Genomic DNA, 64347 nt, shown 5'->3' with positions numbered 1-64347 from the left:
AATAAAACAGTATTTGAACAATCACAACAACAAAATTCAATACTACGACATCATAAACTAACCTACAATCAAATCTCAAATTACAGAAGGAAAATTGAAATTAACCAAATCCACTTTTCTCTACCAACACCCAATTCAAACCAAAACCAAACAATTTTTCAGAATTAAAACATAATAATAGATTTCTCACAAATCCACCAAAAAAAATTGGGGAAAAAATTGTATGGAATCCTTTTGCCCATCGCCATTTGGGATTCTGAAATGTAAGCCCAGAAATTGTATTGTGCCACAAATTGGAACGACGACAGCGTCACAACCACAAATCCACAAATCCAATTGACGGCGCCATAAATCCATCTTCGTTGCCTTCGTGCAGCCGTGGTCGACCTTAGCCTTTAGGCCGCATCTTCGAACTCAGTCTTCAAACCTAGCCTTCGGGCCGCCGCGGTCGACCCCAGCCCTCAGCCGATCACGATAATCAAATAAATTTTCTCTTTTCTAATTGATTCACCACCCAAGAAGTGTTCTATACCTCGGCGAAGAGGAGTGGGTGGCGTCGACATCATTCCGCGTCTGGGTTGTCGGTGCAAAAAGATAGAGCAAGGGAGAGAGAGAAGAAGCAAAGCGCAGGAACAAACGCATCTTAGCAGTCCCCACTACAACAAAACTGGGCACTGCACACAACAATTATATGTGCCCTTTAATGGCAAAGGGCACCAACATATGTGCTCATAAGTCAATGGTAACAATGCAGCAACCATGTTTCTATATGGACGTTACCATTGATTAGAAGGCACAATACCGTTTTTGGTGCTCAATGATGTCAGCACAAATAAAGGGCTTTTGTGCCTCCGTTCTGACAAATTGTCAGATTTACTTTCCCATCCATATTAACACAACTTTTATTATTGTGCCCAATAGGTTAAATATTAAAAAAAAAAACACAAATTCCAATATTACAAAATCTAATCAAATCAAATAGTAATACCGTTAGTAAGAAATTATTCAGTTTGGTTTTACATGCACATCCAAAATACCAATTAAACTATGGGTAGGGCTAAAACAAGCTTTTATGATCTAGTTCTACAAACAACCAATTCATATAGAGATTTAAACCAATAATTCCTAATACTATTGTATTTGAGTTCGTCGCAAGCCAAACAACCCTCAACAACCGCAGATAACCCAGTATTGACAGCCTCTAAAAAATGATCATGAGTAGGAAATATATCGAGCAGTAAAACACATAATCATATTGGATATCGTTAAAACGGAACTATAAATTTAGATTACCAAGAAGCTCTTGAAAACATCTTTTACAGAAAGCAGCAAGAAATGAGTATGTAATGGCTTCCAAACTTTCAAATCATGATTCTTTTTCTTTAACTGATGAGTTGTTCTATATCCTTCCTCCTACAGATTAATTGGTGTAATTCTGCTATGTATACATGCACTCACTTGACATGCATACTACACTAAATCTGGAACATGCGAAACATTAGATACTATCCATATTAGAGTCATCATCTGTGGCTTTGGCTGGCACTAGTTCGCGCTTTTTCCCGGAAATATTAGATACTTTAAGTATTCCAAGCAGCTTTTTCTACCTGCAGAACCACAGGTTTATGTTTTCACCATCAATATTGAATTGGTAAAAGAAATTAGATAAATAAATCAGTCACACAAACAAAAAGATAAAGCTCACCTGAGTCCCTGCAACGAAATACACGGTATGGGGGAACTCTGTCCGAACCAACCCCAATGTCTCTCGCACAATATCGAAGCTGTAAAAAGAAATTCACTTTTAGCGGTGAACTGGAAACCTATAACTCTCTTGGAAAGATTGAAACTTTAATTATTAACTATAACCATTACCCGCAAATTAAGTATAAAACTGGAACTTCAAAACATAATTCAATATTACGACTTACGAGTACAATGTGAGCATTTCCGAAAAGAAGAAATTGTAATTATTAACACAAGCTACAGTTAAGATTAGTTCAATTAAGTTATACTAAGTTCAGCTAATCATGCTCCAATAATTCAAACCCACAACCCAAAATTCAAACTTTATGCTATTCCTGCACTTTCTATGCAAACCAAAAAGAAGAATTCATAAATTCAGAGCCACCTTAAACATGGCCAACCGATATGGAAGGCATGGAGAGAATTGTAAGCTGAAGGGTCACACCGGAGCTCTTCACCCTCCTCCAGCTTGTGCACTCCCAGTTGCCATACCTTCGCCGGTATCGACGGTCCCGAAGAAGAAGAAGACGCATCTCCTTTCTTTGAGCCCTAAACAAAAATTCAAGTCAATTCAATCAAATCAATTGGGCAAAAGATAAAACCCTAAATTTACGAAAAAAATAATAATAAACGGAGAAGGTAGTGGAATTTGGAGCTGACCTTGGCCTTTCTTTTGGCTTTCTTAGGGTTCTTGATGCTTCTGACCATTTCTAATTCTTCAGGTTTTTTCAGAAACAGAGACTCTGATGAAGGAAAGATGAGAAAGCAAAACTGAAGGGTTTAGGTGGGGCTAGGGTTTTAGCTTATTGGGCTCCAGCCTTTTATGATAATAACAATAATATGCTGTTTTTTTTCAGCCCAAAAGTAATACACGACACTTAGGTGCAATGGGTTTTTTTTTTTTTTTTTTTTTATTTATTTATTTTTTTAAGTGAGTTTAATAGTTAGTTGTTTGAAGAAAAGAGACTTATTAGGGATCGAATTGACACCATGGTGGATAGGCATGAGCTTTTTTCATTTGTTTACTGGCACTCAAAAACAATTATCATGCAATTCTTAGACTAACCGTGCATGGGATTGTGCTTGATTTCAAATCATCCCTATTTCAACATGTATAGTACTATTCACACTTTTTTCTTACCTCTCACACACCCTTATTAATTTTTTTACAATTGATCTTTTACAGTTTATTGATTCGACAGTTGAAAATTAAGAAGGGTGTGTTGAGGAGTAAAAATCAGCATGTGAATAGCATTATCCTTCGACTTTTGATACAACTTTGGAAACTAGAGTGCAAGGGTAACTGTTGACATTAGGGATGACATTTTCCTACCTGTTAAAATCATTTCACCCAGGTACACAGTCGTTTGGGGAGGATTTATAAATGGGTATTTGGGTATGAGACAAATATGGAGAAACCGAAACTTCTTATGTGATCTTGAATATCTTTATGGTGATAGGGATACCGTAACCATGAATTCCAGCCGTTTGTGCACCCGGCCCTAGCTATAGCTTGCATGTTGGCGCTCTTCATAGTCGTTGTAAAAACAGCAGAGTTATTGTAGCTATGTAAACCATATACCCTTATGCTACAACATAAGAATCTAAACTATATATTAACATAATCATCTTTGTCAATCAAAAGAGGATGAAAAGATCATTTAATTTTCTATCACGGCAAAAAAGTTAAAGCAGTAATGTAATTTCTCTCACACACACACTGTGTGGGCATATACTAGTTTGATTTATTTCTTACAACATTAATACCAGCACCAGTATTCACATTATGCTACAAATATTAAGGAACATAAACACCAGTTCCACCACTCCATGTTCAATTTGAAGAAGATTATCCAAAATTTGAGCTTTTAATTCATACATAATATCGTTCTCATGAACGTCAATGATTACACACTTTTCATACCACAAAAACCAATACGCAAGACACACCACGAAATTGAAGGGAAACCAGAGCCAAAAGAGATTAAAGCAATATAAATAGGAACCAAAGCATGCAATACCAACTCAAAACGCAGCACACACAAAACAAAAGTGATACCAACTCAAAATACATATTAGTCCCAGCCAGTTGATCTCTTGGCTCTTTTGAGTGGTGGCGACGCCAAACTACATGTATGGAAGGAAGAAGCTGCAAAATACTCCACTTTTCCCAGCCAGTTGATCTCTTAGCTTTTTTGCGTGGTAGCGGCGCCATGCTACTTGTATGGAAGAAGCCGCAAAACACTCCACCTGAGAGTGAGGAAGATCCCTTCTAAAGTGCAACCAAAACTTAGCGACTACAGACTTCAAGTCGTTTGCCGTGATTGAAAATGCTTCAACTTTTGATTGGGACACAAGGGTTGTAGTGCAGATAGGCAACTCAGAAAATGAGGCAGATTTCAATGCCCAAATTACAAGTTGTTCTCCATAGAAATCATTTTTCTCAAGGCATTTGCATACATTTGTTGCACCTCTAGTAGTGGTGTAGGTCAAAGTAGTGCCTCGCCAAATGAACAACATCTTCCGCAACGGTTCACCTTCCCTAATAATATACACGTCCTCATTATAAATCACGGGTTTTAGACGCTCAGATATTGCCTGCAACCCTTTTTTATCTATACTTCCAATAATTGGAACCTGCATACCAATGTTCAATTAGATAAAATTTATTACGCATGACGTATATTATCTTTATTGACTATTAAATTCAAAATTTTCTAGTTACATACTTTCTTTAGTGAATTCACGCAGTGACGGGGCACGATAAGCGTTTGTTCTATTAAGACTGGATATGTCTTTTCCTTCTTGTTTCTCAATATCCGCCGCTCGGCTGCTTTTTGGTACCACTGCATGTTTAGTAACTTGATAAAGCGATTTCATGACGAGTTCAATAAATCCAAAAGCATACGTACGTGCATTAATACACAAAAAAAAATTGCACGGAGGAGCTTTAAGCTTAATTAATGACAAAAATTTTGCTTAAAAGACTACTGATCACGGCACTAACCTGCACCCTCGAATTGAGATATACTAAAAATAGTATCACGCCACTTATAGAGACAACATCAGAAAAGACGATTTGGGCCGTGTCGAAACTGGTCTCAAGGTTTGAACCAAAAGAACTGCAAAAAAATGAAATGGGGGGCAATATATTAATTATTGATTACGTTCTTTTAGAAAACTGGCATAAATTTTTTATAGGATTTAACTGCAAGGAGACAAATTATGAGAATACAACATAAATATTTCTAGGTGATCAAACATGAAAAGTCATACAAATACAAACCTAAGATTTCGCAAGCCCCACCAAAAACACTGCAATATCTTTTTTGGAAGATATTTTGACGTTGACATATTAGATTGGAGAGCAGACAGATATATACCATAATCGTGATGGAACGATGTCCTATTATTTGGAAGTGCTACAGAGCATGATAGTTTTAAAAGTGGGATATCGATCCGCCCATTGTATGTCTGACTAGTACGACCGCAATGGAAACTATGGATGTAATCATCACATATTTGTCCATGTTTACAGATATAGTCCTGCCAACATTTTATCTTTCGTTCCACAGCAAAAAAGTACCACAAGGATCCGTATAGCTGAAGGACAAACACGACGATATAGTTAATAATCAATGTTTCTGAAAAGTATTGAAAAAAGATAAAAGATAATGAAATGAAAGCACCACACCCCTCAAACAAGATGGCTAAAGAAGAAGTAAACATGCTCTTACTCCTATTCAGTATTGTTTGTTTATTCAAAACCATATGAGAAGTTAATTGTACCTATTATTTGGGCACTAACCAGTTAATATGTTAATACGATACTAACCATATATTTAAGCCCGCTACACAACGTCATCTCATTATTTAGCTGGCTCATAATTTAGGTCAATTCAAAGATCAAGCTTGCAAAAGTTATCCAAATCGGACATCATTTCACTATTTGCATTGTTATTGTGAAAGTTTTCCTTCTTTGGATGTTGATTATGAGATGCTGTTGTTGGTTACTAACCGGTTAATGGTTGGGCATTGCTATATCTATTATTGGAGAATAGAGTCTCACATTGAAGATTTAAAAAGATAATTTACAGTTTATATGAGAAAGGTTCAATGCTACTAGCACAAACGCTTTTAGTGGAAAACCCCGCACCTAGTGGTATGTGGTTAAGTGAAGAACAATATTAGTAAATATGTTGGTGGTGAGTTTGAAAAAGTTCATCATATTTACACTTGTATATCTCAACAATAAGATTTCAACAAAATTTAGATTTTTCACCCCAAATATCCGAAATAATGAAGATTTGAACTTACATGAGAAGCAATGATGAACGGAAGGAAGTCTAATATAGCTTTAAGGAATCTTCTTGGTACAGTCTCTATGTTAGCACGCCGATCAAGCCATTTGTAATGGTTATAAGCCCTCAGTATATACTGGAATGGAATTAGTGAAACAAGCTTAGAATTATCCAAGGATGTATACCTTCCAATGAGCAACAGTGCCTGGAGACATTCGAACAAACAGTTATAGTGGTCTATTAGCTAACCAATGTTAATAAATCATTAATTTACTTACAGCTTTTTAGCCAAAACGACTCCTAAGATTTGCATAACTTCTCACTTTTGTTCCTGAGATTTAAAATCAATAGAAGTGGTCTCTGAGTTTGTCCACCATCAATTATTTTTGTCATTTCCTAAAAAATCTCCATTAAATAAAGTAAAATGACAAAAGTACTCTCAATTTATGTCAAATCATTTTGACCCATTGTTTGTTAAATTGAGGGTATTTTTATCATTTTGATCTTTATTTAACATAATTTCTCACTAAAGGATTAAAATAATTAATAATAGACAAACTGAAAGACCATTTCTATTGATTTTAAATCTCAAGGATCAAAATGAGGAGTTATGCAAATCTCAAAGATTATTTTGGCTAAAAATCCTTTACTAAATAATCCATCTAATGTGTGTCAAAGTTTTAAAGTCTCATCCTAGACCTACAAGGCAAACGCTACCTTACAACCATAAATAGGTAGCAAAATGACAAACTTAATAGGAATGTACGTGTTATCCATTGTGTGGCTTTACCGAACGACCATTCCTTTTATTGTAAAAATAAGTCGTTTTACTAAAATAAAAGAGAAATGAACGTAATAAATATGATCATTTTGGTTCCAATCCCTAATCAACCTAATTATAACAATGAAGCCTTATTTATTTAAATAGTTTGGTTAAGGTCTGCAACATCATTTAAGAAATTTCACTCATGCATTTATACATTCAATTTTCCACAAATTATGAAATTTAAACAAATTCAAATAATACTTTACAATGTAACAAATACTTAAAAATCAATAATAGAGTAATATTGTTTTCACATAGTTTTAGCACAAAAATAATGTATCCACATAATTATTAATATAGTTTAAGAAATAATTATTCATATATTTTAAAACATAAAATAAATACATATAATAAGCAGAAGTACATTCACAAAACAAAAAAATAAAAGGGTTCGTATTAAAATTCAAAATCATGGGCCCAAATTAAAACTAAAAAGAAAAATTGTACAAATAAAGAAAGGATACAAATTATAAAAAGAAATATATGAAAAATACTAAAAAGATATATTTGAAAATGATTAATAAGTTTTTTATTTTTAAAATTGACATATAATGACTTGTAAATAATATAATTAACATTCAAATAATAACATGAGAAAAAGTCAAGGGGCCTTGATCCTAAAAAATATAGCAGTATTGTTTATAATAGGATGTTGCATTGGTGTGGGACAAGAATTACGTTATTTTATATTCAATAAAGTTAAATGGAGGCTAAGCCCACCCCTTCTCTTTAATGTAGGTAATATATTTTGTTCAATAAAAAGTTAGATGGAGGAAGCGACTTTTGACAAAGAAAAATGATTGGAGAATTAGTAATTTGAGGGTTAATAAATTATTTGTTGCTGTCAAATTCCTAAAGCGAATGTTTTGGACTTGGATTAACTCAACTTTCATTTGGCGTGTCAATTTTGGGCCCGAAACTCAGGCAAACTATGTAACTGACATTTAAATTTTATTAATACATTAATGCTAGATATTTCGATCAAAAACTAAAACTAATAAGGTCTGACTCAAAAAACATTAGTAACTAGAGGCCGGATATTAATTTTTCTCAAATAAAATCAAAGTATCATGCACGCACGCATGCATTTAACTGTGAAATTTAATTACTTGCAAGAGATCACCTTCTTTTTAGGTCTTACCTGTAGAAAGGGAAGAGCAACCCAAATGCGACCTAGAATGGCTAAGAACCTTACTGGTTTCTTGTGGATGAAATTACGAACTGTTGTAACAAGACCATCGTCATTAGTGTTTGCGGAGGCCCATGTAGAAGACTTGGCACTAAGTTCGGTGTGAAATCTCTTCATAAAAACAACGATGTCCATATAATAAAAAAGATCCCCGATTGATCGTAAAGCCAAAAATGTCCACATCAACTGTAGGTCCCACAAGAAGCAAGTGTCTTTCTCGCCAACGAACGGAATATAGCAGATCAAGGGATCAACAAAGAGAGAAAATGCTGATGATACAACAAAGATAATATCCCAGGTTGGAAAGAATATTTTTGATTGATGACGTTGTGGCCCAATTTTCGGCGATTTTGCAGTGGTTATGCTTCTGTGTCCTCCATCTTCCGTGTTAGCTATCCCCTCCTCTAAAGTATTACTGCTATGACCTAGATCACTGTACAAGACACAATAAACATACTATCCCAATATTTTTCCCCTATAAAAAAGAAATATACAGCATATATAAATAGTGTTCTAAAAATCTTCACTTAGCCCCGTCTAGGCGCTAGTCAACTAGCTAACGCCTCGATTAATTTATAAGAATTTAAAAATTAGAGTTCTCGAGAGATAGGCTCTTGAAACTTCTAGTTTTAGAACAAAAACCACGTAAATTTAAACATTAAAAACAAAAAAAAAAAAACCGAACCAAACCAAACCACATAAATTTACACAAATATTATTTTTATTTTTATTTTCCCGGACCAATATTAAGCCCAATTTCCAAATCCACATGTGCTGAAACCCTAACTTCAAACCCAAACTCGGGCGCCCTGTTCACGGACAGTGGACTGAAAAAAATGCCCCACTATTTCCTTCTCTTTTGATTTCCCAGCATACATGTGTTTCTCTGTTTTTACTGTTTTTAGCTCTGTTTATTGCTTTTGGTTTTAGATTTGCAGATTATTTCGAATTTTAGAATTTCTTATTCGAATTTGGGTTTTTGTTAAATTTTCAGTTACATTTGACCCTGAACTCCATTCTGTGTGGATTGTTTCAAATTTTATAATTTCATTCGAAATTGGGTTTTGTTCATTCGAAATCTGTGTGGATTGTCAATCAATCTAGAGATTTAATTCAACTTCAAATTTTGGTGGTGTTGACATTTTTTTATCTTTGGATGGAGTCAATGTGCAGCTACTTCAATCCTTTAATGAAGTCTATAATTGAGTAGAACCAATGCCGAGCATCAATGGTGAAGCCGATACTCGACCTACAATAAAGATCTTTTCTTAATTCATCTAATTTTTAAGTTTTCAATCATTTTAATGGATAGTTTGGTATTTCGGCAGGTTTGATAGCTTCTATGAATGCGTTATATATATCTTCTATGAATGCTTTTTTTACTTTTAATTGTTTAGTTTAATGGCTGTTTGGATCCTTATAAATATTATTCGTTCAAATGTATTTTTGGGTGAATAATTAAATCGATATAGATTTTGTTACCTTTTGCTTTATCAATTTTACTTATTTGAATCAAATGCAAATTCCAATATTACATTGTTAAGCCCTGAAATTAGAACATATTTTTATCAATGGTTATTTTCGAAAGTTATTCATTTACATTAACAACTGCAGAAATTGTTATTCATTAACATTAACAACTATTTTTTCAAATTGTAACAATGATAAAAAAAAATAAAAAATAAAAAAAAACAAAGAAAACAAAAAATGCTATGAAGTGATGAACGACAATGTTTTGAGTTACTAATCACTGTACATGTGTAAATTCAATTGTAAATAGGATTGGAAGACCCACCGTTACCTAATATGGTTGTGCATATGTATAAAACTTTGTACGTGTTTTGTACGCTTTTAAATCCTGCAGTAACGCGCAACCACTAATACTAGTATATTAAAAAAGCCTTATTAACTACAAACCCTAACTTTATGTTTGGATGAAAAAAAATAAACGTCAATTTTTTACAAAAACTAGAATTTATAAATTGATATACATCAAATTTCTTGTTTGGATTCATAATCAAGCCTTATTAACTACAAACCCTAACTTTATGTTTGGATAAAGAAAATAAGCTTCAAATTTTTACAAAAGTTAGAATTTATAATTGATATACATCAATTCTTTTGTTTGAATTCATAATCATAAAAAATTAAAATTTCCATATGAAGCAAAAACTTGAAATTTGAGACCTCTAATTCTTAAGTTCAAATTTCATGTAAATAAATGTCATTTTTCAAATTTCTTTGATTGAGAATTAAAAATAACAAATTCCGTTTTTGAAATTTCATTATTCTTTTAAGTTAATAAAACAAATTCCGTTTTCAAATTATATTATTTCAACTTCTGTCATTTTACCTTAATAATTTTTAATTTCCTATCATTTTCTCTCCTTTCTCCCAGAAGAAAACATCTTCTCTGCCTCTGCTTTATTATTTTATTTCTCTCAACAGCCCCATCTTCCTACTTTCTTTCTTTCTTTTTTTTCCTCTTCTTTCTTCTCTCCTTCTCGCGCCCTTCTACCAACGCCACTGCCGAATCATTCTCCAGTTCCGCCGCTTTATAGTATAAAGGACCGTGGAAGAGGACATCAATTCATTTTTATGAATTGGAGTTTTATGCTGTGCTTTTCGATCATCTATGCATTGGTTTTCTCAGAATTTGAGTTCGAATTATTGTATTTTTTGAATACAGGGACTTATTGAATTTGAGTTAAGAGGTCTGAAAATATTATTGAGAGACTTGGTGCTGCTTTTATCAGGGGATTGGGTTTTGATGAATTGAGAAACGGGTTTTAAATACATGACTTAGGGTTTCAATTACTCAGTATTACGGTCTGATAGTATTATTCTTCATTTGTAAATCAAAGATCTTAGGTTCGTATATTGTATATGATAAATTCAATACCAAATTAGGTTGCTTATTGTATGTCTTAATCGAATTTTTTTCCTCTTAATGTAAAATATATCATTCTACCAAAAAACAAAAACTTGCGTTATCAGTTTTTTTTTAAACAATTTTCAGATTTTATAAATAAAAAAACCCGATCTGAATCGTACTTTCGGTTTGATTTCCTATGTTGGCAAAAAAACTCAACCAAATGAAACATAACCCATCCCGATACGTTTATATATAATTTGTATATTTTAGAAAGAGCACTCAGATTTGCCTAGACCCCATACTGCCCCAAAACGTGGATTTTTTTTATATTATAATCGGAACACAAATGGTACACAACATATATTTATATAGGTGATGATAAATTTTATTGTTCTAGTTCTTAACTTTTTATAATGACAAATAATGTACCATCCAAAATTCCAATCACACTGAATAATCCCTTCAAAACATGCTCGCAAGCTAGCTGACTTATTTTCCAAGTAAAAGTAGGATTATGAGTCATTCAAGTAAACTTATAATAATTATGTATAATTAAAGAAAAAGAAAGAAAAAGAATTGTTTAGAGTTTTTCGTTGTTGTTAGGAGTTTTTTTGATAGATGAGCTCTAGTAGGGTAGGATTAGACCTTATTTGGGAGAAATTTTTTATTGTTACAGAAATACAGATGGTATATAACATCTTTTTATGTAAATGGTGAAAAATTTTATTTTTTAAGTTATTAACTTTTTAATACACAATTTACATAATGACACGTAATGTATCACTTCGTGTATCCGTCACATTGAAAAATCTCTCCTTATTTTGGATCTGGAATGGATAAGTAATTGTTTAAGATATTTTTCTTTCAACTTATAATAATTATGTATAATTAAAGAAAAAAAAAAAACAACAAATGATCTTAAAAGTTACAGAATTAAACAACCTAACCTTAGGGTTACGATGGAGTCCGCCATAACTGAAGTTCGTATGATACCTCTATATCTTGTGGTAACGAATCTTAGGAGCGAGCTACCTTGCTAAAGTTCTACAAGTACCACACAATAGCTAGCTTGTTAAAGTTCTACAAGTTACCACAAAATAAAATCAAGAGTACTACTACACTTATTATCTATTTGTACTATCTCTTTAGAGTTGGGTTAAAAGTCAAATTTTTTAGCCCAAAAAATTTAGCTTTTAGCTCAAAAACAGCTTTTCTACTCCAACCGTTCTACTCTAAAATTTTAGCCAGAGATTATTAAAGAATGAACTTAGGCTATTTTTTTTGTTAAATTAAATTTTTTTAAAAAAATAAATATGTAGACTATCGTAAATTAATTTTATGAACATTTTAATCTAAAAAAATTTAAATTCCGATAAATATTAAGTAGAGTCCACCCTGATTTCTAGGCTAAATTTCGGGGGGGGGGGGGGAATTTGGCATTGGTTTAGCATTTAGCATTTAGCTCAAAATTTCCCCTTAGGTTGGAGTGGGTTTGGGGGGAAATTTTGAGGGGTAATTTGGCTTTTAGCCCACTATTGAAGTTGATCTTATTAAAAATAATAGAACAAATAGATGATAAAAATAGCATTTTCATAAAATCAATGATTAGTTTGCCAATAAAAATGTTATTCTTATCATCTAATTGTACCATCTCATCTCTCTACAAGAGATGAGATCCGCGTTAGCAGATCCTACTTCTATTAGAGAGATGTTATAAATAAAGAAAAACTAATGAAAATTGCTTGAAAACTTTGAGTTTCAATAATAAGAACAAAATAAAGGGTAAAGTGAATAGTATGATTGTCTTTTTAGTGTAAAAATATAATTTTTCGTAAAATAAACAGTACCATGAGTTTTTCGTTAAAACTCATTATAAATAAATGGTAAGTGTAGCCGTTGTCAAAATATGTATGTGCATGGCAAACTAATAGTTAGATACAACAACAGAGAGACAAGTACTGATCCTACTTCTATTAGAGAGATGTTATAAATAAAGAAAAACTAATGAAAATTGCTTGAAAACTTTGAGTTTCAATAATAAGAACAAAATAAAGGGTAAAGTGAATAGTATGATTGACTTTTTAGTGTAAAAATATAATTTTTCGTAAAATAAACAGTACCATGAGTTTTTCGTTAAAACTCATTATAAATAAATGGTAAGTGTAGCTGTTGTCAAAATATGTATGTGCATGGCAAACTAATAGTTAGATACAACAACAGAGAGACAAGTACTGAAGCAGTGATGGAGTCCTCAGTCCAAACTCTTGGCAACAGTGATGGAGTCCTCAGTCCGAACCCTGGGCAAACCCCTCCATGAATAAGATCATATGCCAAACATATGAATAACAGTAACCCTCCCCTCCCCTCTCATTTAACAATATTCTTCTTTCAACTTAATATAATTATGTCATTTTTCTGATAAATAAAGAAAAAGAAAGAAAACAAGAAGTGATCTTACAGTTAGAGCAAGTCCAGCGTTGGGTTTGCCTCGGGGGACAGTGGAGAAAACAAGGGTCCGAGGGCCAGTGGGAGGGCTCTAGCGTGGGCTAGCCCGACCGAAGGTGGAGGCCCGAGCTCGGGGCCAGTGATGAATTGCCAGCCCGAGAGCCTGAGGGTTATGTGACGTCAGGCTGACGTCAGCCTGGCATCAGGGAATATTAAATTTTTTTTGTGTCAGGCGCGTGCACCCCACTCGCGCGTGGGGGCGCGTCGCCAACACAAAAATCAGAAGAAAAAAAAAGTTCGTCAGTTACCGTTGGGAAGCCACGTGGCTTCCCACGGTCCGTTAGATCTCAACGGTTACTTAATTTGAACCGTTCGATCTCAACGGTAAAAAAAAAAAAAAAATCAGATTTAATATCCACCGTTCGATCTGAGATCAACGATGGATATTAATATTCTTTATAAATAAAAAAATAAATGAAAAAAATAGTTTTAAAATTAAGAAAAGTTACCGTTGTGACACGTGGCACAATCTGGAGTGTTGGAATTCAAATTTTTTTATATCCAACGGCAGAGATTAATTAATTGAATAAAAATTTAAAAAAAATTGTAAAAATTCAAAAAAATTCAGAAAAAAATCTGAAAAATCTGGAAAAAAATGTAAAAAAAATTGTTTTTATTTTTCTATAAATACATTCTCATTATCATTTACCTTATACAACAATTTCATATTTTCTCACTCTGCAACGATTAAAAATCTTATCCGAAATTACAAATAAAAATATTTTGTATTATTTAATAATACTTCGGATAATGACATGTGGCGCAACGAGAACGATTAAAAATCTTATCCGATATTACAATTAAAATTATTTTGTATTATTTTATAAATAAAAAAAATACTAATATTTTATTACCTATTACCAGGGTAATTGAAGTGTAACGGTGGAGATGCAAATTCTATTGCCAGGGTTATTTACTGTTTATTAATGACAGTTACTATTCATTAGGTGGATTGAACAGTGCATTACCTGGAGAAAGGGCTCCAACGCTGGAGTTGCTCTTACAGACTTAAAAAAACCAACCTTATAGTTTCAATGGAGTCCGCCATAACTCAAGTTCAAATGATGCTATATCCTTTGCTAACAGAATTTAGGAGGATCGACCTAGTATGTTAAAATTTTGGGCGGAAAAAATTTCCAGAACACGGTGAGTTACAAAAACGCATCCAAAATTCACGAAATTCAAAACGTAGCCCAATTTGAGGGTGGGATATATATCACCTTGGTTTGGCCAAAAAGTGGCTGGAAAATCTCGAAGTTGGCCGGAGAACTCTCGGTCTGAATTTCGGAATTTCGAACCCACAGGTTATTCGACACTGAGCCTAGGGATGCTGGTGCGTCGAATGGTGGCTTCAAAATATTCCAAATCGACGACGCTTGGTCGAAAAATCAGCGTTTTCTCTCTGCAACTCGCCGGAGTTCTGCAGTGCACTTCTCCATTGATCTGTGTCAAAACTCGCCATTTTCAACCAACCAAATAGGAAATTTAAACTACTCAATGAAATGCAACGATTCGAGGCGATTAAAAGCTTACATTAGCCGGAAAAACGACGGAAAACTCGTCGGAAAGTTCGAGCGCGACTGAGTTCGTGGTTCTCGGGTTTTGGGTCCGAGTTTGCGAACACCGAAGTCACGGCTGTGTTGTGTTTGAGGAGCCGATTGCGATGGTGGTGGGTTTGGAGGCTCGATTGGTCGGAGGCGGTTTAGCCTCTGCGTTACAGAGAGAAGGGAGAGTGGGAGTGAGAGAGAGGACAGGGCGGGAGAGAGAGAGAAGTAAGCCTTCTCCTAAAGAATGATTCTTTAAATAGAAAATACTTAGGTACTCGGTAGAGAGAAACTTTTTATTGTAAAGAACACGAGTGTTAAATTATGTGTTTTTATATAAGTGATGAGAAATTATATTTTTTCAGTTATTAACTTTTTCATACAAATATTTTTTTATTTGTATAATGACACATAATATACCACTTTATTTACCGATCAAATTGAAAAATCTCTTCCCAATGAGAGCACCCAAAATATCTTGAAGTGGTCCATTGCAAATAAGGTTTAAGCTTTACTTGTCATTTTGTCAAAAGTACAAATTATTTTGTCCTTGTTTTGTCAATAATGTATATTAAAAATAAGGGCAAAATAGAAAATTAACAAGGAAGATTCTCCTAATAGTAGAAGTTGTTGTAAGCATAATTTACTGAACAATTATGAATGCCATATAGAGAGACGGTGCGGCATAGAGAGAAGAAGAGAGAGATGTGTAATTGTAAGGTGTGTTTTATTCCACTCTATTGTACCTTTATTCATAGTAGTAGGATAAGTAAAAACATTTCCTTTTACGATTACAACATTTAATCAGTAATTTACTCCTAATAGAAATATAAGAGATATTTTAATATATACTAAAATTTACATAAATACATTTCTAATATAATAAGACTGCAACATAAATATATATAACAATAATATTATTCGTTTAAAAAATAAAATATACAACCCACTAAAAAAAGGTTTTTTTAAATAAATTTAAAAGATTAATGCTACCCTTGCTGCTTAAACGTTAGAAATGATGATATCAGTAGGATTTTCAAATTTAAAACTGAAATGTCACGGAACTCGCTCCGAAAACGAGTGTCGCCGTACTTTCCACCCACGTATGCCTAAAAAATCAATTGTGAAGACAGTCCTGTCACTATTACACAGTACGGAGCCGAATCTTGTTCCTCTTACATAATTGCATGCCTAAAAAAAATCAATACTGCAGATAGTCCTATCATTATTACTTTTTAAGGGTAATATTAAGAATATCAAATATTTAAACTAAATTTTATAAATTGAAATTTATAAATGTTGATAATTATATTATTACCTAAATTTTGATTAACATATTTATTTTTTAAGGAACTTTAATGAAAATCTCTTGATACTATTTATTTTAACAAAAAAAATCATATTTTTTTTACTAAAAAGTCAATTCTGATACTATTTATTATACTCTTTATTTTATCCTTATTGTTAAAACTCAAAGTTTTCAAGTCATTTTCATTAATTTTTCTTATTTTCTATAAGTAAAAATATAATATTCCAAACATTAACCTATCTAAAAAGTTGATGCTAACTTTAGGGCTCGTTTGGACGTATTTTTAAAATGATTAAAGCTCTTTTACAGATAATGTTATTGGATTCTAAAAGTACTTTAAGTGCTTTCTACAAAAATCACCAGTTATGTGCTTTTTACAAAAGCACTTTCAGTCCTCTTTTTGAATTTTCTTGGTTTATGGTGTTTATTTTTCTTCCCATTTTTCCTTTTAAGTTTTAACAACAATTATTTTGTGAATTTTTTTAGAAAAGATGATTGTTATTATCATTTCAAAAATGTTATTTTACACTTCTTATAAGTGTATTTTTCTTTTCAATTATAGAAATTTTGGATTGCCAAATAAGGTTTTTGAAGTGCTAATGACAATTCCTTTAGAAAATTATTATAGTTCGACATGTTATCCGATGCACAGATTAATCTGATATGATGATTATTTATCGTATCTATTGAAACAATCATTGTGACATCCCACATCGCCCAAGGGAGTGATCCTTAAATGTATATTTTCATCTCTACCTAACACGAGGCCTTTTAGGAGCTTACTGGCTTCGAGTTCTGTAGGAACTCCGAAGTTAAGCGAGAAGGGGACTTGAGCAATCCCATGATGGGTGACCCACTAGGAAGTTGCTCGTGAGTTTCCAAAAACAAAACTGTGAGGGAATGGTAAGCCCAAAACGGATAATATCGTGCTACGATGGTAGAGCGAGGCCGGGAAGTGGTCTCCCCCGGGCGGGGATGTGACAAATTGGTATCAGAGCCTAACCTTGGTCGCGTGTATGCCGACGAGGACGTTGGGCCCCTAAAGGGGGTGGATTGTGACATCCCACATCGCCCAGGGAAATGATCCTTAAATGTATATTCTCATCTCTACCTAGCACGAGGCATTTTGGGAGCTCACTGGCTTCAGGTTCCATAGGAACTCCGAAGTTAAGCGAGAAGGAGGCTAGAGCAATCCCATGATGGGTGACCCACTGGGAAGTTGCTCGTGAGTTCCTAAAAACAAAACTGGGAAGTTGCTCGTGAGTTCTTAAAAACAAAACCGTGAGGGAATGGTAAACCCAAAGCTGACAATATCGTGCTACGGTGGTGTAGCGAGCCAGTGAAGTGATCTGCCCCGGGTCGGGATGTGACAATTATGATTCGAACTGCAGAATTAAGGATACTTCGTATAAGCACAGATAACCCATATTCGCCGATTATTGCTAACGTAGGGGCAAGCTGGGCCCCAACGCACATGTTGCCCTCAGAAGGTTGAAGGGTTGAGTCTACAAAAGCAACTCCAAAAGTTGTGTACCATCAATGGTTGTGACGAGAGATTTCGATGAGTTTTTAATTGTGTTCGTTTATTATATATTGTGTGATCAGTTTTCGTCATATACTATTTATATTCAACTTAAATAAAAAATTTATAATAATTTTTAACTGCACAATGGACAATAAATAAACACAATTAAAAAGTTCTCTAAATCCTTACAAAGAAAATCCGAAAAAGATCATCGTGAAACATAAAGGAATTGTAATATATGAAAAAATTGGTTCATATAGAATCCATAATTTCCATTCATCTTTTGGAAATTAAACTTTTAATATTTAATTTTCTAACACCGTAATCTCTCTTTTCTCTTTTTTTGGTTTTTGTTTTGTCAAATGATAAATTTGCTAGATTAAAGAGTCATTGGGATTCGAATCCATAATTTCCATTCATTTTCTAGAAATTAAAATTTTAATATTTAATTTTCTAACACCATAATCTCTCTCTGCTTTTTTTTTTTTTTTTTTTTCAAACAATAGATTTATTAGATTAGAGAGTTAATGAGATCCGAACCCACGCTATGGTGCAAGAGAACAGTCATTGTCATTATTGTTGTAAAGGGTCTCTTGCATCTTTTCTTTATCTCTCTATTTGGATTCGATTTTACATTAACGGCCCAAGTAATCGAGGTCGTTGGATGAGTAGAGTTTTAGACCGTTGGATGACAAAGTGGTTGAGATGATTTTCAATTATTATTGAGGAATAATATTGTGGTTTTAATCATAATATTATCTCTTAATATATATTAGATTATCTAAGCTTAATATTAGTTATATCCAGCTGGTTGTTTTATGATAAGTAATGAATTATCTTGTACAAGATAAACGTGATGCAAACTATAATTCAAAATTAATTGGGGATATTCGGCATATTGGTGTTGGCAAATTCACACAGCAATACAGTTACTACTGGATTAATTTCGTGCAATTAATCCATGCATGGGATAAAGGTGAAATTATGAGATGGTGATGTGATTAGGATGACATTTGAACAAATAAATAAGCTTCAGCCTATGGACGCATTGGAAAGAGTCCATTAGCACAAGGATAGTGACGTGGTGATCTCTTGATCATGGATCGCATGATGATGGGATAAAGCAATCATTGTTTGGTCAGATGTGGTCAATTAAAAAGAGATAATGGTGGAGATCAGGATGCATGCGTTGGTAAAGATTAAGAAGAAACTTAGATATGTTTGGTTTCTGATGTGATGTGATAAGCCTAATTGTTATTAGGTTTGAAAAGTCAAGGAATAAATCCCACAGATCAATTTGAAGGATATGGCTTGGCTTCTGATGGGGATCAAGTTCAATTCCGTGAATTAGAATTGCATTTGGACTATACAAAATTATTTGGCCACGCCACACAACATTTGCCTATAAATACAGAGTCGCAGGTAACATGTGACCCTTTCCAATTCAACACACAAACTGCCCTGCACAAACTCTCGCTCTACGTGAAACCTCTCAACAACCTTGAGATTTTTATTTTCTTTTTCTGTCAACACATCTTTAGTATGGATAAACAACACTGTGAAGGCAACAGACAACATCTTTAGTTTGGATAAACAGCATTGGAGCCATAGAATCAGCCGACCGCGAAGCACTTTCAGTTTGGATAAGCAGCACTGCGTCGAGGTCGACTGGTTATCTATCCAAGTCTCGGTCGAGAAGGATTTTCGAATCCTTATTGGTAGAGGTCATCTCATTAGCCTTCTCGGCGAAGTGAGGTGTTACAAGTTACTATATTCAGCACATTGAAAGCCGAATTTAATATTGAACTTCACAGAACTAGCAGCCTTGTCTTCAGGCTCTAGAACTCGAAGGCCGAGATATGTTCCTTCCTTAGCTGTAATCGCAAGATCAAGAAGTCAGCAGTGCGCTCAACGCCATATCCACATATTTTACTCAACGGCCGAGCTTGGTCGTCGAGTTGGCACGCCCCACACATAACCGAATGATGTAGTTAGCTTATTAATTAATCTGCTTGCCGGCCACGTAGGCTTGATAATTTTTAAGGTCAACATTTTGGCACACCCAGTGGAACCGAGTGCTAAAACTACAAAGTTCACATAATATATCAAGATCTTAATCAGGATGAGATTCAGCGCCTATTTAAGTAAAGTGTCGAGAAGCAAAGACTCTTTGACCGGACCCTTGAAGCATATGAAGAAAGGAAAAAATATTTCTCTCAAATGATAAACGTGAAGGTTCATACAAGATCAATGGTTAAACGAAGATAGAGCTCGATTTTATGGGTGGCTCGATAAGAAAACGCTTTTTGTCCTAAGTTCAAATCAATTCCATTTGAAGAATGGTTAGATCACAAGACCAGGGGGCAATTTTTCGCTCCGGCCACAATCAAAATTCGACCTCAAGAAATTGCCAAGACAGTTGAAGAAACACCTAGGCCACCTGTTGTCTCGATCGAGACTGAAAGTGTGGTAGGCCTAGATGAAAGAGTTCAAGTTTCTGAGCCAAAAGTCGATTCAGAAAAGGATACGTTAGATGAGCGTTCTAATGATGGACATGGCCAAGACATGGTCTTAGACGTCGAAACTACGCCAATTGATATGATTATTGACGATAAAGCCAATATAGAGAAATCTCGTTCGGCTAAGTTGTTCTAGTTAAAAGCCGAAATTTGTGAAATTATTATGTCTAGGGATATAATAATTGTTCAACACACTCGATGCCCGAAAATGAAAAATATTTCACCAAGTCAGAAATATTTGGAGAAAATTCTTTATTCAGCCTAGAGCGAAATCAATTTGAAAATTTTGATATAAAAAGATCTCAGCTTGGAATAAAGCATCGTTGGCTTCCTCCTGATTATGGTTCGGCCATTTTCATTTTCTTAAAAAAAAATTTTTTTTAACCATTCGCCCCTTCAGGCCAATGCATAAAAATAAGGGTGCAAAATGTATGCTCGGCGATTAATATTTTAGTCTTGCCGAGACTACATATTTTGTAGAGTTTTGGTGTTTGGACAGAAATCATGCAGCATTTGCCGAGTTTAATGGTGTCAGTTCATGTGGCGGTGTCGATGAAAGCAAATTATTTTCTTAATCATTCGGCCGTGCGTGCCAATGCATAAGAAAATAAAGGGGGCAAAAAAATGATGTGACAACCCAAAAGATGGTGTGCTCGGCTTAAAATGTTGTTTTTTAATGCATTAGCCGAGCCGAGGAAAGATGTTTGCTGAAGACCACCCATCGTGGGAGCTCTCTTCGAGTCGAGTACTAGGCTAAATTCATATTCGATGGAGAAATTGATCACTTCACCACGAAGACCATGCTTGTTATTAGTAAAATGGTGGTGCTAACTGTGATTCCATTTGAGACGACCGAATGAAGCGGAGATATTTTTCAGAGTCTATATATTTATAGTAATTTCACACTGGCTCGGCGGGCAGTCTGCCGAGTTGTGTACCGAAAAGAATAAAAATGTGATAGAAATGTGCATGCCAACAACATCATTCCAAGTGTAGGCCAACAAGACAAGATTTGATTTTTTGTGGCCTTGGTTATATATATAGCAATGTCACATCATGATGCCACTATAATAATTTAATAATGTTGAGGAGTGGATGGCTGAATGATAGGCCAAACTTGGCCGGGCTATCCACATGTGATTGTTTCATAAAAAGTGAACACAACATTCATGATGGGTGACTACCGAGCTACCAAGAGTCAAGTTCTTCTCGCCCCAGTATTTCTCGGCCCCATTTGCAAGTTTTGAGTCTTTGGACCGTATGAGTTGGATGTTCAAAGTAATTACAAGGTTTTTCTGGCAAAGTTGTCAGGTCTTGTATAGAATTGTGGCAGCCGAGGAAGACCACAGTGTTGGTAGAACAAACATGTTATTGCCAAAGAACATCATGATTCGGAAGCTCAAGGAAATTAGGGGTAATGTTTAGATCCGATTTTACACTATTGACTCGAGTAATCGAGATTGTTGGATGAGTAGAGTTTTAGACCGTTGGATGATAAAGTGGTTGGGATGATTTTCAATTATTATTATTGAGGGATAATATTGTGGTTTTAATCATAATATTTTCTTTTAATATATATTAGATTATCTAAGCCTAATATTAGCTATATCCAGCTGGTTGTTTTATGATAAGTAATGAATTATCTTGTACAAGATAAACGTGATGCAAACTACAGTTCAGAATTAATTGGGAATACTTGGTATATTGGTGTTGGCAGATTCACGCGTTAATACAGTTATTACTGGATTAATTTCGTGAAATTAATCCATGCATGGGATAAAGGTGAAATTATGAGATGGTGATGTGATTAGGTGACATCTGAACAAAAGAATAGGCTTCAGCCTATGGACACATTGGAAAGAGTCCATTAGCATGAGAGATTTTTCAGTGTGATGGGAATACGAGATGGTACATCACGTGTCATTATATAAATGGTGGGATATGTGTGTTAAAAAGTTAATAACTTAAAAAATACAATTGCCCACCACTTGTATAAAAACACGTGATGTACCATTTGTATTCCGGTCACAAGGAAATTTTTTTTCCGTTAGCAACGTGGTGATCTCTTGACCATGGATCACATGATGATGGGATAAAGCCATCATTGTTTGGTCATATGTGATCAGTTAAAAAGAGATAATGGTAGGGATCAGGATGCATGCATTGGTAAAGGGACAAGGATTGTCTACCCTTCCACTTTCGATGCTCTCTTGTTTGTGTGGTTACGGTTAAGTCACGTCAATATTTTATATTACTATTCATTTTTATCTTATTATCTCTATAAAAAAATAATATAAAATGTTGACATAACTTAACCGTAACCACACAAAATAAGAAGGCACGGGAAAGCACAAAAAATAGGAGGATAGACAATCCTTGTCCTTGGTAAAGATTATAAAGAAGCCTAGATAAGTTTGGTTTCTGATGTGATGTGATAAGGTAAACATTTGTTCATCAGGTAAACATTTCCGACCGACTGTTCTACTCCAAGAGCCCCCGAGTTTTTCAGTCATTGAACTCGTGGTAAATTATGGTGAACAGGGAAAGGAATTGAAAGAACTTCATTGGCATACTCAGATTCCTGGCATGCTCGTTTCAACTGCGGCTGATGGTTATAATATTCTGATGCCTTCAAACATACAGATCACCCTTCCCTCTGATCTCTAATGTTCCTTGAAACTCGAAGTTTGTCAGTTTCTTTCATCAGATCGTATTCCAATGGTGGGATGGCTTATGAACCGAAGCAATTACATATTTGAAGCGACAGTTGTTTTCGGTTTTCCTTCCCCTTTTTAACCAGGTGTTTTTGTTGATTCCTTTTTAATATATTCATCCGCTGAGTTAATTTACGTTATGCATCTCTTGGGATTTTACCGTATTTATTTGTCAGCAATCGTTGGTAAAAAATGTGTAAGAAAATGGAAACCATAAGGAACAGAGGATACAAAAACTATGTCAAACATGTGTAAAAAATGTTCAGTTTGACGAGATAGCGAGCATGACTAGTGAAGTAGACATGATTTCTTCACGAGGCCGACAAAAATGGTTTCCAATGACGATGAACTTGCCGGCATATCTCATCTTAGTAGTGTATTTTTCATCACCTGCCTACTTGTATCGATCTTCTCTATGAGTTGACGGGCTTCCCATTTAATTTAGGGAAAGGATCTTGCTTGCTCAAAACCACAACTTTGCTCTCGTGAGCAAAGTAACCCTTTACAAGATTTTTGTATATTAATATGGCCACTATGCACTCCACCTCCAAATAACACCAGAGACTTGATTAGAGCGAAGGAGACGGACAAACCAAGATTAGCTACCAGAGAGATAGAGAGAGAGGCGGAGAGAACAAGTACCTCATCGACATCCATGGCTATCTCAAGCCATTTCAAAGATTTAACAATTACTTCTAATTTCAGCTGATGAGCTTTAACCGGGTCCTTTTGCTTTTGAATGAAGTAACTGCACAATGAGCACGTGGACGTCATGAACTCTTCAGAGGAATTTTACCGTCAATTTTACAAAGTGGAATGAGAACTTACATTTTCCTTATTAACCTTTGGTGGACTTGGAGTTCTAGCTTCTCTAGGACAAGATATACACCTGATCTCAAGAACCTGTTTCATTTTGAAGACATAAGTTCCAACTTCAGAAATCGGTTGTATCAATCCCAAGATTTTCAAAATAAAAGATAAGCATACCGATCTTAGTGCTCTTCAAGAGCATGCAGGAGAAGTCGAAGATCGCCTCTTTTTAGAGCTTGTACAATATTCCTATACTGCGGAGGCAAGTTGTAAACTAGGATTTAGACACAACTATGGAAAGTGGAGGGAGGGTAAGCTAAAGTCAACATTCATCTTCATTGAGACACTAATAAATACATTTATGTAGCATATAACCAACACAACCGGGGGATACCAGAATATCTTATTTCCCATCATCAAGCTTAAATAAGATCTCTTGCAGTTAAAGAAATAACAATTCCAACATACCTCAATGAGGTTATACTTTTCCAGAAGCCAATCATTTGGTAAGATGCCTAGCGAAAGCTTCACAGGTATCAAATACTTCAGTATCATCCTACGCAAATACAAAAAGAGAAGAAAATGAGACGGACAATAAAAGATGGTACACCACCTAATAAATCTAATGTTTGACTTCCTATTGCAAGATGTTCAACATCATACAAATAAAAAGACGATTCAAGCTGAAGAATATATAGGCACAACAACAACATTTTTGTCTACAAAGATGCCTCCTTAAAGTCTATCATGCAGATACAACATATATGCAACAAGCACACATGAACCTAACCTTATATTTGCTTCACGCTGAGGGTTGCATTGCTTCAAGGCATAAGATAATTTATGATCAGCCTGCAAGGTACCAAAAGTAGATTTAGTGAATAGCACACGCCTGATGGAAACTCAGATTTCAGTTGAGCCTTTTTCATGCATAGAAATAAGTGAAATCGGGCAAATTATCCACTGAGATCAAATCTTTAATTCGAGCACGCATCTTCTGAGACTTCCATGTTACTAGTTGGGAGAAATTTCTTTATTTCAAGTGATTGTAAGGCAAGGGGTGGAGCTGCTCACTTCTCTATCCAATGTCTAATTTGTAGAATTCAAGACTCCAGATGGTGACCCCCCGAACCAAAACCATAACACCACTTAAATAGCTTAGCAAACAAGAAGCTTGTGCATCATTAACATCATGGAAATTAGGATACTTACAGCAGGGAAATTTTCATTGAAAACTTCTAGACGACCTGTATAATACATGTAGGCCACCTGCATTTCACAGAACAACAGCGAGAATAAACCAAAAAAACTAGTTGATAGAGAACCCATTGAAAAGGTGAGGGTGTACAAGAAAAGAAAATAGCATCTGCCCAAACAACGGCGATTCTGACCTTATCCCTCTTAGGGAATTCCTCAAAATCAAATATTCGTGCAGTTTCAATGCTCCTTATGACACTGCGGCAAAGGTGAACTGTACCAAGCTGTAAAGTAATAAAGATAATTCATCATAATGCAGCTCAGGCATTTTTATCCAGCATTCAGAAGAGGCCTAATAGCTAATTCAGAAAAGCATTGGCAAACTCATAAGTGTGCATTAAGTATTACCTTAAAGTAAACTTTAAACAACTGGCAAGTAACGTACAATGCTCCAACACGTTTCGGGCCTTTTCCCTACGTGGATACACCAATGAAAGAGTTAGCACTAGAGATTCAAAGTATTGTTCATAAACACCCAAGAAACTGTCAAATCTTGTTTTATACAAGTTTGAGTAAAGCAACAAACTTTTATTGCAAAGAGAACATAATACAGAACAGAGTTTAGCAAGATCAGCGAAATTAATAGAATTTTAAAAGAAAGAATCTTACTGCAAGAACCCCAAAGACTTTCATCAGGAAAGAGCCAGCTCCCTTCAACTTCTCGGGAGACTTTCCATTCGAAGCTAACTCCTTATCAAGCCTACAAAGCCACACATAACAGTCTTGCTAAATTTGTCTTCCCAAGACATCAACAACCAATTACGAAATAAGGCACATATCTTTTTATTCAAAAGAAAGGAAATTGTGGGTCTCACCCTCTCAGCTAGAACCCTAATCTCATAAGCAATGGCATACAATGCTGGCAAAGCCCACGCCGTGTCCCAGTTCCAAACTCCTGAATAAAAGCACTGCACACCAACATTAGTTCAAAAACCACCACCAAACACAAAATTATACACACACAGAACAGACTTAAACAAAAATAGATAATTAAACAAAAAGATCAATACTTTGCGGATTTTTCAAATGCTTGGTAGGAATCAATGAAATTCCCAATTCGGTAACTCTGAAAAGCCCGGAACAGATGAACCAGAATTTCTCCAAATTGCGAGTCGTTATCGGACTGTTTGATCAATCTATTGAAGTCCTGTCACACACCCAGAAACAGCACCAATCAAAACCCTAAATTCCCCAATTGAAACAAATACAAATACGTATATAAATACACACATTGGAGTAAATGTATTACCTGGAAGACGTTGAGGGCGTCGGCGAGGGAGAGGAGGGCGGGGCTGTTGGAGGAGAGAGAGAGGAGGTGCTTGAGGGAAGCTCCGTCCTGGGTGGAAACGGCGTCGGAGAAGCGGTTGAGGTAGTCGGTGATTCTTCTGTGAGCTTCTCCCATGCTCAAGTACGCCATCTCTGTCTCCGCTCGATCAAACACTCTCTCAGTAGCTGCAAGCACGCGCCTTTATTACTTGCTTACTATGTTTTCAGAAGGGTTGCGACGGCGTCGTTCTGCTCCGCCATTGTTGTTTTGTTGATTTTCCTGGAACGAACAGGAAAGGAAGGAGATGCAGAAAACGACATGACGTTTGCGTATAAATATTTCCCTTTCCGTATGTTTTTTTTTACCGTTTGTCTTGGAATATCCAATCCAAATGCGATGCGCCAAATTTGACATCAAACTCGGTGTCGTAGAAAACCTTCCTTCCAGCTCAATTCAAGTCCACCAACAGCCATTGACAAGTCTTCTTCTCCAAAAGCTGTGAAAGCTCACCTCCACCAAACCAGCGTCTGCAGCTCCACCCAAAGACTCGACCTTTAATCCTTGCTTCTCACTCCAACCCCCCACTTTCTCTCTCTAAACGCCTCACCACCAATACCCACCTCCCAAATTCTTCAGTTCTCCGACCCATCGAAGAAAAAACCAGAATCAATCACCTGGTTTCTTCAGATGGGTTCGGATTTGCCACCCATGAAAGCCACTCCGATCCCCACCCACGACGAGGACTCGCCGGACCAATCGGAGGCGCTGCTCTCTTTCAACACCGACTCATCCGCCTCTCCGATCCCATCGTCTTCCCCTTCTCACAAACACAGCACCACTGTTATATTCATCTCTCTCCTCCTCACCACCTGCATTGCTCTCTCCGCCGCCGCTGCATTTGCCTTCCTCTTCTTCTCCAACTCACCAAAATCCGCCCCCGTTTCCGACTCCTCGTCAGTGGAATCCAAGGCTCGACCTTTGAGAAAGCTCGATCATCCGGTGGTTCTGTTGGTTTCCTCAGACGGGTTTCGATTCGGATACCAATTCAAGGCCCCGACGCCGAATATCCGCCGCCTCATCGCCAATGGGACGGAGGCGGAAGAGGGTCTGATTCCGGTGTTTCCAACTCTAACATTTCCTAACCATTACTCGATTGTCACAGGTCTTTACCCTGCTTACCATGGCATTGTCAACAATCACTTTGTGGACCCGCACACAGGGGAGTCCTTCTACATGGGAAGCCACGAACCCAAGTGGTGGCTCGGCGAGCCGCTGTGGGAGACGGTGGTCAATCACGGTTTGAAGGCTGCCACTTACTTCTGGCCTGGTGCTGAGGTAAATAAAGGTTCTTGGACTTGCCCTGATAAGCTTTGTATGCAGTATAATAGCTCTGTTCCTTTCGAACAACGGGTTGATGCCGTTTTGAATTACTTTGATCTGCCTAGTAGTGAAATTCCTGTGTTTATGACTCTGTATTTCGAGGATCCGGATCATCAGGGTCACCATGTCGGGTCTGATGATCCGGAGATTACTGAAGCTGTTGCTAGAATTGATAAAATGATTGGGAGGTTGATTGAAGGTTTAGAGAAAAGAGGGGTTTTCGAGGATGTAACTATAATTATGGTAGGTGATCATGGGATGGTTGGTACATGTGATAAAAAGCTAATTTTTTTAAGTGATTTGGCCCCTTGGATTGAAATTCCTGATGATTGGGTCCAGTCACATACTCCATTGCTTTCCATTCGTCCGCCTTCGGGAGTTGATTCTGCTAATGTTGTTGAGAAGATGAATGAAGGGTTGAAATCGGGCAAGGTTGAGAATGGGAAGAATTTGAGAGTGTATCTTAAGGAGGAGCTTCCTAGTCGGCTCCATTATGCAGCGAGTGATCGAATTACACCTATAGTAGGGTTGGTTGGAGAGGGATTTAAGGTAGAGCAAAAGAGGACGAAGCGGAGAGAGTGTGGAGGATCACATGGTTATGACAATGCTGTTTTTTCCATGAGGACCATATTCGTTGGGCATGGTCCTCAGTTTGCAAGAGGTCGCAAGGTTCCTAGTTTTGAAAATGTCCACATATACAATTTGGTCACGACGATTCTCAATATTCAGGGTGCTCCTAACAATGGATCTCTATCATTTCCAAATTCTGTTCTTTTGCCTGCTGCTTGATGTCCACCACAAAGAGTATCTCGGTGGAGTCAGCTTAGTGAAAGTTTGAACAGCGGCTGGAGAGATTTCGCTATTATGTAACCGTAAGATTATGTGCTTGCGAGATTATGAGATCATGAATAGATTACGATCCAGCATCGCAGAAAGGTAGCAGTATCAGTTATTTCATGATCCGGGAGCTCACTAATTGCGATGTGCTTGGTTTTCTTAGCCATGATCTGTGAGCTCACTTGTTGCGACATCTTAGTTTCCCTGGCAACGTCGTTCTTCTGTCTATTCGTTTCATGTAATGGGAGCACCCTCGAAATGCTGAGTTGTAATTTTGTACTTCTGTAAAGAGGCATCATTCGGTAGATGATACTAGTAAAAATTAGGTTCCAATTCCTGGTGACGACATTTCCTTGATCGAAACTTTGTGTCTTTTAAACTTTTGATTGAAGTCCATCGACTTATTTCTATATCAGCATTTTATATTGTCATTATTCAACAGTCCTTCATGAGAAAAATTATTTTTGACGAATGAAACACGAAATAGATGTTTCAGAAGCTTCACATGAGGTAAGACTTCATATTCTTTATTGTTTTAGTGATTTTGATGACATCGATAATTATTTAATCTTGCTTTTGCTGCGTTATTCAAGCTTCTAAGTTCGTATTTATCTTTTAGGGATTACAGGGATTACATAAAGAATTAAACATCTAAAATTACTTCCAAATATTAAAAACATACGACATGGGTTTTAATGGTGCAATTGAAAACAACCCACATATGCTTTCAATCTTAGGCGGCATTTTTTGTCAAAATTCCAGTCAGCATTTTTTGTCCAAATTAAAAGCTTTATAAGATTTGAGAAATGTGGGGTGTATAGAAAATATGAGATGGATGTAGAAAATGTAAGGTGTATATTGAGAATGTGAGGTGTGAGGGTTTTTGGGAAAGTATGTGGGGTGTATTAAGATAATTTTTCATTGAAAAAATAAATGTGGGATGTATTAAGTATGTAGAGTTTATTCAACCATATGTAGATTGTTAGTATAATAAGCCTATTTGAGGCGAGTAATTATCATCCTAAATTAATTACTAGCTTGGGTAACTTCGGAGCAAGGTTCGGAGATCTTCAACCGACACACCTTCCTCCCCACCTGCAACCGTTCTCTGGCTCTGTAAGAAGCGGCGTTCCTCAACACCCGCGACCGTTCTCAGGCTATGTAACGAGCGGCCTTCATCACCACCTGCAAGCGTTTTCAGGCTATGTAACAAGCGGGTATGTCCAAGAACCCAATCATACTTAAAATCACGCCCACAGCCTGAAGAAAACAAGCATATAAGCTGACATGGTTGACTGCATGGCACTGCTATAAGAACAGTACATGCATGAAAAACATAACAAGTACAAAGTTTTCAACCTTTTCGATCGAAAAGGCAGCGAGAGAGCTTCCTCAGATGAGCGCAATCTGGTTTTTCATCAAACCTTACAGACCTCAGTAGTTCAAGTATGCCGCAAATTCCCTTGGACATCCTCGGCATAACTCCTATATATGAACGGAGAGCAATTTCCAGTATTATCCCAACAGCAAGGGATGAGACCAAGGACCAAAAATGCTTGGCCAAGTACCAGATACGGGTGCATTTTTTACGAAAACAAAAATGTACCCGTATCTGTACTTCAATTATGATCTTTGAACTGCCTCTTTTCTTTTTGAACTATTTTCTCATTAGTTTTCTGATTTGAGGGCACTACATTTTGGTTTCTGGCACTTGAAATAATGAATGGCCTTCGCAAATACGTCGCTGCAGAGTTTGGGCCTGTGCGCTCTGCGGAGAAATAGCATAAGACTACCCTATCACGGTACTGGGATGATGCCGAAGAAATAGAATAAGACTACCCTATCAGCATCGATGACGACGATGAGGACGAGACCAATGTGGAGGACGAGATCCTGTATATGGACGAGTTTAGACTCTAAACAATAAAAGATACGCATTTTTCACGGGAGATTATTTTTAGAAATATTATTTGGAAACCATTTAACAATACGTATATATGTGTCGAACAAATAGACAATTATGATAATAGTAACATTTTTGTGATGAGTTTTAATTTGTTTGATTTGTATAGATGATTAAATGGTCTTAATATTAAATGAATTTCTTAAAATTTTAAAGATGATCCTTAGATGATGATAAAAAGAATAAAAGATTTAATTATGACGTTTGTACGATGAATTAGTGACACTTTGTGCATATGGTGTTTTACCTCAACGATGAAAAACAATTATTATGCACACTAATTTTCGTAACAACTAACTACCCAACCATTTAATGTTGTTGCTCTAGAGTGAGAAGGATAAAAGGGCAAACATTCAAAATGCCACAAAAGCCCCTTCCTTATTAAAGCATTTGAAAAAGACAATTTACTTAATAAGAGACAAAATAGTAATTCAAGACCGTTTAAATTTTGAATGAAAATTACACATTAAAAAAATGAAAAAGTACCCAGGTAATCTGTGGTGGGCTTCATTTTCTTTTTTGCATATTTTAATAAATAAATATAATTTATTAAAATAAAATCTAAAAAAAAAATAATTTAACGTAAAGAAAGCCAATTGAACAAACCCGTGAAATTGGAAAGTTCAAAAATTAAAAAGTTGAAAAATTCCAAAAAGAGAAAAAAAAAAAAAAGTAGAAGGACCCAAACAACTTGGTCTTCCTCTGGTACCATATGGTTCACACACGAAGCAGAGCAGATACTATTACAAAACCCCCCTCTTTTTTTCCGAAAAGCCATGGCCTTTCTTCTTCTCTGCCTTGACCCTCAATCTCCGTGAAGACTTGACCTCTCCCACCTCTTACCCTTTTCTCAGATTTCTCCAGAGCTCTGTAGTTTCCTCTTCTTTCTTTCAATTAAATGGCTGATGTCCTGAGATTACCATTCCATTCACTTCGTTTCTCTTCGTCTCTGCTCACGTCCTTCGCCTCCTCTGTCAGTTCTCTGCAACCGGGCCTCCCAGCCAATCAAAACCCATACAGGAGGGTTTATCCCCTTTCGTATTCGTCTGTTGCTCACTTCGCTTTCAGACCCAGAAAGCAGCCGGTTAATATCAAGGTAATTCTATCCATACTTGGCATTTTTCTTTCATTTTTTTGTTATCTGCTTAGTATTTGATTGAATTCACGATTACCTATTTGTTGAAATGTTGTAATTTGGCCGCATGTAATAGCTTTTGGTAATTTTGTTCGTGAATTGGGTTTCAATTGGCAAGTTTTCTGCAAATCAGAAGCATTGTTGGGAACCCCTTTTGTTGAAGTTGTCATATTCCATTGCATTTCGCTGCTTTAGCTGCCAAGTTTTATAATTTTGATAACCTGGCTTGTGGTAGCAGTTGCACATAAGGAAAAGATTAAAAGGGAAGTCGAAAATCCAGTGGAAATTGATGTTTTGTTAGTTTTCCCCAAGTTTTGGGCTATGCTGATTGCTGATTTTGTGTCCAAAATTTTGTGTAATGGGTTATTGTGTACTGAATGCAGGTACAGGCAACTGTTGCCGAAAGAGACAAGGACCAGCCAAAATGGTGGGAAAGAAGTGTTCCGAATATGGTCGACATTCATTCCACTCAAGAATTTTTGAGTGCTTTAGGCCAAGCTGGTGATAGATTAGTTATTGTAGAATTCTATGGAACATGGTGTGCTTCTTGCCGAGCATTGTTTCCTAAGGTAATCTTGTAATTCAGTTGTTTCTAGTTGCTTTCTGCTTGAAAATTTTGTTACAACTCCCGAGACAATAATCCTTAAGTTTTTGGACATTACAACAAGCAGTGAAGAAGGTAATGTCCATGCGCTTATATGTGAATACATACGTGTATTATAGGACTGGTGTCATCCAAATGCTGTACATATGTTTGTGCAATTGGGATCCAGACAGAAACTGATTTTGTTGTTATAAATTTGTCTGTACATGCATCCTTAATGGTGTTCCTCGTTTGTTCGAGAACTGTGTCTTATGTGCAACGCCAGCATAACATATAAACTCTTAAAGCATTAATATTTTTCCAACACTAATTATAGGCCCCTATGGTATAAACTGTATTATTCGTATCTAGATGGTGAGCATACCTTGTTGAGCTGTTTTATTGTTTTTGGACTGTTGCCTTCTGTTATCTAGACGTATTATTACTTGTGAAAGATTTTGACTGATCGGAAATAATCTGTGGTAACTGGTTCTTGAAGAGAGGAGATGGCTCTGCCCAAAATTTCAACTTAAATGTTTAATGGAACATAAGAACCCTTCAATTTTGAATTTCATTTTGTGAATGTCCTGGAATCTAACGCTCTTCAATCGAAACTTAGATAAAGTTAAACGTATTACACTGTTTCAAATTTGCTTTTATATGGTTGAGGAGCTATGTTCCTGATATCACTGTTTACTACATGTGTCAGCTCTGCAGAACAGCTGAAGACCACCCTGAGATTTTATTCCTGAAAGTGAATTTTGACGAGAACAAACCAATGTGCAAAAGTATGAACGTGAAGGTGCTTCCGTATTTCCACTTTTATCGTGGATCTGAGGGACAGCTTGAATCCTTTTCTTGTTCACTCGCTAAGGTAGTTCTTGAACTTCTTTTTTATCAGTTAGACACCGGGGAAGAGGAGCGGAACAGAATTTTTCTATAGTCTCTGTTATATTTTTTTTTATCTTTAAGAACTGAATACACCTTCTGAAGCACCTAGTTTTCTGAAAATGGGAACCATCATTGGATTAAAACTCCAACCCCGATTAGAAAGCTGAATAGGATTACAGTAAACTTCTTGTGATACTGTCAGAAACAATCATCTTTCCGTTATACTCTTGTAAGCGTGTAGAATTTTCATGCGAGTAATGGGGATGCCCAAGTTTTAGTATTACTTCAATGCTTTTAGGAAGTTTCACATCCATTTTCATCTGAAACCACCTGATTGTGTTCATAATCTTCTGCAGTTCCAGAAGTTAAAGGATGCTATTGCATTACACAACACAGCTCGTTGCAGCATTGGTCCTGCGAAGGGAGTTGGAGATCTTACACTGGAACCATCCTCAGCTTCGAAGGACAAGCCCTCGGAATCTGGCTCATCATAGAACTTGTTCGACTCAAGCAATTGTAGTACAGAAAACAGGTCCATAGTATAAAGCCCCTCGATAGTCGGCTTACGCTTTCTACTCGTATTCTGTATATTTTTGTAAGCACAAGTTGCTATTTTCTGCCACCTTGTTTTCCATTCTTGTTCTGGATGTCATGTATGTAATTGAAATTTCTGTGGATAAAGAAATTCCAGGTACATAATATGATATGAGTTATTCTTTTTACCAGAGTTTTGGACAAGTGAACATCCAGGTTTCAGTTTGCCAAACATTCTATCGTCACCATCGAATATGTTCACATCATGTACTTGAGCTCGAATTCTCCTCGTCTGAATTAAGACTCGTTTGGAAAGTGCTTCTAAATAAATGAAAGTGCTTTTAGAGAAAACATTTTTAAACTCAGTTCTTTAGTAAAAAAATGCAGGTTCATCTTGAATAAATACTTGAAGTGTTTCATAGAAGAAGCTTTGGAAAGAACTTCAAGTGTTTTTTAAACTCATAAACATTTTCTTTAAAAGTACTTTCAGACATTTAAAAACATTTTCCAAATGAGTCATTAGAGTAGTTTACAATATTCACCAATTTTTTTCACGTCATAAAATCAAAGCTTAGGAATTATTCGCCCGCGGGATAAATCTGTTTTTGAGTTAGAGAGCTATGTAATTATATTTCATATATATAATTTACTACTATGTTTTGACGTCACGTTTCGATCTTAAGCGTCAATTGGAATGGGAGCGTGACATACATGCGCAGTCACTCAAAAAGTTACACTAGTATGAGAAGTAGGGAACATACGTAAACACAATTGTACGAGTAGTAGGAAACGTATGAAGCGAGAAAATAAAAAGGAAAATTAACGAAAAGTCCAAAAAAATTTCCCTTTTAATGAAAAGCCCTTTTTAAAGGTATAGTGAATAGTACCAGGAAAATTAATAAATGTGGTTTTTTGTTAAAAGTGAACAGTCCCGGGAGTGTTTGGTTAAACCTCTCAAAATAAAAACCCACTGATTTTACTATTCTATCCTTTAATTTTCAGTTTTATGTGGGGATATTTTGGGGTTTTTAAATATTTAACTTCATACATATATATAGCCGCTATAGAAAAAGGCGGGCAAAAACCTGATACAGGGAGAGAGAGAGAGAGAGAGAGAGAGAGAGAGAGAGAGAGAGATCGGTCGTTGTTTGTTTGAGAGTTTAGGGCTTTGATTCGGGTTTTTAGATATGGAGTCTGTTGTTGGAGGGAATGGATGGTTTGATAGGAAGTCTCGACCTGTTGTGAACGGAAGGTTTCGAGTCGGCCCGATAATCCGTTTCTCGCAGTTCGGAGTGGTCTACCATGGTTTCTTTCTCTCTTTCGTTTGAATTTTTTTTTTCAATTTTTTGGCTATGATTATTTCTCTTTAATTCTTGCAATTTCTTTTACTGTTCGTCCTTTCTTTTTAATTTTTGGTAAATTTTTTTTAATTTCTTTTTCAATTTCTGTTCTTTGATTTTCAGGAACTGATACTTTCACGAAGCAGTTGGTTGAGATTAAGCTGGTGAGATATTTTTTTCGATTTTTTGTTCTATTAAATTATCTTTTCTAATTGAAATAAAAAAAGTATTGATAAATTTGAAACTTTGTGTTTGTATCGATACTTGTTCCATGATCATGCTGTATAGAAACGAACAATGTAGGGACGATTGTTGGAAGTTTTCGGTGGTTTGATGTTTTATTGCGATACAATTTCTTCTGAAAACGTCCTTCGCTGCCCTAATCACCTAAATCTTATGTGTTTTGTATGGTTGAAATTGCGGGTATAACAATTGTTTGCCTACTTCGCCTCTGTTCGTGGCTTCTAGTTACTGTCCAATACAAGGTGTCAACAATCATTTGGGGCTTTATGACCACGATTCGGTCTCCAATTTATCTAGGATATTATTCTCTTGAATTTCCATTTTTTTTTTCCCAAAGATTTACGGTCACAATCAAAATACATTCCGTTGTGTTCAATATTTTCTGACTTTGGAATATTTCATCTTTCGTTTTCATATATGGATCATGTTGCTCATCTTTATGCCTACTTTGTCTTTAATCGAAAGGACCGCAATGCTTTACTCCTTGTAGTTATCAGTTTATATATATAGCCGGAATTCTGTTGTACATTTTTTCAGGAAAATGTGAACGCGGAGTATCCCGCGTTGATCCATGAATCAGAGGTGTATAACAGACTAAAGGGAGGAGGTCATGGCCTCAGCCACTATCCCTGAAGCTTTTTGTATATTTGTTTATTTGTTGTTTACTATATGTACACATATGTTTATATAGTTTAGTTCTAACCCCTATGAACTCTTCGTTGGTGGGCTTCTGTATTGGACTTTGGCAGCTGGAATTTCAAAAGTGGGATGGATTGGAGTGGAAGGAGACCACAATGCTCTTGTGATGGACGTAATGGGACTTAGTCTCGAGAATTTTTCACCTGCTGCAGCAAGAAATTCTCTTTGAAGACTGTCCTCATGCTTGCTGAAAAAATGGTAGACATGTTTTTTTTTTCACGAATGCATATTTTTTGAAATCTAGTCGTCTAACTTGCAGCCTGATTATCTTCGTCTTGAAATTTGTGTCAGATCAATCGTGTGGAGTTTGTCCATTCCAAATCATTTCTACACCAGGATATCAAGCCAGAAAACTTCCTATTTGGTGCCATTAAACAACCTAATGAGGTTCTTTCGATATGTTTTTTTATGTCCTGTGTAAACACTATAGCTTTATTCCGTGTTCTGAATATGCTGATGCATATTCCTTATAGGTTGGTGGCTTGTTTTATTCTTTCGGTGTTGTCTTTATTGTTCAACGGCTGATTGTATCTTGCTTCAAAGTTGCACTTCGGAAATGCCGTCATTTTGGGTTCCACTGTCTCTATTTTCAATGATTAAAGTGTTTTTGAAAACCCAAATGTTTATTTTCCGGCGCTTAAGCTAGATTAGATGTGTAGTCCACTGAGAATGGATCCACACATTATGATTATAAGTGAACTTGTGGCTACCGAGTTTCTAATGTCAAGTTCTCATGTATATAATGCAGAGACGGTAAGAAGTGGAAACATAATGTAGCATATTCAAGCATCAATGCTCACCGTGGCGTTGGTAAGTGAATTCTCTCACCGTCTTTTAATCTCCCCTTGTCCCCTACATTCTTTCTCTTCCTCTCCCTCCGTCCATCTGTCTTTAAACTGTTTTACTTCAATGTTCATAGAGCAAAGCTGCCGGGATGATTTAGAATCACTTGGATATGTCCTTACGTACTTTCTACGAGGAAGGTAAACCTTGTGCCTTCCTGTTATGCTTTATGTATGTTTTATTGGGATCATTGTGCTTAGTTACGGTGTTTCTTTCTCTATAATTTTATTTTTCCAGTCTGCCTTGGCAAGAGGTGTCAGCAAGGACTAGAGAGGAAGAGTTTGAGAAGATGTGTGAAATAAAAGAGTCAATTTCAATAGAGGTAAGCTGAAACATTGATGATTGAAGTACAATTAACGTGCGTGCTTAAAGTTACTTACAAGTATTGATTAGTCATTGCTCTCTTAATCCGTTCATAGGAGTTATGCCGAGGATATCCAAGGGAATTTGCGGCGTACTTGAACTACTGCAGGTCTTTAAGGTTTGATGAAAAACCAGATCATGCTTATCTGAGGAAGCTCTTTCGCCGCCTTTTTGATCGAAAAGGTTGAAAACTTACGTTTTTCATGCATCTAGTGTTCTCATAGTAGTGCCGTGTGGTTAACCATGTCAGCTCATATGCGTGTGTTCTTGCTTCAGGTTATCGGCGGGATTTGAAGTATGATTGGGTTCGTAACCCGGCCTGCTTGTTGTCAGAGGAAGGTATTGTCGTCGCTAGAAGATTGTACAGAAAAGTGGTGCCGTATTGCCCAAGAAACAAAAACGCTGGACCAGTTATAAAGCACTGTAATTAGGCTGTGGTTTAGGGTTTGGACATTAAATCCGTACTGCATATAAGTAACTAGCTGGCACACTCTTTCTATTTTCTTTCCTTTTTATATTCGTATTCTTATGCTAAATTTCTACTTCTTTATTCTCCGTTTGAGAATTTATTTGATCCACATCTCATGATTTTGTTTTGGACACGGAATTACTAGGACTCGTTTGGTATTATACTCAAATCTAACTTTTTGAACTCAAAAATAATTTTTAAATTTTAGACCTTGAAACTTATTTGGTACAAGTACAACTATTTTTAGAAATTGATTTCAAGACTAACTTAAAACAATAGTCTTTTCCTTGAAAAGAAAAAAGAAATTTTTTTTTAGAGTTTTTAAATTTAAAGGTCCGTACCTTTTTTTCTCCTCTCTCCTCACGCAGAATCTCTCTTTCCTTTGATACCCCCTCTTTCTCTTTTCTCCTCTTAACCTGCGATCTCCTTACTACCTTCTCTCCTCTTCTCTTTTCTTTTTCTCTCCTTCATACTCCCCTCTCCAATTTGCCCCTCTTCCGACCTTCTTTGCTTTCTTTTTCATTGTCAACACTCTCAAATCTCATACCAAATAAGCTTTTGGATCTTAAAGTCCTCAGATTTTCATATTTTTATTTTCTGGTATTTGCTATACTGGAGGTTTTCTTCCTCTCTCTAAACGCGTAAAGGTCGTGCGTTTTGGTTCCCGCTTCAATTAGATTGGATTGCTTTTTTATTTTAATTTGGGGTTTTTGGATAATTTTTAATATATATATATATATATATATATATATATATATAAGAGTAAATTGTAACAATGGTCTCTAACTTTAATATAAATTGAGTAATAGTCCCTCAACTAAAAATCCATTACTAGTGGTCCCTCAACTCATCAAAATGTGTAGTTATAGTCCTTTTCGTTAACTTCGTCAGAATTTTGTCAATATAAGTTATGTTGGAAGGACCATTGCTACAATTGGGGTCCATCAACTCATCAAAACGTGTAGCTATGATCCTTTTCGTCAATTTCGTTAGAATTTTGTCAAAATGAGTTATGCTGGAATGATCATTGCTACAATTGGATTAAAGTTGAGAGACCGTTGCTTCAATTGGGTTAAAGTTGAGGGACCATTTTTCCAGTTGGGTTAAAATTGAGGGACCAATAGTAATGAATTTTTAGTTGAGGCACCATTGCTCTAATTGAGTTAAAGTTGAGAGACCATTGTTTCAAGTGAGTTAAAATTGAGGGATCATTTTTCTAGTTGGATTAAAGTTGAGGGACCAATGGTAATGAATTTTTAGTTGAGAAATCATTGCTCCAATGGAGTTAAAGTTAAGGGACCATTGCTATAATTTACTCTATATAAAATGTCCAATAGAAAGTAAAATGTGAACGACTTGTCGTTTTAAAACCATGTTTTGGTTCGTGTCACGTGACTCTGTTTCTCTTCCAACTACAACTCTGTTTTCCCTTTTATTTTTTTTTGGGAAACTAACTCTGTTTTCCCTTTCGACCGACTCAAATAGTCCGTTTGGCTGCCGAGAAAGCTCGGGAAAAGAAGAGAAAATTCAATGAAACCAAACCCTAGACTACAAAGACAAAACCTCTCACAGCGGCACTGCAAAAACACCCAACTCGAACCGATCGGAAATGGCGAGCTATCTATGGAGGAAATACGCAGACTACGTTTATACAAAGTGGGAAAGAATGATTCTTTGGAACATGGTGGAGCCCTACAGCAGGCCCAAATCGTTCACCCCATTGGTTACCATCTACGTCGCCGCTTTCTACACTGGTGTGATTGGTTCTTGTTGGATTATGTGGCCAAGTGGCCATATACTTTAGAATAAACAATCCAAAGGTGGACAACACCTTTCCTTGTTTTGGGGAGGAAAAAAAGATAAGTTGTTTTGTTTATTTGGTCCATGTGAAAGCCACGGGATGGTTTTCTTATTGTTTTAATTGGCAGCATTTGTTAAAGAAGCCGAAAGCAAGAAATAAGAAAATGATGAAAGGAACATCATGATGAGGAAGAAAGCATAAAGAAAGCATCCAAGGGGAGAGCATTCGGCTTTCCCATGGGAAAAGTTGAACATTTTATATTAAGGCATTTGTTATGCCTTATGGTTGAAGAGAGAGTTGCAGAGAGAAAGGGAGAAAAAAGAGCTCTTTTTGCAGAGAGCAAGGGAGAGTTGCAGAGAGCCTAAAACAGAAGAAGAAGCTGCTGCTTCATTCGGTTCGTAATCATCTACCAAAGTAATTGTTGTTGTAATAGCTTTGAGCTATATGTATAGAGAAGAAATTATTCTTTATAATTCTTTCTCTATTTGTTTCTTTGGTGTGTGAGAGCTATTGGGTGTATTGGGCTTTTGGGTTGTGAGATTGCCAACACTTTGTAAACTCCCATTTGGTTGATAGTGGATTATTGGGTGAGCTCCTACTGCTCCGAGGACGTACTCCAGTTACACTGACTGTGGAGGAACCTCGTTAAAATCTTTGTGTCTTTTATATTTTGTTATTGCATTTTCATTTGATAAATTTCCTGTGGGCTAGCTTGATTTGGTTCCGCGTGGTTTGGTGCTATCCTAGCACAACAATTGGTATCAGAGCACTGGTTGCTCTTGGGTACTGTCTAATTGCCAAAAATGTCAGACTGGCAAGATGAGAATCCTTTTGGAAGCAGCTCCGGATTTGCAAGAACTACGGTGCAAAATGCAAAGTTCGAAGTTGAAAAGTTTGATGGCACAAACAACTTTGGGATGTGGCAATGTGAGGTCAAAGATGTGTTGGCTCAACAAGATCTACTTGCCGCTTTGGGAGAGAAGCCGGAAGCTATGTCGAAGCCAGAATGGGAGAAATTAAATTTGTGGGCTTGCTCTTCAATTCGGTTGTGCCTTGCAAAAACTCAGAAGTATTTTGTGATGCGGGAAACATTGGCAAGTGTGTTGTGGCAAAAATTGGAAGACAAGTATATGACGAAGAGTGCAGAGAACCGGCTACACTTGAAGAAAAAGCTCTACCGCTTCCAATACAAAGAAGGTACAAAAATGATTAGACACCTTGATGCTTTTAATAAGTTGATTGCCGACTTGTTAAATTTAGATGAGGATATTAAGGATGAAGATAAGGCCTTAATATTGTTGAATTCCTTGCCGGACTCTTATGAGCATTTTGTTACCACTATTATGCATGGTAAAGAAACTGTGAAATTTGAAGATGTGTCAAATACCTTGATGAATTATGAAATGAGGCATAGAGATAAAAATCATGATAGTACCTCGGAAGCTTTATTTGTTAGAGGTAGATCATCGGAGAGAAGATCATCTTCTAGTAGGAAAAAATCACAGTCTCGACCTAGAGGAAACTCTAAAGGTAGAAAATCTTTGGAAAGGGATGAATGTGCTTTTTGTCGTAATAAGGGCCATTGGAAGAAAGATTGTCCTAAATTGAAGACCAAAGGTAAAGAAAGTTCTGAAGCTAATGTTGCTGAAGTTGAAACAGATTTTCCTGATTTTGCTTTAACCACTTCCTCATCATTTGATTGTGCTACTAAGTGGGTGTTGGATACGGGTTGTACTCATCATATGACTCCTCACAAGGATTGGTTTTCAAGCTTGAAAGAGTTTGATGGCGGTGTTGTGTTCATGGGAGATGACAATCCTTGCACAACAAAAGGGATTGGTACAGTTCGTTTGAAGTTGCATGATGGCATGGTTAAAGTGTTGACAGGTGTTCGGTATGTACCGAATTTGAAGAAAAATCTTATTTCTTTGGGAACTTTGGAAGCCAAGGGCTTCAGGTTTCATTCAGATGGGCAGACATTGAAGGTGACTTATGGTGCACTTGTTGTGATGAGAGCTCGTCGATGTGGCCATTTGTATTTATTGCAAGGAAGCACTGTGACAGGTGAAGCATCTGTAGTCTCAGAAAATATGGGCACATCCGATTATGATACTACTAGATTGTGGCATATGAGATTAGGCCATGCCGGTGAGAAAGCTCTACAAGGGCTTGTGAAACAAGGTCTTCTAAAAGGTGCCACGACTTGTAAGCTTGATTTCTGTGAGCATTGTGTCTTGGGGAAGCAAACTAGAGTGAAGTTTGGTACTGCTGTACATCAGACGAAGGGCATTCTTGATTATGTGCATTCGGATGTTTGGGGTCCTACAAAGACTCCCTCTTTGAGTGGTAGACATTGGTTCGTGACCTTTGTTGATGATTATTCAAGAAGGTCTTGGGTCTAGACTATGAAGCACAAGAGTGAGGTGTTGAGCATTTTCTTGGGTTGGAAGAAAATGGTTGAGAACCAGACTGGGAGAAAGATTAAGATTTTGAGATCGGATAATGGTGGTGAATACACATCCGACCTTTTCTTTAAAGTTTGCAAAGAGGAAGGGATTGTGAGACATTTTAGTGTCCGGGGAACTCCACAACAAAATGGAGTTGCAGAAAGATTGAATCGAACCTTGCTTGAGAAGGTTAGATGCATGTTGTCTCAGTCGGGTTTGAGCAAGTCGTTTTGGGCAGAGGCAGTTACTTATGTATGTCACATCATCAACCGATTACCCTCAGCTGCTGTTCAGGGTAAGACGCCAATGGAGGTATGGACTGGAAAACCTTCTAATGATTATGATTATATTCGTATTTTTGGTTCACCTGCTTATTTTCATGTAACTGAAAATAAACTTGATCCTAGAGCCAAAAAGGCTATATTTCTTGGTTTTAGTAGTGGTGTCAAAGGTTACAGGTTATGCTGCCCGGAGATGAAGAAACTTGTAATCAGCAGAGATGTGACATTTGATGAAGAAAATATGTTCAGAGACTCTGAAAAGAATGTGAAAGATGTCCAACAGGTGGAGCTTGAGAAAGTTGCCTCTAGTACTTCAAATCCTATTTCCGCTGATGTCGAAGCCACTACAAGTGAAGAAGTGGGAGACCATGAGGATGTTGAAGAAGTTGAACTTGAAGATTCTATTCAAGTTGAAGAGCAAGTTTCACCTCAAGAGTCTATTGCCAAGAACAGAGGAAAAAGACAAATTACCAAGCCAGCTCGGTATAGTGACTATGTTGCTTTTGCTCTTCCTATTATCACTGATGAGATTTCATCCAATTTTGAGGAAGCTATTGAGAGTGAGGAAAAGGAGAAGTGGTGCAATGCCATGGGTGATGAGATGAATTCTCTCTTGAAGAACAAGACTTGGGAGTTAGCTAAATTGCCTAAGGGTAAGAAAGCTATTGGTTGTAAATGGGTGTATGCCAAGAAAGAAAATGCTGATGAGAAAAGCAATGTAAGATTCAAAGCAAGATTAGTTGCTAAAGGGTATGCACAAAAGGAAGGCATTGACTACAATGAAATTTTTTCTCCAGTTGTGAAGCACTCCTCAATTCGCATTATGTTAGCTCTTGTTGCACAATATGATCTTGAGCTTGTGCAACTCGATGTGAAGACGGCTTTCCTACATGGTGATTTGAATGAAGAGATCTATATGTGTCAACCGGATGGGTATAAAGTGAAAGGGAAAGAGAATTTGTTTTGCAAGTTGAAGAAATCACTTTATGGCTTGAAGCAATCTCCAAGACAATGGTATTTGAGGTTTGATAAATTTATGAGAGGCCAAAATTATTCTAGAAGTCAATATGATCATTGTGTGTACTTCAAGAAGTTGCAAGATGGGTCTTTCATTTATTTGTTGATATATGTTGATGATATGTTGATTGCCTCAAATAATGTCGAAGAGATTGATAAATTGAAGAATCAAATGAAGAATGGGTTCGAGATGAAGGATCTTGGTGAAGCAAAGAAGATCCTTGGCATGGAGATCACTAGAGACAGAGAGAAGGGTTTGGTTTGTTTGAATCAAAGACAATACCTTGAGAAGTTGATTCGGAAGTTTGGAGTTCATGATTCAACTAAACCGGTTAGTACCCCTTTGGCTCCTCATTTTAAATTGAGTTCTCTACAATGTCCTAAAACTGATAAGGAGAAGCTGCAAATGAAAAATATACCATATGCAAATTTGGTTGGTAGTTTGATGTATGCAATGGTATGCTCTAGACCAGATATTGCTCATGCAGTTGGCATGGTGAGTCGATATATGCATAATCCTGGTAAAGAGCACTGGCAAGCAGCTAAGTGGATATTGAGGTATCTCCATGGTACTCAAGATGTTGGTTTATGCTTTGAGAGGGATGACTCTGGTATTAGTCATTTTGCTGTTGGTTATGTTGATTCAGATTATGCAGGTGATCTGGATGGAAGGAAGTCTACTATAGGCTATGTGTTTACTATGGCTAAAGGGCCAGTTTGTTGGAGGTCCATTTTGCAGTCGTCTGTTGCTTTGTCTACTACAGAGGCTGAATATATGGCAGTTGCTGAAGCTATAAAGGAGGCCATTTGGATACATGGACTGATTAGAGATTTGGGGGTTGATCAGAAGCAGGTGGAGGTGCATTGTAATAGTCAGAGTGCCATTTATTTGGCTAAGTATCAGGTTCATCATGCGAGGACCAAGCACATAGATGTGCGTTATCACTTTGTTCGTGCAGTAGTTGGTGAAGGGGAGATCATTCTCCAGAAGATTCCAACTAAAGACAACCCCGCTGATATGTTGACTAAGGTTGTTGGTGTAGCCAAGTTTGTTCATTGCTTGAACTTGGCTCGCATTTTGCCTATTTAAAGAAGACGTTGAGCAGTAGGAGTTTTGGAGCATTTGGCTCAGCATTAGTTGTTCTCTTGCTAGTGATTGGGAGTGTTTTTTTTGTGTTGATTGTGTTGGTTGGCTTATCATGGCGTTTTCGGAACTTGGCCAAGGTGGAGATTGTTGGATTATGTGGCCAAGTGGCCATATACTTTAGAATAAACAATCCAAAGGTGGACAACACCTTTCCTTGTTTTGGGGAGGAAAAAAGGATAAGTTGTTTTGTTTATTTGGTCCATGTGAAAGCCACGGGGTGGTTTTCCTATTGTTTTAATTGGCAGCATTTGTTAAAGAAGCCGAAAGCAAGAAATAAGAAAATGATGAAAGGAACATCATGATGAGGAAGAAAGCATAAAGAAAGCATCCAAGGGGAGAGCATTCGGCTCTCCCATGGGAAAAGTTGAACATTTTATATTAAGGCATTTGTTATGCCTTATGGTTGAAGAGAGAGTTGCAGAGAGAAAGGGAGAAAAAAAGAGCTCTTTTTGCAGAGAGCAAGGGAGAGTTGCAGAGAGCCTAAAACAGAAGAAGAAGCTGCTGCTTCATTCGGTTCGTAATCATCTACCAAAGTAATTGTTGTTGTAATAGCTTTGAGCTATATGTATAGAGAAGAAATTATTCTTTATAATTATTTCTCTATTTGTTTCTTTGGTGTGTGAGAGCTATTGGGTGTATTGGGCTTTTGGGTTGTGAGATTGCCAACACTTTGTAAACTCCCATTTGGTTGATAGTGGATTATTGGGTGAGCTCCTACTGCTCCGAGGACGTACTCCAGTTACACTGACTGTGGAGGAACCTCGTTAAAATCTTTGTGTCTTTTATATTTTGTTCTTGCATTTTCATTTGATAAATTTCCTGTGAGCTAGCTTGATTTGGTTCCGCGTGGTTTGGTGCTATCCTAGCACAACAGTTCTGCTATCACTGAGCAGCTTTACAAGGTAATCACTTTGCTCGGTATTAATTTTTTTTTATTTTTTATTTTGCTTGTTTTTATTGCTATTATTGTTAATTTTCTGGGTTAATTTAGTTGATCAAAACCCAAAAGTTGAGATGGGGTTTTTAGTTTTGATGCCGTAGTTTATAGGAAAAATAAAGTTGGAGAATTTCCTTCTTTTTGTTCAGCTTCAAATGTCGCATAAATGTACTGAAATTTTGAAACCTATTGATTGATTGATCTCTGTCCTAACAATTTGCTGATAAATCTAAGATTTAGTACTTAGAAAATTAGACGAAACCATGGCACGAAGATCGGTTTCTTCTTGAAGCTTTTATTGGACTGAAATTTGCTGTAAACCTGTTGAGTTTATTTGAACAATGTGTAGTTTGGGGGAGGTCATTTGATAGAATGCCTTATGGCATTGTTTCTTGTGCTTGAAGGTATATATATCATTGTATGAGTTGATACCATATGTATATAGCTGAGAGGTGTCAGACCTGGAAACAGGTTTTGGAGCTGGAAGGAGTAGCGTTTGATGCGTAATTGGCTACACACTTTTTTGATTAGTCCAATAGGTCTAGCTTATTGTTAGCATGAGCTTTAATGATTTAATCATAGATCTGCTACGCTCTGATTTCTAAATTTTAATTACGGATAGTGGAGGAACAGGGTTTGGGAAAGATGTGTGTTTTCCGGTTCTGACATGAAGAGGAGATTTCTCATGGTTTTCATCGAGTCACCATAGGGTTTCCTTTCTGTTCGATCTCAAGATGCCTATTTGGTTTCCTTTCTGGAACCATTGAGTGATGGGCGAGGAATCAGGTCTCATTTCTACGTTCTGTCAGCTTGCATTTTTGGTGCCATAAATTCATAGTAGTTCTGATACCAACCAATTCTCAATGCGCCTGCTGATCTCACTTAACTAATCTTTGTTGGAGCAATCTTGACTTTGTCGCGTGATTGTTTATATATGATGATCTCCGATCCTATCAAGCTCTCTTCTTCCGCTTTTAGGAGATTTTTACATAGTAGCTTTATATCTTTTTGACATATAGATATCAGTGAATTGATTTTAGGTATATATACATATCTACATGTCGACATATATATCCGAAGTTCAATGGAGATAAATCTTCTCATGTCAAGTTTCATAGACCTCATAAAAAGTTTGCCTTCTGGTATTGTGCAGGAAAAATTCTGGGAAGAACATCCTGGGCAGGCAGTGCCTCTTATGAAGCCAAAGTTTTACGGAGGACCGTGGAGGGTACAGCAAGGCGAGGTCCCAGCCACTCAGTGAAAGCCATAGACCAGTCGGAGAAATTGTTATACGGGCTTCAACTATTCTATACCATTTTCTGTTGATGAATGCCAACCGTTTTAAAGGTCACCGGTGTAAGGAACGATTGTCACCATCCATTTTTCTTTTCCTTTTCCTTTTCAGCTAAACCATTTTTTGTACATCCAATGTTATAAATAAAACATCATGTGATCGTAACAAACTTGCTTAAGCATTAACCTAACACGTAGCTGATATGTGATCAGTGATCTAAACTTCTCCCCCAAAATTAGAAATCCAAGCTACACACATTCTGCACTATCTTTGCCACAGACCTCCATACCATTTTATTCTTCTCTCCGTCTCCGCCACCGGACAATGACAACGTACGGGACTATCCCGACCGAACCCCTGGCATCCTTGAACCAACATTTCGTCCCACGCGCAAAAGAACAGATCCAATCAGCCCTAAGCAACCGAAGACCATGGCAGGAAATTATACAACTGCAAAATCTCACCCTTCCCTCCACCTTCAACCAATCAGTCCATAGAATCAAGACGAATGTCGTCTTCTTTCGCATGAACTACGCCATCATCACATTTTCCATCCTCTTCCTAAGCCTCCTATGGCACCCCATTTCGTTGATCGTCCTCATCGTCATGATGGTTGCATGGATCTTTCTATTTTTCCTGCATGACCAACCTTTGATGATTCTAGGGTACCGGATCAACGGGCAAGTGGTGATGATGGCCCTGTTGGTGGTCACACTCGTCGCGCTTTACCTTACTAACGCGAGATATCATATCGTCGCCGGACTCTGCATTGGCCTCGCGGCTGTTCTGGTGCATGGAGCTCTGAGGGAGCCTGAGGATGTCTTCGTTGTGGATGATGAAGGGCCAGGATCAGGTGGAGGTGGTGCACATGTTCACAAAGTGCCTCTCAAACATGCTGCCTCTTCTTCTTATTCTTTGGCCAAATAGTGAGAATCACAAACAAGGCCTTATTTTCTCCATCTTTTCTTTTTCCGAAACAAAAATGATTTCCGCACTCCCCTTTTCTCTCTCATCACCCCTCTCTTTTCTTTTGCTTGGATTAACAAAATTGAAAGAGAATCAAGGGACATAAACAAAGGAGAAAACATGAGTGCTGAAATCATTTTCTTTATTTTCTTTTCATAATTTCCTCGTTCTTTTTTTTTTTTTTTTTGGAAACTCGTAATTTCCTTGTTCTTGATGGTGAATTATGGGGTTCAATGACACGTGTCTCCAGGACTCAAAATCTGTAAATACATATGTAAATGGTGTCATGCAATTGGAGCTGAAACTGCAAGAAACCCCACGGAGATCAAAGGAAAATTCAGATTCTTCCTCTATGAGAATTCAACCAACTCCAACTTTTTCCCCCATCGTCACAGTGGACTGATGCGTCGATAAGAATGCACCCTTTTCCTCCAAAGTTCCAAGATGGGAGAAGAACATATATTCAAAGGTTAAGGCAGAGCGTAAATAAGAGTTAGACCAGTTTGTCGGGGCATTGTGCCCACCTCTTTTCACCCAAGTTTGAATGTGTCTCACATGTAGGTTTAGAGTAGAGGATGGGAAACATGGTGTATATGTTGATGTGTGGATGATTGGCTTTGGCAAGTTGCTTTTGGAATTTGGTTAATTATCTTGAAGCCTCTGTCATGATACCAATGCATATCATAAGAGAATTGGATGTTCATATTGGAATCATTTTCATATGGAAACTAAGCCCTCGTTTGATAACTATTTTTTTTCTTTATGTTTTCATCTTTTTGCTTGTAGGTTTTAAAGCAATCTTTAACGTTAAGAATTGGGTTTTGAGTTTTGGAGTTGTAATGCATTTCGCACCCTTTGGTTTGTTTGTTTGGTACGCGGAGCCAATATATTTTTTTTTTTTGGGGTTTTTAGATCCGGGTCCAAAAACATATAGTGTTTTTAGGAATGAGTCCAATTATCTAATTATATGTTTTTATTCTTTTATACTCATTTTATATTTTCTACAAATATTAAAAATCAATTAAAATCTTCTAATATTATGCATTTTCCAACTCCAAAAAATATAATTAATATCTTATAACAAAAAAACTAATATACTAACATAAATTTATCTGCAAAACATTCTACCCTAACTTAAGTAACAAATATATGAATGTATATTATACCTATACATGAGATATGAAACCTAATTAAAAGGTAGAAAAAACATAACATACCTATAAGTAAGACATATTAATCTGTGATAGGTTGATTATAAAAAAAAAACAAAGAATCTATCATATAGGTAGATTATAAAAATTAAAAATTAAATCTATAAATAGGGTTTAAAGCAGAAGGAAGAACGAGAAATAACAAAAAGAAAAATAAAAATAAATAAGCAAAGAGATAATTGGGAAGAAATTTGATTTTTTTTTAATAAATCTTATCATTGAACAGATAACTATTGATAATTAAAAAATTAAATATAACAAATTGGACTTATTTTAATAAACTGGACTATTCTTACTGTTGGCTCAAAAAATTGGACTTATATCAAGTTTCCTCTTCTATTTTTTGCTGGGCTAGCTAAAACTAGTACCATAAAATTATATGTTTATTTTTTTCTTATATAAAATTATATAATAATCAATATAAAAACAACAATAGAATATAAATAATTCTTGAAATCATAACCCTAACCAACAACTTCAAGGACCCTAACCAACAACTTCAAGGACCATATAAATAATTGACCTACTAAATAAATCAAGAATAAGTAAATAAAGCGATTAAGAATGTACCAAATATTACTTTCATTGGAAAATCGTAACAAAAAGTAAGGAATTGCGGATATAGGGATTTACTTGTGAACTAAAAGAAAATTCTCTTTTCTTTTCTTGAGTAACAAGTATAGAGGCTAATTTGCATAGGGCAAATGTTTTTTTTTTTTTTTAAATTTTTTTTATGAGTTTTTTTTTGTTCTAGTGTTCTAAGTTTAGAGTTGTGTATGTTTTTATATATTTAACATGCAACTTATGTGTTGTAATTGGAACGAACTTCTCTTAATTGTTTTACTATTTTATTCATAACGCTTATTTAGTGTAAGAAGAATGAAGTGGAAAATAGTGATCCAAGTGAGAAGGATATCAATGGTTAAAACAATGCCACTTGTCAAGAGATTACAAAGGCTGGTATATTAGTTGGAATCTTAGTTGTTAGAGATATAGTTAGTTGGGATAAGGAGATAGTTGGTTGACATAAGGAGTTAATTAGTTAAAAGGAGGATTACTTACTCTGTAAGATTGAGATTGAAAACACCTATATAAGTGAGGATTGTAAATCAATACGAATAATGAAGGAAAACATTTACAACTGAAAATCTCTCTCAATATTTCGCATTATTCTTCTTTTTCTTCGGTTTTGCTATCTTTACATGGTATCATCGCTGACCGATCGATCCGGTGCTTCCGCTCAGTCTCTAAAGCATTTCTTTCTCTTCTATACCCTTTAGTTTGCATCTCTGTGTGAATTTGGCGTCGGAAAATATACCAATCGCTCAGAAAGTCGGTTTCTTCTCGTCTACTCACCAACTGTTTGATTTAATGCATCAGTGAAAGTATTTTACAAGAATTTGCAACAATGGTTACAGCTGCTCAACTGCAAATTGTTCAATCACCTATCACCAATCTTCTCTCCACAATCTCCACTTCGGTTACAGTGAAACTAGATGACTCCAACTATCTTACTTGGAGTTTTCAGGTTCGATTGCTTTTGGAAAGTCATGGCATTATGGGGTTTGTTGATGGTTCAAGAAAGTGCCTATCAAGATTTGACAATGATTCGAATGTTGAAGGGGTTGAAAATGATGAGTACTTGGTCTGGAAGATGCACGATAGTGCGTTGATGCAGTTTCTCATTACCATACTGTCTCTGACTGCCATGTCTTGCATCATTGGGAGTAAGAGTTCTTGTGAGATGTGGTTAAGTCTCACCGAAAGATTCTCTACGGTTACAAAAGCCACAATCTTTCAGATGAATACAGAACTTCAGAATATCAAGAAAGGGTCAGAATCTATTTCTGTTTATCTTCAGAAAATCAAAGATGCGAGAGATCATCTTGCCGCAGCTGGGGTAATGTTTGATGATGATGATATTATCATCCTTGTGTTGAAAGGTTTACCTGCAGATTTCAACATGTTTCGATGTGTGATCAGAGGAAGAGAGAATGGCATATCTCTCAAAGATTTCCGGTCTTAACTATTAGCAGAAGAAGCTATCATTAAGTAATCTTTTAACAGTTCTTCTAGATTGTCTTTTGGTAGTGCCATGGTTGTTGGTATTCAGTCCGATAAAGGGAAAACTCATGTTCTCGATCAAGATCAACTAAGGTCTTCTTCTGATCAGTCATTCAAGCCAAATGAAGGTTCAAGTTCTGTTAATCACAGTCATGGAAATGAGTCTTATAACAATTTCAATGGTGGTTATCATAACTATAGAGGCTATAAAGGGAATAATTTCAGAGGAAAAGGTAGAGGGAGATTTTAATACAATACTGGTCCAAGATTTTCAAATGGTAATCCTGGCATTCTTGGTACTCTTAAACTATACCAATCTCATTGCCCAGATCATCCATCTGACATTCCTACTTGTCAAATATGCAATAATAAGGAACATGTTGTTGCAGACTTTTTTTAAAGACATACTACTCCAACCTCGGGTTCTCCTACTCAATGTTAAATTTGCTAGAAATATAGGCACACAGGAGTTCAATGCTATCACATGGGTAATTTTGCGTATCAAGGGAGGCCTCCAATTGCTCATCTTTCTGCTATGCATGCAAATCATCAACATCCGCACCATCTAAGCAGTTTTGGATTGCAAATACTAGTGTTACATCACATATGACATTTGAGTTGGCAAATTTGGATCTGTTTCCATATCAGGGCACAGACACCAATACCATTGCAAGTGGTGCAAGTTTGAGTATTTCCAATATTGGTACTTTTAAATTGGTAGTTCCATAACACTCTCTCACACTTAGGAATGTATTACATGTTCCAAAACTGTCACAACATTTGTTATCCATTTATCAACTCTGCAAAGACAATATGTGCAGATTCATTTATGATGATGTTTGTTTCTGGGTTCAGGACAAATCCACAGGGAAGATCCTACTCAAGGGGCTGTGTAGAGCTGGTTATTACCCTATACCATTCAATATTTCACAGAAGAAGTCATCTACCCTACCTGCAGCACATTCATGTTTTCTTGCAAAATCAGTTCAATCAAGCATATGACACAAAAGACTAGGACACATCAAATGCAATCACTTCTGCAATTCTACATCAATCTCAAGTTTCTGAATCAATAGATCCATGTTCATCAATATGTACACCATGTTTAGAAGGAAAATTTACCAAGTTACCATTTGTTTTTCTGTAAACAAATTTGTAATACCATTAGAAAAAATACACAGTGATGTATGGGGACGTGCCCCTTTACTTTCATATGAAGGATTTAGGTATTATGTAATCTTTATAGATGATTGTACTCGATACACATGGATTTTTCCATTAAGAAATAAATCAGAAGTGTTTGCAATTTTTGTTCATTTTCATGCCTATCTGTGTACACAGTTTTCTGCTATAGTTAAAGTCTTCCAATTTGATGGGGGTGGTGAATTTACAAGCACTAAGTTTCAACAATTTCTATCACATCATGGTATTTTACATCAAAAATCATGCCCTTACACACTTGAACATAATGGCTTGGCAGAAAGAAAACATAGACATCTTGTAGACACAGCAATTACACTTCTTCAAACTGCAAAAATTGTCAAATCAATTTGGTTTCATGCATGTGCTATTACTTCTTATTTGATTAATAGGATGCCCTGTGCTTCTTTACATATGCAGTCATCATTTCAAAAACTATACAACACAGTTCCTGAAATTAAACATCTTAGAGTCTTTGGGTGTGCATGTTTTTCCACTTTTAAAACCTTATAACACTTCTAAACTTCAGCCTAAAACTGTAACTTGTGTGTTTCTGGGGTATGCAGGTCAATATAAAGGGTTTATCTGTCTCAACATTGCAACTGGTAAAATTCATATGTCTAGGCATGCATTATTTAATGAAACTAGCTTTCCATATTCCACTTCAAGTATGTTTCAACAGTCAAAATTGGTTTCTGCATCATCTCCATTGAATGTATCACATACTCCAATCCATTCCTCATCTTTCACTCCAGTCATTACATTAATGATAGAATTAAAAGCATACCACAAAGTAGCACACAAATGTCCTATTGATTTTCCTTATTAACACTAATATTTGTCAATTGTAGCATATGAAAATAAGGGTCTTTCCCGCAGAAGATTGTTTTATCTAACTACTTAAAATGTCACAAAAACTGGGCTGCTGTCCCTACTGGCCAGCCACCGAAAAATAATTATTAGACCAACTTACACTTATCTAAAGTCTACGAAATTTTATATGCAAATACTAGACACACAGAGCTACACTCATACAAATTTTTGGGATTTTTGGAGTTGATTTGCTATTTAAATTAAATCAAACAAGAACAGAACAGAAACAGATTTTAAGTAGTTCACAAATTAAGAAAAACGAGTTAGGGGAATTGCTATCCACCACCAAATAATCATACAAACATGTTAAGTTTCATTCAAATTCCTTTTATTTTTGGATGAAGATGCTCAAGTTGGCTCAATGTTAGAACTCAACCTATTACTCTTTCTTATGTGGTATGTTAAGAGAATGACATTTTCAACTTAACTTAGTCCCTAACATGCAATCTAGAATGGCGTGTTCATAGATTTAACAAGTAGAAATCATTAAGAACGAAAAGAGTTTGAGTCGTCACAAGGCATCGTAAGTACTAGTGTTGTTTTACTTATCCTAGAAATTGATTCACATGTTAATCACAATTAACAAGTACTACTTTAGAACATATGTCGGTCCTCATTCAACAAGGGCAGGCACACACATATTCATAGCATTAGAATCTACTAAGTATGCATCTGTAGAAAACACAAAAAGAATTCATCAATGAGACAAGTAGTGAACCAATTTTCATCCATTCGTAAAAGTAATTCAAACGAAATGTCATAACAAACTTGCAATCATATTCGGGGCTTCAAAACAGCCCCTAACTACTAAAAATTAGTTACACATAATTCTCAAATTAAACCAAAAGAAAGACATGAGTTTGAGAAGATAAAACCGAGAGAAGAGAATGCCAAGATTTCCTCCTTCCTTTCCCTTCCTTTCCCAACGCAGCAGCCTTGCCTTTTCCCCTTGCTTTGCTTCTTTTTTTTCTATCTTTTTTTCACACTTTTTCTCCCTTTTTGTTGCTGCAACCTGTAGGTCTTTTCTTCTTTTCTGCTGCCACAATTTTTCTCCATAACTCACCCCACTAACAGCCATTTAGTGATGACAATAAGTGGGAGGAAATGCTAAAACAATTGTAACTCTTTGGGCAGCCTTTATGCCCATTACTTTCACTTAATTTTTCATTTCCTCTGATATTTGAATAGGTGTTAGCTGGCTTGTTCTTGGCTGCATCAGTTTTGGCTGTTAGTTTTATGGGATTTATTGCTTTTAATGTTTTCTTATCAGTTACAAACTGCCCAGCCTCTTGGGAACCTTTCAGTGTTAAAACAGCCATAACTTTTTTCTAGAAAAATGATATTAACAATCTGGAAATGCTCCAGAAAATAGACATCCGTAGCTTTCCAAGAATATAAGGCTCATTCTCTAATTCATTCTGAGCTGTCCGCAACTTGCATCCAAAGTCAGCTGACCTGCACAGGCAATTTTGACGAATTTATTACTTAAAATTCCACTTGTGTTATTTTTCTTTTCTTTACTTGACAAATCCTACAAAACACAAAAACAAAGTAAATTACTCAAAAATATAAGGAACTAACTAAGAAAAGACAAGTGAATTTGATATAAAATATATATAAATATAAGCTTATCAATTAACCAATCAAGCATCTATACCTTCATCTTATTCATTGTCATCTCGAACTACAGGCTCCTTGATTATGCATTCATCTAGTGCCTCAAATTCATTGTCTACATCCAGAGCCTCAAATTCTTTGGAAACAGTTGCATCTAGTGCTCCAGAGTTTGTTTCTTTCCCCACAAATAATATCAATACATCACATATATCTTGTGATCCTGCAATACATCAGTTGCCTCCAACCAGCTCCACAACACAGCACCATATCCCTGTGGATCCTGATTTTCAACAGGAGCAACTAAGTGTTATTCTACCAATACCAATGAATATACATCCTATGCAAACTCGATCTAAGAATGAGGTGTTCAAAAAGAGAGCTTTTACTGCTACTGTTGTTCCAGAACCCAAAACATTCAAAGCTGTATCTTAAGTTTCAGAATGGCAAGTTGCAATGTAAGATGAAATAGCTGCTCTTCACTCTCAAATGACTTGGTCTTTAGTTCCCTTACCACCTGATAAGAACTTAGTTGGATGCAAGTGGATTTACAAAATAAATAAAAATGCATATGGGTCTGTGGCAAGGTATAAGGCAAGACCTGTGGCACAAGGGTATAGCCAAGAAGAGGGTGTTGATTATCTGGAGACATTCAATCATGTTGTCAAACCTACAACTATAAGACTTATTTTCGCGTTGGCTGCTTAATTCCAGTGGTCTCTTAGGCAACTAGATGTAAAAAAAATGCCTTTTTACATGGCATACTTCAAGAGGAAGTCTATATGGCACAACCTCCAGGATTTGAGAATGCAACACATCCTTCAAACTATGTGTGCAAGCTCCAGAAGTCATTATATGGGTTAAAACAGGCTCCCAGAGCCTGGAATGAGAGGTTTACCAGTTTTTTGCCAAGTCTCGATTTTCAAGTTTCTCCAGCAGATCTTTCCTTGTTTGTGTAACAGTTTTCAAATGGGACTGTGTTATTGCTCTTGTATGTTGATGATGTTATTCTTACCGGTAGTAGTTCACAATTAATTAGTCAAGTTATACAAGCTTTTACTCAAGAATTTGAAATGAAAGACTTGGGAAAGTTGAATTTCTTTCTGGGATTGCAGAGTAAATATACATCAAAAGGCTTGTTTGTATCACAGACAAAGTATATCACTAAGTTGGTTGATAAAGTGGATTTACAGGACTCTAAACCATGTAGCACACCATGTCTACCCTATCACAGGTTACTCAAGGATGATGGACAACCTTATCACAGTCCTACACAATATAGGAGTGTTGTTGGTGCACTTTAGTATCTCACTTTTACAAGACCTAACATAGCTTTTGCAGTTAATCAAGCTTGCCAGTTTATGCATAATCCTATGGTCTCTCATGTCATTGTCGTCAAGAGAATCATTCGATATCTCAAAGGAACATCTACCTATGGTATTCATTTCAAACTAGGACCACTGCATCTTCAATCTTATAGTGATGCAGATTAGGTAGGTGATCCAAATGATAGAAGATCAACTTCAAGTTTTGTTGTGTTTCTTGGTTCAAATTCTATTTCGTGGGCATCTAAGAAACAACACACTGTGTCTTGATCTTTCACAAAAGCTGAGTATCGCGCACTAGCAATTACTGCTACTGAACTTGCCTGGATTCGACAGCTATTATGTGATATGCACATACCTTTACATTCATCTCCCATGATATATTGTGATAATATATCACCTATTTCACTATCTACAAATCCTGTGTTCCATGCTAAGTCCAAACATATTAACATAAACTATCATTTTGTACGGGAGAGAGTCACTCGCAAAGATCTTCAAGCTCTGCATGTGTCCTCAGCAAATCAGTCTGCAGACATACTTACCAAGGGCTTATCTTCACCTTTGTTTCAACAACATTGTGCCAATCTAATGCTCAGTGCCTTCAAGCATCAGATTAAGGGGGGATGTAAGAAGAATGAAGTGGAAAATAGTGATCCAAGTAAGAAGGATATCAATGGTTAAAACAATGCCACTTGTCAAGAGATTACAAAGGCTGGTATATTAGTTGGAATCTTAGTTGTTAGAGATATAGTTAGTTGGGATAAGGAGATAGTTGGTTGACATAAGGAGTTAGTTAAAAGGAGGATTACTTACTCTGTAAGATTGGGATTGAAAACACCTATATAAGTGAGGATTGTGAATCAATACGAATAATGAATGAAAACATTTACATCTGAAAATCTCTCTCAATATTTCACATTATTCTTCTTCCTTTTAGTACTTCGGTTCTGCTATCTTTACATTTAGGAGAAGGATTTGCATAGAAACGGATGTGTCTCAAAGCAATCATGCAATTGCATGTATAAAAGTTACAATGCATGACGGCCTGCTGGGTTTAGAAAACGACAATCACATTAGGGCCTCCGTTTCACATACGTTCCTCTTCTTAATTTTGGCGGAGCTATGCTATATATAGACTATTTCTGATTATGGTGCTGGTAGCATGTAAGTTGAGAATCGCAGTAGCATAACAGAGTATGAAACTAAGGGTATTGTTTAATCAACCCAAATTTAGAAGAAGAAAAAATGATTGTTGAAATGACGACATACTAAGGAATGCATCTTCATTGACTCGGTTCTCGTATATATATTGAGTTACAAGTTGTGTTTATAATAAGTGACCCTATAAGAGTTAATATGCAAAAATATAGAACACCCAAATAATAAAATAATAAAGGGAAAATCTGATATGAATCCAATTTTGTGAGTCATTTTGAGATAAGTCCAATTATATTCCATGTCAATTTTTTTTCATTTTCATACCAATTTACTCCTAAAATTACTTATAAGTAATCAATATTATCCCTTGATTTTAGGATTGGTATTTGTGATAAGTTTTACCTATTTGAGGTTTAAAGAATAAAATTCCCTTAATGATTGTTGGAATAAAATTACTTCCTATATATCTCCAAGCGAGGATATAAGCCTCTTCATTTCTTCTTCATTTATCTATTATTTCCTTTTAGTTTGTTATCTAAAACCTTTTTATCACTAATGACCAGAGCAACCTAGCGAAGGTCACAAACTTGACACTTTCTGTTGTACCAAAGTTCTTGCCAATTTTGTACATCAACAGATTTCATGGCCGATATTAATCTACTTGTATCACAAGATTTTGTTATATAACCTACCTCTATTATAGGTAGATTATATTTTTCTTTTTTTTATTATCTATCTCTATCACAGATTGCTTCTATATGTTTTCCTATATTACATAGTAATTTATCTTGCTTATAGGTAGGTAAATTGTGAATTTGTACCTATCAGTTCGTTTATCTACCTATTGATTAAATATATTTTCTTCGTTTGATATCTTACTTATAGGTATATGTACATTTATGTATAAGTACCTGTTAATTAGGTTGTATATTTTTGCAACTTAATCTATGATAAAAATATTTTATTTTATTAAAGGGTAAAGAATTGAAACGTTTTTTTAAATGTTTAGTAGATTGCAGATGTTTAAATATTCAAAATTTGAAAACAAGGGATAAAATATGTTTAAAAAATAGTTAAGTGGACCTAAATTAGAAATTTCAAAAAATTGGACTAAAGCCAATAGTACTTCAATTTTTTGGACCTATATCTTAATGCCCCTAAAATAAATCTAAAATACTAATATTTTTCAACAATCCCATGAAACTCATAATGGTAAACGACATGAGTTTGACAACAAACAAATGCACATGCATACTCCGTTGGAGCACTTCTAGTGTGCAAAGGCTCCACTTGGCAACATACTCTATATACAGACCTAACAACATCAACCTTTCTCACGCCACCCTTATAGGCTAGAATAACAACAAATACTTTCTTATCAACAAAACATTTTTTCTCTGTTTTTTCCCCTTCCTTTTTTTCTTTTCCCTTATCTCTTTTTTTTTTCTTTTGTGGGACAAAGTGGAATGAACTCGATGCGGGTAGAAATGAGGTGTCGCAGCATGCCTGGTGGGTGTGCTAATGCAAAATCAAATTCATGGGTTCATCAGATCACGACACAAGTGGTTAGATTACGACACATGTGAGTTTGGTAAGGCAAAAAATGACTGAAGTGGTTTGATGTGATCTCGTATCGTGGTCTAGCAACAAGCAGTAGTGGTAATTGGGTTCGTTGGGAACAGAAGATGAATTTGCATCAGCATTATCTAGGCAGCGTGACATGGACAACGTCGAATATTGTGCGGGTCGATACGAATGCAGTAGTGCAACCCAAAGTTAGTGGGAACGGTGGGTGCAAGATTGCAATACCACCATATCAAAGCACAGTAGCGACAAAGAGTTCGTCGATCAGCAGATTGGACAAATGCATTAGCAACAGTACCCAAGAAAACCTAATACTTAAAAATATCTGAAGGAAAAATTAGTATATAATTCCTAGTTACTAATGTTTATTAGCTAAAACCTTATTAGTTTTTAGATTTTGATCGAAGTGTATTCATGAATTTACATAGATTTTAAAATAAAATTAGTAATTGATTTAGGATTTTAATACTCACACCCTTATTAACCCCTAATTAATTTTCAATTCAAAAAAATTCCAAAATAAATAAAAAAAATTAGAATAAGTTTGTACCCATTAATTTTTTTTATAAAAACAAACTTAATTCTTTAATCTTAAATCTACCCATTCGTATAATTTTTTAATTTTTTTAATCATGAATGTACCCATTCTTAAATATATCAATTTGTTACATGTGAAATGTATTATTTTTTAATATTGTACCCATTTTTTAATGTAAAATCCATTCATTTTAGTCCTAATCCATTTTCTAAACTTATATGGGTACATTATATTTCATTTGATTTGATAATGTATCCATGTCAAGTTTAATTGAAGAAATTTAATAATGTTATTAAGCCTAGTATCCTTTTTTTTTTTTTTTTTTTTTTTTTTGTAGTGTTGAAAATATGTACTCTTGTTTATGTAGTGGAGATTATATTCTATCCTTTAATATTTCAAATCCCACAAATTATGGATTTTATTTAAAATCTCATTAATATAAACAACTACTGACACACCCCGACCCGGAATGTCCACTTGGACTCCGAATTGAGTTATGTTGGCCGACACTTTGAGGGTGGAGAAGCCATAAAGTGTAGTGATGTCGAAAATGTGATTAAATTTAAACCTAAAAGTGCCTAAATGTAAGAGTGCGCTAGTGAGCGGGAATGAACCCATTTCACACGTGATGTCAAAGTATAAGTAAAGTACAATAAAGTAGGATGAGAATTATACCGTTGAAGGTAATCTCCAATACCGATGTTTGCCAAGAATCCTCGTCAATATGAAAGCTCAGCTTCTAAAACCTGGAGGGGTGAAAAATAAGGGTGAGTGTGCCTGAAAATAAAGTTTTAATAAAACCTTTCTGAAAACATTATAACCCCTCGTCGTAAAACAAGTATAGTTTCCAAAATATACATACTACGTATAGTAAGAAAATACTTATTGTAGCTTGCAAAATCACAAGAATTCAATACGGCATAATAATTCGTAAATAAGTGCATGCCGTCAGTAATCGTATAATCTCACATAAGCAAACATATCATATCGAGTGCTCATCGACACGTGTTCATGCATATGTATTCTGACATCATTAGGACTAGGTGTAACAATGATATACGCTCTAGTACTACAATCACGTGAAGACTGGCGTTATGTGCAGCACATATGAGTCGGAGTTGGCTATTGTAACCTGTACGACATGACTGACACCTACACGTGAAAGCCTGGCCCTGGCCCGGGCGAGTACTAACACTGGTGCAGCAAATGATGAGCAGATAACATAAATATAATCATGGCATAGTGATTCGATAATTCTAATCAGCATATAATATTTGTGGTCGTAAATATAATTAAGGCATCCCACACATACCTGTGCATCTCGCAGGATTCGGAATAATTTCGTAAATTTCGTCATTTCGCTAATTCTTATAAATATTAGTCTAATCTAGGCATACGTAGTAAATTCTTTTTCAAATGTATAAATGGAAATTAATAAATATGTATATACTACAAAAAAGAAAAGACCCACTCACAGTTACTTGCGAGGTTGCAACCATTCGAACTAGGCTAGCCAGAGTCTCCGATAGTAATCGCATCTAAGCATAATATTGGAACCCATTAGTAAAACTCTATCAAAATGTTTGAATTTGGGGAAACAGACGGCAGATTCGGAATCAGCTTGTTGAAATACGTTAAGAAGGGTCGCGGGCAATTTTTGTAAAAAGTCAATGAAAGGTCAACGATTAACCCTAAAAAAAGTCAACCGAGACGCCCCGATGGTCAACCACTTTAAAACTTTGGAATTTCACTAAATGGGTGTCAAAAAGGGACCCAGGACATCGAAATTAGCCTAGGACGATTAAAATTTCACTAAATAGGCCCTAAGTGGCTCACAAAACAATACAAAATATCATCTAAAATGAAATTACCAACTTGATATCGGTATTCAATGTTCCGTGAAATTTTAACTGTAACTCTGATCCTGATTCCGTTTGTGCCTACGCATTCCTACTGTCGAGAACTTCGAGGATAGGCTAAAATATTAGCTTGTACACGTCCCAAAAAGGCGGTCAACGAAAATCAACAATCTCTATTGTAAGGGCATTTTCGTGAATTCACACTTTTAAAATGAATAAAATTGCAAAATTAGGGACGGGTTGTCACAACTACAAATTTCAATTTTTTTCTTCTTTACACTTTCAATCCAATTGGGACCGTATGTGCATGCATGCATGGAAGGGACAAGAAATGCTAAAGTATTTCAATGAATGTTATAATTTGATAAAAACCTTCAACAATATTTTGCCATTGATCATCTTCTTGCCAAATGTTTTCTACAATATGTTAACACCAAGCAACACCCAGTTATTGAACTCCCAATGAACTACATATATGCGCATGAATGCTTTCTTAATCATATCACCTTACGAATAACTATTTCAAGTTCAGTTTAGAAGTTTTAGAATCGAATTACCAATAAGGTTTTCCAAATTTTAAACTGCAACCTGAATATTAAATATTTTTTCCATTCCCATGGATTGCTTCAATCCGTGAAACTGGCTTAATTCGGACAACGGGTATAGCGAGTAGTAGAAACTAAGATTTTTTATCACGTTCAGATTACTAATGGGCACAGTGCTTGTGATTGATTGCAATTTACCATGGACATCAACCATGGTAGATGAGTTTTTTCTTCTAGTATTCTAAGCTTAGATCGGTGTATGTTTTTACAAATTCATCTTGTAACTTTTGTGCTATATTGATTGGAAATAATTTTCTCTTGATTGTTTTAGTATTTTATTCAGAGCACTTATTTAGGATAAGGATTTGCATAAAAATGGAGGTGTCTCAAAGTAGTCATGCAAATGAATGTACAAAAGATACAAGGCATGGTGGCCTACTGGGTTGAGAAAAAAGCAGTCACATTGGGGCGTCCGTTTCATATACGCTTCTCTTCTTATTTGGTGGGGTAATGCTCTACATGAACCATTTCTAATTATGGCACTGCTAGCATACAAGTTGAGTCATACTAGCATAACAAAGTATGAAATTACGAATATTGTTTAACTAACCAAAAAAAAAAAAAAATTAATTGTCGATTCAACTACAAACTAAGGAATACATTTTCATCGACTCGTTTCTGATATATATTGAGTTAAAAGTTGTGTTTATCATAAGTGACCCTATAAGACCTAATACTTAAAAATCTAAAACACCCAAATAATAAAATAAATCTAAAATACTAATATTTTTCAACAGTCCCATCAAACTCAAGGTGATAACGACATGAGTTTGACAACAAGCAAATGCGAATGCATACTTTGTTAGGCAGATATGGAGGCAGGCATATTCTATTTGGCACTCTTCAACATATAGATTTTGTAAGGTCAACATATACTTTGCACCATCTTCAAGCAGACATATTCATGCAGATAGATGTTTGGAGTATAGAAACGAAACATATGAATGTTCTCCGCCACTGAACGAACAAGATCTCATATCACAAGTACAACAACAAATGAACATAAATCAAATGTATCACCACATATACAACATTGAAAACTCTAACAACCATTACTAAAGTATCACCAATCCAAGCAGTTAAGTAATTGTGATAAACAGTTGCAATAGACTCTATATACAGACCCAACAACATCAATCCTTCACAAGTCACCCTTATACACCCCAATAACAACAAATACTTTTTTTTTTATCATCAAAACATTAACTGTTTTTTTTTTTTTTTTTTTTTTTTCATTTCCTTTTTTTTTTCCTACTCTTTTTTTCCATTTCTTTTGTGGAACAAGTGGAATGGACTTTATGTGGATACATCTAGAATATAATAATGGGTACAAATGAGGTGTGTCAGCATACCTGGTGGCTGTGACAATGCAAAATCGAATTCATGCTAAGGATCCTCCTTGTGAGGATCTTGGGGATCCTTCAATCACATTCATTTATTATACATCGTGTGGTCATAAATCATTGTAAATTTTTTATTTAAAATTGAATGTAAATAGTACCTGACAAAAACTGGCTACACGATATACGATGAACGGATGTGATTGGAGGATCCGACGAGGATCCTTTCTCAAATTCATGGGTTCATCAAATCACGACACAGGTGGTTAGATCGCAACACATATATGAGTTTGATCAGGCAAAATGACTGCAGTGGTTCAATGTGATCTCGTTTTGTGGTCTAGAAACAAGCAGTAATGGTAATTGGGTTCGTCGGAAACCATTTGCTATTTGGGTTTCTGGTTGCAACAATAATGTGTAGATGGATTTGCATTAGCAATATCTAAGCAGCGTAACATGGACTACGACAAATATAGTGGGGGTTGAGCAATGCAACCCTAAGTTAGTGGGAATGGTGGCTGAAACATGTTGGAATCCCACATCGGTGTGGGTGAAATGAAAATGGGAGTTTAAATATGATTTCCCCACTCTAACTAATCTCAAGACTTTTTGTGATAAAACCTCACACATGACGGATTGGGCAAGTGGTAAAGTTGGGACAGTATCGGTGTTGTTAGAGTGGGATGCCCGCCGATCCAAAATCCAACATGGTATTAGAGCGAAGGTTCAGGCCCCGTGCAAGCCAATGAGCATGTCCCCAAGAAGGAAACAAGCCATGATTCTTAACATAGAATGAAGGAAACAAAACCAGGATTCCTAACATAGAGCCGCCCTTTGAGTTCTATTGAAAACAAGTATGAACTGTTAACATAGAGCCGACCTCTGAGTTTCAATTGCTTATGTGTGGATCTCCACATATGAACAACTAAATGGGGTTACACGTGAGGGAGAGTGATGGAATCCCCCATCGGTGGGTGAAAAGAATAATGGGGATTTAAATATGATTGCCCCACTTTAACTAATATCGAGGCCTTTTGTGATAAAACCTCACACCTGACAAATTAGGCTGGTGGTAAAGTTTGGGACAATATCGGTGTTATTAGAGTAGAGCCTCACGGGCATGTCGATCCAAAAATCCAACAATACCCTAGAAAACCTAATACTTGAATTATGTAAAATACCCAAACAATAAAATATACCTATAATTAATGCTAATATTTTCCAACAATGTTTTCTCTAAACACGCGGGACTCGGACAACTTTAATATTATGACTAACTACATTTTACACCCTACAAGTTTAAGGTGATTTGCAAACTTAACCATGATGTTTCAATCTTCTCATATTGCACCATGATGTTTTCAAATCGTATTAAATTTACACCTTTTGTTTCTCTGAACATCTAATCCTTTATTA

General features: G+C 36.0%; 6 protein-coding genes and 1 pseudogene across 6 annotated transcripts; 4 read left to right on the top strand and 3 right to left on the bottom strand.

The window, feature by feature from the left end:
- Nucleotides 1-918: 918 nt before the first annotated feature.
- LOC137746611 (protein HEAT STRESS TOLERANT DWD 1-like) lies at nucleotides 919-2542 on the bottom strand. Its single transcript, XM_068486620.1, has 4 exons — nucleotides 2407-2542; nucleotides 2132-2295; nucleotides 1706-1784; nucleotides 919-1607 (listed from the first exon to the last, which is right to left on the bottom strand). Exons 1-4 carry the CDS (start codon nucleotides 2452-2454, stop codon nucleotides 1581-1583), a joined length of 318 nt encoding a protein of 105 aa, XP_068342721.1. The 5' UTR covers nucleotides 2455-2542; the 3' UTR covers nucleotides 919-1580.
- Nucleotides 2543-3667: 1125 nt separating this feature from the next.
- Nucleotides 3668-11910, bottom strand: LOC137746726 (cyclic nucleotide-gated ion channel 1-like). The gene is made up of 7 exons (XM_068486728.1): nucleotides 11885-11910; nucleotides 8015-8495; nucleotides 6064-6252; nucleotides 5033-5349; nucleotides 4754-4868; nucleotides 4476-4592; nucleotides 3668-4383 (listed from the first exon to the last, which is right to left on the bottom strand). Exons 1-7 carry the CDS (start codon nucleotides 11908-11910, stop codon nucleotides 3874-3876), a joined length of 1755 nt encoding a protein of 584 aa, XP_068342829.1. The 3' UTR covers nucleotides 3668-3873.
- Nucleotides 11911-22856: 10946 nt separating this feature from the next.
- LOC137748528 (enhanced ethylene response protein 5-like) lies at nucleotides 22857-26688 on the bottom strand (annotated as a pseudogene).
- A 134-nt stretch (nucleotides 26689-26822) lies between these two features.
- LOC137747687 (uncharacterized) lies at nucleotides 26823-29172 on the top strand. The gene has a single exon (XM_068487842.1). The coding sequence runs from the start codon at nucleotides 27075-27077 to the stop codon at nucleotides 28554-28556; it is 1482 nt and encodes a 493-aa protein (XP_068343943.1). The 5' UTR covers nucleotides 26823-27074; the 3' UTR covers nucleotides 28557-29172.
- Nucleotides 29173-31257: 2085 nt separating this feature from the next.
- LOC137748340 (thioredoxin-like 2, chloroplastic) lies at nucleotides 31258-33898 on the top strand. Its single transcript, XM_068488482.1, has 4 exons — nucleotides 31258-31663; nucleotides 32086-32271; nucleotides 32995-33159; nucleotides 33533-33898. The coding sequence occupies exons 1-4, from the start codon at nucleotides 31466-31468 to the stop codon at nucleotides 33668-33670; spliced, it is 687 nt and encodes a 228-aa protein (XP_068344583.1). The 5' UTR covers nucleotides 31258-31465; the 3' UTR covers nucleotides 33671-33898.
- A 999-nt stretch (nucleotides 33899-34897) lies between these two features.
- LOC137747008 (casein kinase 1-like protein 2) lies at nucleotides 34898-37629 on the top strand. Its single transcript, XM_068487007.1, has 10 exons — nucleotides 34898-35015; nucleotides 35174-35214; nucleotides 35985-36104; nucleotides 36284-36379; nucleotides 36466-36563; nucleotides 36741-36802; nucleotides 36912-36975; nucleotides 37073-37157; nucleotides 37255-37381; nucleotides 37475-37629. Exons 1-10 carry the CDS (start codon nucleotides 34898-34900, stop codon nucleotides 37627-37629), a joined length of 966 nt encoding a protein of 321 aa, XP_068343108.1.
- Nucleotides 37630-46865: 9236 nt separating this feature from the next.
- Nucleotides 46866-47518, top strand: LOC137746764 (PRA1 family protein F2-like). Its single transcript, XM_068486769.1, has one exon. The coding sequence runs from the start codon at nucleotides 46916-46918 to the stop codon at nucleotides 47516-47518; it is 603 nt and encodes a 200-aa protein (XP_068342870.1). The 5' UTR covers nucleotides 46866-46915.
- Nucleotides 47519-64347: the final 16829 nt, after the last annotated feature.

This window comes from Pyrus communis, chromosome 10 (assembly GCF_963583255.1).
Source record: "Pyrus communis chromosome 10, drPyrComm1.1, whole genome shotgun sequence".
Classification (NCBI taxonomy): domain Eukaryota; kingdom Viridiplantae; phylum Streptophyta; class Magnoliopsida; order Rosales; family Rosaceae; genus Pyrus; species Pyrus communis.
The sequence above is the reverse complement of the archived record's forward strand: the minus strand, read 5'-3'. Positions and strand labels throughout refer to the sequence as shown.

What these genes read in the sequence shown, in the direction of transcription:
- LOC137747687 (XM_068487842.1), top strand. Translation starts at nt 27,075, where the DNA reads ATGGGTTCGGATTTGCCACCCATGAAAGCCACTCCGATCCCCACCCAC.
- LOC137746726 (XM_068486728.1), bottom strand. Translation starts at nt 11,910, where the DNA reads ATGGCGGACTCCATCGTAACCCTAAG. An exon ending in GACTCCATCGTAACCCTAAG is followed by an intron (nt 8,496 to 11,884) that starts GTTAGGTTGTTT and finishes TGTCTTGTACAG; the next exon opens with TGATCTAGGTCATAGCAGTA. An exon ending in TTGCTCTTCCCTTTCTACAG is followed by an intron (nt 6,253 to 8,014) that starts GTAAGACCTAAA and finishes GAATGTCTCCAG; the next exon opens with GCACTGTTGCTCATTGGAAG.
- LOC137746764 (XM_068486769.1), top strand. Translation starts at nt 46,916, where the DNA reads ATGACAACGTACGGGACTATCCCGACCGAACCCCTGGCATCCTTGAAC.
- LOC137748340 (XM_068488482.1), top strand. Translation starts at nt 31,466, where the DNA reads ATGGCTGATGTCCTGAGATTACCATTCCATTCACTTCGTTTCTCTTCG. An exon ending in AGCAGCCGGTTAATATCAAG is followed by an intron (nt 31,664 to 32,085) that starts GTAATTCTATCC and finishes TACTGAATGCAG; the next exon opens with GTACAGGCAACTGTTGCCGA. An exon ending in TTTCTTGTTCACTCGCTAAG is followed by an intron (nt 33,160 to 33,532) that starts GTAGTTCTTGAA and finishes AATCTTCTGCAG; the next exon opens with TTCCAGAAGTTAAAGGATGC.
- LOC137747008 (XM_068487007.1), top strand. Translation starts at nt 34,898, where the DNA reads ATGGAGTCTGTTGTTGGAGGGAATGGATGGTTTGATAGGAAGTCTCGA. An exon ending in CAATGCTCACCGTGGCGTTG is followed by an intron (nt 36,803 to 36,911) that starts GTAAGTGAATTC and finishes CAATGTTCATAG; the next exon opens with AGCAAAGCTGCCGGGATGAT. An exon ending in ACGTACTTTCTACGAGGAAG is followed by an intron (nt 36,976 to 37,072) that starts GTAAACCTTGTG and finishes TTATTTTTCCAG; the next exon opens with TCTGCCTTGGCAAGAGGTGT.
- LOC137746611 (XM_068486620.1), bottom strand. Translation starts at nt 2,454, where the DNA reads ATGGTCAGAAGCATCAAGAACCCTAAGAAAGCCAAAAGAAAGGCCAAG. An exon ending in AAGCCAAAAGAAAGGCCAAG is followed by an intron (nt 2,296 to 2,406) that starts GTCAGCTCCAAA and finishes ATTTTTGTTTAG; the next exon opens with GGCTCAAAGAAAGGAGATGC. An exon ending in ATCGGTTGGCCATGTTTAAG is followed by an intron (nt 1,785 to 2,131) that starts GTGGCTCTGAAT and finishes TTCTTTTTACAG; the next exon opens with CTTCGATATTGTGCGAGAGA.